Genomic DNA, 72089 nt, shown 5'->3' with positions numbered 1-72089 from the left:
CCAAAGGGAGGGAGACAGGCAAATGAAGAGAGAAAAGGTGGGTGACTTCTGTCATACCATGCCATGTGTGAAAATAGAACTAGGTAAATTGAGGGAATAGGTGGTGTTGGGAGAAATAAGGGAGAATGATGACAGTAGGGACATTGATCGAAATACATTGCACTCACAAACTGACATGTTGAATCAAAATCCCTTTGCACAACTACTTTTTTAAAAGATTCAATGATGCAACAATAAAAGAAGAAAAATCATACTCAACCATCTTGACTTATGCAATAACTTCCTAAGGCAAGAAAACATGTATACGTATATGTATATGTATATGTATTTATATATAAAGGATTGGCCAAAGTTGATATATATAAGTATCAAACCAACTGAGGCCTAGCTTTGGTATATGTGGGTGGGAACTATATCAAAATTAAAAAGAAGAGAAGTTCCAGGAAAAAAAATGGAGGATGGAGAATTTATTGTTTACCATATTGTTTCCTTCTGAAACTGACAGTAAAATTATTTCAGAAATGGAAGAGAAACATAATATCAAGAGAACCATGATAGAGGGAATGAGGATAACAGGATTTTTTTCCCCAAAGAAAACCAAAGAAGCAGGAAAACAATTAGTAACTGGAACAACAGAAACTCCAGGCTATTTTAAGAAAAGCCTCAAAGTGAGACAAATCCCAACTGAATCCTGGAGCATCTTGAAACATACTATTCGCAATTACCTAGCCAAAAGTGTAGAAATATTAGCTAAAGCTCTCTGTTCAAGAGTCAAATAGAAACCTCCCCATTAGATACTCAGAAATCGCTCCTTCCTTACTTTTGACAGAAGACTATTATTTTCTAGGGACACTGGATTACAAAAGTATGGAATTAAAGTAAAGTAGGCCTAGATGAGGGTGATGATTCATTTCTTAAAACTGAGACAGTTAAGTGAAACCCTTTGTTATGAATATTACCTCAATCACCTTGCTTGACAAATTTCTAGAAAGAATATTTCTCCGATTTATACCTACCAAGAGCAGAAGACTGGAGAATTACTCTGGAAGGAAAACTACAAATTCTGCCATTTAAGACAGAAATCCCAATGAAGATTTTGAAACCAATAAATCTACTGGGAAGCCTAGCATTGAGCAGTCTCCATCCAAGAATGCAGAACTTTGTCAACTTCTTAGTAGCTCCTAAATAAATGTATGCAGTAAGACAACTATTCAAAGATATTTGATGAAAGGTATAAATAAAAATCAATCCACAGAAAAGAAAATTTTGGAAGACATGAAAGCAAGTAAGAGGAAATATAGACTCTAAAATCTATCATCCATATATCTATAAGAAAATCTTTGCATTAATACAATACGAATATGTTTTGAAACAAGAACAAAAAAGTTGTCTAAAAAGAGGCTACAATAAATAAAAATTCCGTGTAAGTGTTGAAGTTAGAAAAATTTGAAAGAGAAGAAAGAAGAGCAGGAGGAGGAGAGGTGGGAGAGATGGGAGAGAAAGAGAAGGTTAGCAGGAGATGGAGATGAATAGGTATAAGATAATAAAACTAAATTGGAAGGGGATACCAAAATCGAGAGACACAGGGTAAAAAAAGACAAACAACTACAAAAGCAATACTTGCAAAACTGTTTGGTGTAAATGAACTGAACATCTCATGGGAGGAGAGGGAAAGGGGGAAGGGGGAGGGGGGAATGAGAGACAAGGTAACAAACAGTACAAGAAATGTATCCAATGCCTGATGTATGAAACTGTAACCTCTCTGTAATTCAGTTTGATAATAAAAAATATATAATAAAACTAGGGGATGAAAGAGATCCAATACTAAAATAATAGGAATTCTTGAAGGAATTCTTGAGAAAGATAGAGAAAAGTTACAAGAAATTGTTTGAGTAGCTTTTTTTTAGAACTAGAGGACATGAGTTTTGAGACTGAAACATCTCATCAATGGCCCAACACAAGTAGTGAAATAAAAACCATTATCAAAGCAAATTCTTGTGAAACATGGAATCACCAGAGACAAAGAAAAAATCCTAAACTGTTCCATATTTGATTCTCAAAAACATTTAATTTTAAGCAACAAAACATATTATAAATGGAGGGAAAAGAGTCAGTAAATATAGTGGCATGAGCCACTGTAGCATTTGACAATAAAATGCCTTCAAAACTCCAGATGAAAATTATTTTCAACCTAGATTTCAAAGTTCAGCAATTATCAAAAAACGTGGGAGTATAATAAAAGTATTTCAATGCAAGCAATGTCTCAAAAAAAAAGTAACTACAATACTAGAAAATGAGCCTAGAAAACAATTTTAACTACTATCCTCTGGAACAGGTCTCTCCCCATATCTGACAGAAGACCACTCACTGTGACTTATTAAGTGACTTGACAAAAGAACATAATGAATACACAATAAAATTAGGATTAAGCCTAGATCCCTCTAAACCAATGTTTCCTAGACTGATCACATTGAGACCAATATTTACTACGTATATAAAATGGAAATGATAACATGTCTAACTCCCCATGATGGTTGGAAAGAGAACATGAAAATGCACATAAATTTGTTTTGTAACCTTAAAAAAAAAACGAGTTGCATAATGTTACTAGCTAAAATAACTTTCCCTTAAGCCTGCTGTCTCCAAACTCTTTTCCCCTTCACCGCTGCTCACTTAGGGCTCTTATACTAAAACTTGACAAATATTTGACTTTCACACAAGCTATAATTCCCTGAAATTGTAACATGTGTGATGTAATCCTGTCTTTCTGGAAAATATCTTATTTGTTCCAACCCTGAATTAAGGCCCTTTCCCAGTCTCTCTGCATTACTGGACAATATGAAAGCACACCCTTCTATCCTACCAATAGGAAATACTGAAACACAGAGATAGGACTGATTTCTTTGCATTAGTTGTGTGTACTTGCAGGCTGAGTTAATAATACTCAAATGCACAAAATCAGTAAGAAACAAAAACACAGAGGTCTTTTATCTTTTATATGCTCACAATTCCTTTGAGGTTTTCTTTTTTAATTTCTGTTTCAGTGTGACACACATTGTCTTAGGCCAAGAGAAGGAGGAGTTTTGCTGGCAGTTCCATTATCTATGCCTCATTGTTAGCCTGGAGGGGGGGAGATATCATTTTCTCTGGCACCTTTTGTGCCTCTTGGAGAATCAGATAACCTACTTAGACTTTCTAACGAGTTGAGCAATCTGGACCATCCAAAGATGCTGTAACTCCTTGGCACTCATGTGAAACTGTTCAGTTTTTGAAACTGTATCCTAACTACTTCACAAAAAGTGTGGCAGCAACAGCCTAGTATAATAAGTCTTGCTATTATGTACAGGGTTGCTGTGTTGGTGTTTCTAGGACTTTGTCAATCAGGCTATATTTACGATCCTCGTCTTCATATTTCTACAAGACGGTAGTAGGTTTTTGTTCCAGTAAATGTCTGCAGAGGAAGGGGAGCAGAGAGGTACCCCCAAAACCCAAGGAGTTTCCAGCCAGCCTGATATCACCTGACTACCCAAACCTTCTGCTATAACCGGATTCCTGGGGAATCACTTGTATTGCTGGTGCGAATCCCAGTTTAGAGACATCCCAGGAAACCAAAACTGAGTGTGCTTCTTACATAATTGGAAAAGCAAGGAGTAAAGAGAGAAATTTCGGAAAGTGGAAAAAAGAATCACAGCCTTCTGAGACACATTCTTAGGGAGATAAATGAAAAGCCACACGGTGCTCGCACCTCTGCTGGGAACAGTCAAAACCAAGGACACACCAACAAGATGAGCAGTCAGGTTATTACAAATAAAATTGCATGGTTCACTGGTTTTAATTGCATCCTAACTACATTGTTATGCCTAATTATTCATTACTATTTTCTCCATTTCTTTCTGTTATTGATGATGTTGCCTCCCTCCCCCCAACCTTGTATTAAAGCCACTTCCTTTAATCAGTCACTGTTTATGTTCTGTACTTTGGTCTCCACGTAGCAAAGGACATAATTGTGTTTCATTTTCTATGGGTAGCAAGGATGAAGAGAGACAGGAGGTGCTGGAAAAGGAGGCTCTTTTTCTCCCCGCCCCTTGGTGCCTGGCACCTGGTACATGAGGAAGTTCCTCAAATAGGAATTATATTTTTATCTGACTTTCTCAGCACATTTAAGGTGTGGCGTGGCTTTGAGCGAGGAGAAGTGTAACCTGCAGTAAGAATTAAACCTGACTGGACCATAAAGTGGTTCCAAGTCTTTAAAGTGTACATGCCCTGTAGCAAGCTATAAAACCTCTAAGATGAAGTTATATATGTATTATTTCCCTGGAAATATTTCTTTCCCCTCTTTTCCTATTTAAAAAAAAAAAGGTTGAGTAAGGGAACAACTTCATTTGCTTTGCTTCTTCTTGGAGTTAAGAAAGTACCATAAAGTACCTATGAAATATATATTGAAAAATATGAAAACTAGAAGGAACAATGGTTCAAAGCACAAATCTGAAGGTCAATGTATTGAGGCTTGGATAGGTCCATTGACATACTTAGGATCACAGAGGATGTGAAGGACAGACCCAGAAAAAGAGTCCAAGGCTGCCAATAGCAACCAGATTTTCTCTCCTCTAACCCAGTCTCCCTCAATGTCATTTTCTCTGGTAACAATGGAAAAATAAGTTGGAAAATGACTGGCGAACTATCAATCAAGCCTGTTCTTGTCAATGACAAGAAAATGTTTTACTTGAATTGGCATGTCTCCAAAAACAAATCTGATCTCCAAAGAGAATTTATACATATTAGAAGCTTTATTGTTATAATTTACTATCAATAAATTGCCTTAATCCTCAACACTAACTAGTAAATCACAAGTCTGTGTCATTCTGACTCACTTTGTATCATTCATTGAAAGATAACTATGTGTGAAGTATTGTGTCAGATTTCCTTGGGCCCAAAAAAGCATTCCCTTAGATCTCCTAAGCAGGAAAACTGGTCTTCATCTCCTCCAGTCACTTCTGCAAAGCATGTAGTCAACCCACTGGCTGCTCAAGAAACTTCCATCCTGTACATTGGAGGAATCCAAACCATTTCCAAGTTCCTTTCATCCTAGTCTCAGTCCACCATTCCAGCTGAAATTCCATCCTGGGACCAGAAGCATGATAAAGGGTGGAATCTGAGTCAAGGTAACAACAGCTCCAGGGTCTGTTATGTGGATCCATTGAGCTGTACTTGCAGGAATGTGTGGAGAAGTGAGCCGGCTTGTTTGTTATTCATCTGGTGCTGTATAAAAGGCATCTCTGGAAGATAAACATGGGGAAGGCAGGATGAACAGTAAACCTGACATGGAAGATAAGGACCCTTCTCTTCAATCATCAAAGAACTGCGATCCTCTATTATGGCATTAGTAGAGTAGGTAAAATTAGTAGTTTCAATTTTTCACCCTTCTACCACAAAAAGAGGTAAACACTTACCTGCCCTTTGACTTTCATCTCCTGGATGTGTCATGGTTTGGCCTTTAGGGTCTGGATAACAGCAACACTGAGTCAGTTTCAAGCTTTAGTCATAAACTATCTCATGTGTTTTTCCCAGCTGCCTTGCCCTGATGCTATGGCCAGGAAGAAATATTTCTCAGAGAAACTACCACTTATGCAGCCTAGACACCTGAATTTTATAAGCCTGGGCCCAATCCAGGGCTCACACAAAACAAGGAACCACCAAGCTACATCCAGAGCTAAACAAACAAACAACAACCCACCACTCTCAGCAGAGCTCAGCCACTCTACCGGCACAAGTACAAGAAAAAAATAGATGGTGCAGTTGTAAGCCAGTGGGATTTGATGACCATTAATGCACCAATAGCTAAATGATAAAGAGGTTGTATTTTGTTCATGGTAGTGATGGTTGTTCATGGAGTAGACCAAATCAAGGACAGAAATCCTTTATGCCTGAATGGCTGTTTTCTAAATGTCATAGAAGATACCAAATACCCATTCCAATGACACTCTTATATGCTCAGAAGTGCCATTGGTATTCAGTTAAGGAAAAGGAGGGTGCTGGAGACTCATATTTATGATTATCTTTCTTTTAAAAAAAATCAATGAAAAGAATATTCCTCTTTGGAGGCTAGCATGCCTAAAAGGAGAAACTTCAGTAGGAACATGATTTTTCTAAGGGTTCAAGTGAGCCTGCTTTCTGTGAAGTTACATTATGCATTTCTTCCAAAGAATACACCACAAAGACACATAATAAAAGACTAGAACAAGAGAGAAGAAGGAGATGCACTGAATGGACATTTTTACCTTATATCGCCAAAAGGATGGGAAAGACAATATTGGAAATATTAAAGTACAAAATAAGATTTACAACTGAACACCTGGGGGGGGAGGGAAAGGGGGGAGGGAGGGGGGCATGAGGGACAAGGTAACAAACAGTACAAGAAATATATCCAATGCCTAACGCATGAAACTGTAACCTCTCTGTACATCAGTTTGATAATAAAAATTTGAGAAAAAAAAAAGATTTACTTGTGTAGGAGTAGCCTATTAACAAATTAATAGTAAAGGAGGAGCTATCAAGAGAATCCTGGCGAAAGAGGTAGCATGAAAACACAAGTATTACAGAAGACAAAAGAAAAGAATATTTTAAGAAGAGGGACACATCAGTGTCCAGTGTTGGTCAGAAGCAGGAAGACAAAAGACAGTGAAAAATATATTCTGAGTGTGTAGACATAAAAAAATGTGCATAAGGAAATAAATGATTCCTCCAATTACTCAGTCTTTAAGAAGAAGACAAGTAAAGGAGACACACACACACACACACACACACACACACACACACAATAAAAAGGCAAAGGAACAGGACGGCTCTGTGGGAGAGTAGATATTGATTAATTTCATAAAAGTTAGCAATGCATTGGGATAAGTTCTCTAGTTTATGGTTCTTAGTAGCAATAGGAGAAAATGAGAATAAAGAAACTCAGTAGAGAACAATTTAAGTGTCTGAGACTGTGTTATTCAATTCTATTTTGTGCTGGGGCATAAGGAGAAGCAATATTTGAACTGGATAGAAAGACATAACTGGAGAGTCCATGCAGAGAGGACCTTGCTTTGTCAGTGCTTAAGGAACTATTTTCTAGATACTTTCATTTGCCTGGTATTTTCTTACACTTGTCTTTTATTTAACACAAAATTAAAGGTAATCCAAATTTCATGAATAACTTTTATACATTAGTAATATTATTTCCTTATAAAACGAGAACAATGAGAGTTCAGAAGGGTTAAACAACTTGTTGGAGTCACAAACTAATAAACAGCACCACTAGGATTCAAATCCCTGAGCTCAAAGTCCATGTTGTTTTTCACTGTATCATGTTGTTTGATTTATATGAGGAAGAGAAGCCAAACAGCACAAGGAAATAAAATCAGAGATAACTGTCAAAATGTTAAAATTGAATTAATGAACCAACTACAGGGCTACAGCCATGCTCATCAAATGACTGGCAAATAATCTTGTAATATTGACTAAGAGAGATCAGGGTCTGCTGAAGTCAATATTGCGAGCAAAGTGAGAAATACTGGGCCCCTCTAGCTGAGACCCTGAGTGGGGAACATCTTCCTCTTTGAACATGCATACGTGGTGGGCACTGTTGAAATCACTGGTAACACCAGGGCATTCTTCATTTACTCATCTCTTTTTCTAAGTGTTTTGGAATACAGCTGCTTTACTTCCACCTTCAGAAATACATGATGAATATGAGCTTTTGGCACAAGGAAGACCAATCATACACAACTCTTACCAGTTAATAATTAAAACACTTAAGTGTGTTTTTCTATTCTGAATCCAAACCATTACAGGGAGTATCACAGCAATGCATGGTGAGGATTCATTAAATCGATGTTTATATTCATCCTTTGTAGACCATAAAGGATGGAGAAATAACATCATTTTTCCTGAACACGCCATTCCACAAGACTGTTCCCACCTTCTTCCCAGTTTTCTCCATCCCACATCTGGTTCTTACAGTTCCCAGAATGAACAGACTGTTGATTGCTAAAGACTAAATGGCAGTCTTACATGTTGCATTTCTAACATCTTTGAGACTCTGAATGCATCTTGTAAAACAATGTGTTAAGAAACCATAATTTCCTACAGCTCAGGTGCAGTTCATCACCTGCTTTTGTAGTCTCTGGCCTAAAATTTCTTCTATCATAGTAACAGGCATTGTATCAGAGAGTCAATTGACCTTGAGGCCTAAAATATCTACCCATTTATAGAAAAAGTTTGTTGATTCTCATTATACTTTGGTTGAGACATTTTTCCTCTTTCTTAATTGCTCTCTGAAAAATAAGATAATAATACATAAGTATAGACAGCATTCCAGTAAGTATAGTATGTGTTACATTTATATATTATTGGAAGGAATTCTCTTATATGTAATTATGGAAGCTGAGAAATCTCACCATTGGCCATCTATATGCTGGAGAGCCAGGAAGAACAATAGGCCAAAGGTTCCTGAGCCCAGAGAGCATATAATGTATATCTCAATCTGAGGACAAGAGACCATTGTCCCAACAGGCACAGTGAATCCAGTCTTCCTCTATCTCTTTGTTCAATTCAGCCCCTCAACAGGCTGGAAGATGCCTGCCCATGTGAGGTTGGGCAATGTGCTTTTACTGAATTTATCAGTTTAAATCAAATGCTAAACTCATGCAAAAGTATACTCCTAAACACACTCATAAATAAGAGAATTTAGCTTGATATTTTGGTACCCTGTGAGCTAGTCAAGTTGATGCAAAAAAGGAACCAATGCCCTCTCACATTTAATGAAATTTTATAGATTTTTGGGACTAGTAACTTTGGCATACAGTTAACTTTAATTCTGCTGGGACATAGAATTAGATAGTTTTCTCATATGATGAAAAAAATTGACCTGATTGAATTCAATCATTATTTCTTTATCTCAAGTCAGTATAGTAATAATACTATAAATTCCAACTTTTGAAGCCTTATTACAGTATCATAGATATTTTCATTTGTTTTGATTCTGTGTGTTCCTTATTCAAATGTATACGTGTGTATGGATATATATATAGTTCCACATGGTAGAATGGAATAATTGAACTAGGTAATAAGCTAAATTGCTATCCAGTTATGTAAGTTTCCTGAGCCTCTCATTTCATTCTTTTATGACTATTTCAGGAAGGTCTATTGGATAGCATGTAGGAAATTAGATAGCATAGAATTTTCTTCACACTTGGGTTTTAATTCACACTTGCTCTCTATTCACCTTGATTCCCACCCCCAAAAAAACATCATTTTGGAACCACTTCAATGTATTCCTAATGTATCATTCAACAAATAAATGACAACTAATTAGAACTTTCTATTATCAAAACATTTGTTAGCAAATACAAGCAGTTAAATATTAATATATAGTATATCGATAATCACCACAGAATACCTTTGTGCCATTGACAAGGTTTGTAGACAGACTGGACGCTAGACTTACAGCAATCGAAATTAGCCACAGTCACTTGACTTCACTGATAGATCACTGAAATGAGTCCTTTATGTGCATGGTTAGAGAAAAGCCATTAGAAACTCCTAGGGGGAAAAAAGTTTGAAATCAGCAATTGAGAATCAACATTTATAGGCAACTCTGTCAATTTTTCTAGTGCATAAGCAATGATAGGGAGACTTTGCAGGGAGAAATAGTGTTTTCCATGGGGAAAAAATTCTGGCTTAAGAAATTTACTTCTGTAACAGGCTCTGCAGTTTGAAGAAAAGTAAAAATTGTAAGTTTAATATGCCAACTTACTTAGTGTTAACCCAGACAAATTGGTCCCTGTATATAAAAAGGTTACACACATACATTTTTTTTTTAATCTCACCAAACAGGATTCAAGCCAATAAAGGCATCAAGCCACCTTACTATTGGCTGTGGCTCACCGAGTATGGTAGCAAGATAGGAAGTATCTGTCTATGCTGACTGGTAAGACCAGAGAGCAGGCATCTCCTCATGATGGCGTCCTCTAAGGTTGGACAGGACTTCTGTGGGGTTGGCTGTCTATGTGTGCTTGCATTTCCTCAACCTTCCTTCCTCAGTGGCTGCTTGGTTGCTGGATCCTTCTCCCTTCTGACCAAGACAGTACAAGCATCAGATTAGCTGCTCGAGGTCACATGCTCACTTTCTGGAGAAACCTAAAGTTGAAGTTCTGTGACTCTGAAGAGGTCACACACTGACTCTAAAGCCAGGAGTGATTGATAATCAGGCAGAGTGGGGGGTGAAATTGCAATCTAGACCTCATGATTAAGCAAAATAGAGAGTTCCGCAGGTACAGGTTGCAGGTCCCCAAAAGGGATTCTTGAGTCAACCAGACTCCTCAGTTCCTGTGCTGTACTAAGGCTGATGTGAAGGAAGGGCAATGTACTCTTCATAATAACAGGATATTTACAGAATTCATGATGGTAGGAAAGGATTTCAGAGGTGATGGCATAGTACAAAGGGCAGGTGTACTATACAATCATTAAAAACAGGTTCTTTCAATACATGCATTTCTTAAGATATCTTGACAAATCACACTCAGCCAATTTAAGCAGAAAAAAATAATGTATCAAGATTCATATTGCTCATAATTCAAATTCTCTGAGATTTACCATTTATGAAGGTGAATAGTCTATAAATTCCATTTACACGAACTAATGACCGTGTGCCCTGTTTTAGATAAAGAGCAGATCACATTAATGAACAGCAACAACAAAACCCCCAAATGAAAATGTTTTAGGAACATGCAGAGGAGGTTCTCCATTTGGATGGAGAGGAGTTGCTTTTCAACATATCAGGCACAGCTTAAATGTGTCTCTGTAGAGTTTGTGCTCTTGGCCAAGGAGAAATTCATCCCTGTATTCTCCTCCTCCCTCAGCTATTAACTCAAACAAGGAAGTTGTACCAGTGCCTGGACATTTTAAACAAGACTCATTTCTTAGCTGCTCAGAGGCAACTTTTTTTCTATTCTCATTTTCTTTGGGAGCTCTTTCATTTCTTCTTAACATATTTCCCTCTAATCCTTTTTTATTTTTAGTTTCAATGCCTTAATTTTTCCTACTTAGTGATTAACTCCTACTAATCCTTAGTTTTATCTGTTTTTACATTTAAACTTTTTATCTTAGGCTTAAGTATTTTATCTGATTCTTTAATCATCTATAGTTTTACAATTTTAATGATCCATACTTTTATCTTTTATTTTAAAAATCATAAGCTTAATCATATTTCCATGATTTATGCTACTGGAATATTAATTATCTTATATCCAGTTTTATTTTATTCTTTTTCTTTTATTGCTCAGTTTTATTTATTTTTTTATTTTTTCCCTAAATCTCTACTGCTTTGATTTTCTCATTCTTCTTCTTAAAAATACATTTTTATAATGGTTGGCAACCTGACCAACAAAGTTGTAACAGTGATAATAATGATCAGGAAACTGGCAATACAGATTGAGTATTCCAGCCAAAATGCTTTCAAATTTTGGTTTTTTATTTTAAAGTATAATAATATAATGGAAATTAAACCTAAATTTTAAAAATGAAATTCATTTAGGTCCCTTTCCCTCATACATATACAATAAAAGAAACAATTTACTGCATTTCAAACACCTATGTTTCGGCCATGAGCAATCACATGCCATCAGATATGAAATTTTCCACTTATGGCACCACGCTGGCACCAAAAAAAATGTTTCAGGTTTTGATACATTTCCAGATTGTAGAATTTTGGACTAGAGAGGCTCACCCTGTAATAATAATGGCAGAAGCAAAAGTTTGAAGCCTCTCTCTACCTAATTCTTTGTACTTTAATCTTTCCCCCACAAAGAATTCCTAAATCATTTTAAAGGTTAGCTTTCTTATTCTTCTTCTTCCATCCCTCCCCTAGAATCTTCACTTTGGGATATTTTGGTAACTCCTTAATCAGTATTGCCAAGATGACTAATTCCCCCATACAAAGAACGATTCATTTATTGAGATATTTTTACTTCCTGAGAACTGACACCATGTTGGCCTGGGTAGTTGGTTGGCATCCACAGACAGGAGGCAAGAGAACTTTCATGAAAGGTTTCCACTAGACAATAATCTGACTAACCAACAGTTGGCCAGAGCTAAACCCTCCTGTCACTACACATAGAAAGGCACAGAGTAGAAAATCACAGCTGGGTTTCTGCCTTTGCTTGAACACTAGAGTTCCTCGGAAAGAGTGGTGCCTAACTCCGTAAAGTTGTCTACCTTAGCAAAGTTGATGTTTGTAAAGACCTTTAAAACTCAGCCTGGCAAATAGTTCATTAACTTTAAAACGTGTGCATGTCTACATCAACCCCTTATGTTTACTGTTGTCCTAGTCGTATTCTCTCGTGTTTCAGTAAACCCAACTCCTAGTCTTCTCTCACGGTAAGGACCAAGGCAAATCTAATTGAGGGAAGAATATTCAACAAAGATTTATTGTTGTTATTAATTTTGGATTTTTATTAGCCTTAACAAATTTTCTAGAGAACTTTCATAGCTGCAGAGAACTCATACCATTCAAACATATATGTACTTGTGCACAGGTCAGTAACAAGATTGGTTTCCGTATGAATTTTTCTCAGCTCCTTCAGGGACAGGTTATTAGGGGGGGGGAAAACCTGAGTAAATCGGGCTGGGAATATGGCCTAGTGGCAAGAGTGCTTGCCTCATATACATGAAGCCCTGGGTTCGATTCCCCAGCACCACATATATAGAAAATGGCCAGAAGTGGCCCTGTGGCTCAAGTAGCAGAGTGATAGCCTTGAGCAAAAAGAAGCCAGGGACAGTGCTCAGGCCCTCAGTCCAAGGCCCAGAACTGGCAAAAAAAAAAAAAAAAGCAAAAACTGAGTAAATCTGAAGAATTGGTGAGTGTGTGTCTGTTTCAGAGAAAAGGTAACTTGTACACATGAGTTGAATGCGCTTCATCAAGTTCCATCCTAGGCATATTTTTGGTGCCTCGCCCAGACGAATTTCCTCTGTATAAGTCCATTGCCACATTCTTCAACTTTTACATGAAAGACTCTGCAGGGTTCCTCGACCATTTTCCAGCATTCAGGATGCAATCTCTCTTAGCTAATTCAATATATCCCACCACAGCACCCGGGGCATGATCTTACAATGTGTGGAGGCTTCATTTATAAAAAGTTCCTGTCATATGTGTGTGTCTGTGTGTGTACACATATACATATATATACATATATGTGTATGAATATATATAGATAGATAGATGGTCAGATCAAGATTAACTTTCTCCAATTAAGGCAGTCGTTTTAACTGGTGATCACTGTCATAGGTCTCAAGATTGATTAACCTGAACATCTTTTTTCTCAACAGCAGTATTGTTTGTTCAACTACTCTTCATAAAAAAAAAAATCAGAGGATTTTGTGTTCATCCAAAGAGGTGTTGAAAGAGAAAGCTAGAAAAATAAGTGGGAGAAATGGAGCTTGTCACAGAACAAGCAAGCAAGAAAACTCTGAGGGAAACCTACTGACTTGATTCAAATGCCTGCTGTAAATAAATCCCCATAAAGACAGTAATCTTTGACAGTTTTGCTCACTTTGAACTGTGAAGATTGTGAGTTTAAGGACAGTCTGAGGTAGATAATAAGAGTCTTCCTCAAAACACCAAAATTAAATAAGAAGGAAAGAAGAAAGGGAGGAAAGGAGGAAGGAAGGAACGAATGAAGGAAGGAAGGAACGAACGAAGGAAGGAACAAAGGAAGGAACGAAGGAAGGAAGGAACAAAGGAAGGAAGGAACGAAGGAAGGGAAGAGGAGGGGAAGGGAGGGAAAAGCAAAGTAAAGAGGATGAATACACAGGAAGGGACAAGGGAAGGGAAGAGAAAGGCAGGAAGAAAAGAAGAAAATGAATGAGTAAGTAGAAATTTTTAGTGTTTCTTTTGAAATAGCTTGTTGGAACATAAGTTCCTCCTGATCAAAAATATAAGCATAGGCTGGGAATGTGGCTTAGTGGTAGAGTGCTTGCCTCACATACATGAAGCCCTGGGTTCAATTCCTCAGCACCACATAAACAGAAAAAGCCAGAAGTAGCATGGTGGCTCAAGTGGTTGAGTGCTAGTCTTGAGCAAAACGAAGCCAGGGACAGTGTTCAGGCCCTGAGTTCAAGCCCCAGGACTGGCAAAAAAAAAATAAAAACATGGTTAAATTTACTATGTACACACACACACACACACACACACACACACACACACACACGCCTGTACAAACATGCAAGAGGCTGATGGCTGAGGCAGGTGTACAACTTGTGAGGGAAGTAGAAGTACCACCTCACATAAAGTTGTGGCTCTGCATTCTGCTCATCTGTGTTGATGATGTCTCTCAGACACTTTAGCAACACTCTGTGTCTGCTACTCTGTTTGTCCATGAACTGCTGTCCAAGAACTATTGCAACACGCCTGTGTACCTACAAATTCTACCCAGACCATAGATCATGCCCCATTTGTGCCACCAATTCACCCATGACCTCCAGTCTTTCTACCAAGAATAAAGCCTTACTCTGCTGTTACTACCCAAAGCCCTACTTCCTTTATTTCATTGTCTCTGATGTGGAGCTCTGTGAAGTTTGCCCTTTAGAAGAGGGAGCAAGACTGAAGATTCCATTGGTCACTGGGGACACTGTTCAGATTGGACACTCAGCAGTCTAGCTTCAAGTCCAGTTTTACAAAGCTTTAATGTTTTCTATAGCCCTTTCTTTTCCAGGGCACAAAAGATTTCTTCCAAAGGCACATGGACAAGGTAAACTGTGTATTTTCCTTGATACACATCTATCTGTAATAAGAGTATTGGCCAGACACTCTTCACGTACCACACAAACATACTTCACTCCAAGATCCAGCGTATTTTATATCCTATTCTCTTTGTTGAGTTTCTCCCCAACTCGTTTACATACCAGTTATTTTATCTAGCCATCGTGAATATATATTAAAGCATTCTCTAGTTGTGCCTAAAAAAAATTAGATGGGGTAAAATTAAACAAATAAAAATGGACATGCATGTGCTGCTACCACATGAAGCCAGAAAGTTCTGTGAATCACCAGGGGATTTCAGAGTATTGTCTTTGCTCCAACTATATCCCAGATTCGTCATATGGATTTCACTAAGTTGGTTCCTGAACCTCTGTTTTCATTTACTTTGGCATAAAGGGGTATCGTAGCCATTAACCTATCTCTGGGGTGTGTTCAGGTGTAATGAGTGAACGTGTATAATGCCTTCAGAGTGTCTCATATGAGATGCCCTGTTACTGCACATTATTAGTGCTCTTATTACAGTACCGCCTTGGGATCCTAGAGATAGGAAGTCTCAGAAATAATAAGAACTCTTCTCCCAGTGTGCTTTTCTTCTCTAAGCCTCGGAGACCTCAAAGAGATTAACTTATTCATGTAAAGCTCAGCCAGAGATGAATGGGAAGGACCACTAAGTATTTCCTGTTTCCAGGAGGGAAACATTTACACACAGATCATTGATCATGTGAACACCCACCCACTGTATGGCTCATGTAAGTGAGACACAAACTGTTTCATTATTGCTTCTGCAGAGATAGATCTTGGCTTTCTGCTGCTGGGCAAAGTGGGTTCCAATTTGTTATTACTTGAAAATCAGACCACATTATTATATAAAGAAGCCTAGTGGTAGTTGCATATTTTTATTTAGCCATAAATTGTCTGTAGAAATTAGGTAAAGAAAACATCTCACTTTAAAAAATCTGGGTTTTTTTCTTTTTGGAGGAGTGGTGAGGTAGTTTGTTTTTTTATTGTTGTTTTTGTTTGTCCTCATGATCTCAACTGATTGCATGGGACACCTATATTTGTAATTTTCTGGGTGGTTGATTCAGTTTCAAATGATGTGCTTAATTCATCCATTCACTGGTGCCATTTCATCATGAAACCATTTCAAAGTATGAGTCTGTCAATAGCTTTTCTAAAAATCATTGTTTGAGAAATGCAGTGTATTTGCAATAGACTCATCATTTGAAGGATGACAAAGACCTTCATTAAAGCAATTCTAGAGAATCCGCCTAACTAAATGTAACTCAACTCTACTTCTCAATCTATTCTGTAAGGCAAGACAGTCATTCTCTAAACAATTAGTGTGTATTCAAAAGCAATCATTGAAAGTCAGCAATCCTTGGAATGATGTAGCCCTTGATACCTAGGATGATGCACCAGTTCCAACTCACAGGTAATAATGCTCTTTCAGTTCTTCCATAATAAAGTCTCTTTGAATTGAGCTCCAAATTGGTTATACTGAAGGCTTCAAAAAAGTCATTCCCATTACCCAAGTTGCTAGCAAAGTTGAACCTTTTTCAACCTTAAATTTCCTCCAACATTTTTACAAGTGATTTTTAAAGTAAACTTCATAATTCCACAGGAAAGAAAAAACCTGGCATCTCATATTGAGATGGGGATTTTACTGAGTGGTATGCTCACACAAATATGTATTCGAAATAGAATGAGCCCCTGGGCTCTCTGTCACTTGATTAAACGTTGGGCGTTTAACTGACATCACTTTTTGGCATCTGAATTTCTTCTCTCACTCTTTAACCAATGGGTAATGGAAATACAGCTGTCAGCTTCAAATGATCCAAATGTAAGTAATCCAAATCCTTATAACCCTCCCTTCCCCATTCAAGCCCAATCCAGCCCTACATATAGCCCCAATGCCTCTTTTTTAAGCTAATGGGAAAGAAGCCCAGACAATCTTCATGTCAGCCATTTAGCTCAGTCTTAGGCCATTTGCAGTGACCAATGTCTCATGCTTCACATGAAGGCAGAAAGAGATGGTAATTTGCCTGAGCTGCTTTGCAATGATGTATGTAATGGAAACATTCCTTCTGGACACCTGCAACGACTAGCTCAGGCTCTGAAGCATGAGATTGTGGGTTCTCCAGCTTAGCATGCAGTCTTAAAAATATTATTATTGATCATAAAATTATCCCATCTTTTAAAACACAGTTATGCTATTTGATTAAATGGCTTCCTATTTGACATAAATTTCAGATTGATTACCCTTTGATGCAGAATTTTTTTTCCACTTGCTTTCCCCCTCCAAACGTCTGCCATGAACTGCCTTGAACAAATCTCTAGTCCTGTGCCAGGGCATAGTTTGAGAAAGAATTGCCAGGTTCATTTTATTCTGAGATGAGAAGGACTCTACACTGTTATCTCCAGGAAAATACTGAGTCCACCTTTCACCAGGGTCAGGAACCCTGGATTCAGTCAAGGGAGTGGGGAGGGGGTGGGTGTAGTGATATAAATTGGTTTCATCTCTCATTCCGGTGATGACCTCATTCAGATCTTTCTGGGTCCCTCCCTTGTGCTATTCTCATCTCCCAAGTCAAAGGATCAATTCACCCAATTACCTACATAGAGCAGCAGGGAGCCACCATGGCTTGCTGGGAGCCAATGGGAGCATTTGTATTAAACATCAGTTCAAGCCGTGACTCAAAGCTTTCTTTCAGCCCAAAGAAAATGATTGAGCAATGGACCTCGAATTTTCCCAGCCTCCATTTAATGGCATCCGAAGCAAAGCCCTCAGACTCCTTTTAAAAATAGTTCTCTCATTGGAACACTTAGAATAATTTCCCTAGTCATTTAATTCCAAAGATAGGATATTCCTGAGAATATTTTGAAAGTTAGTTCTTAGCATAAATTATTTGGGTAAATTATCAGGCTTTTCCCTCCTTTCCTATTTTTGGATCTAGCCTAAAGAAATCCTTTGGAAACTGACCCTCAAAAAATAATTCCTAGAGGCCAGCCATCAATCATAATTTCAGTGTGTTTGATTGTCAAGTAGACCAGGAGAGAATAACTTACCATCACTCTTCGTGTTAGCATGTGTCAACGCTGGCAGTGTTTGCTACCTATGCTATCGGTAGTTGAAAAGATAGATCTGGTAACAATATTTTTCCCCATGTTTGAAGCACTGAAAAATGGTTTTTCATGTGCGGCTATAGATCTTAGTTGATGGCCCTTGTATGGCTTTCCATGAAAAAAAAAGGGTAGTTAGTAATAATCAATGCGGTTTTCAACCCCAGTGTTTTTATTTATCCAAGAGATCAATATTCCTATGGAAGCCGCCTCTTCCATCAAAGACACTAGAAAGAACGTGCTGTCCATCATCTTAACTATATCCATTTCTCGCCACCAAATGATTAAATAACTTCAGTATGTGTGAATTTGTTTGGGGCGTCCTTAAAGTAGGCTAATTCCGTTCCAGTTGAATGTCTTTGATTATACGGTACTCAGACAAAAGTAGATTACAAAACACTAGAAACTATTCAAATGTCTTTGTGTTAATTAAATTGCCAGAAATTTTATCATGAGACTGTAATGATTCCAAGGCCCGGGCAGAACATGGTTCCCTTAAAAGGAATAGCAAGGATGGAATGCATTCCTTCTGCTGACTTAGCAGAACTGCAATCAGCCTGGGTGCTCAGGCCCCTGGGATCTGGGTGAAGCAACCTTTGGGTACTAAATGGATGGACAGCTTTCAGGAAAGATTTAAAACATGTGGGCTGTTACTTCAGTCCTTTGTCTCTGCTCATATCAGGACAAATTTTTCTACTCTTTGGAAATTTCAAAGCCCAACCCTCCTGGTAGAACTTAGGAATGCCACTTTTTTTCTTCACTTGCATCACGGTTGAAGACCTGTTTCACAAACATTTCACAAAATATTTTCATGAATATATTTTAAGGACTTTTCTCTTGGTTCTTACCCCTAGATTTTCTTCTCCAGTTGTTTGGAACTTCATAGAAAATGTACAGTGCATTCTTTTCTCTCATGTGAATTTGGGGGTGATGGGGTGGGGGGGGGAACCTTCTGGGACAATTTCCCCCCCTAGCTTGGCTTTGAATACAGGAACCTCACCATACAATGTGAGAGTGAACAATGTGAAACTTGATGTAGTGATAGCGTCCAGGTCCTTTGAAAACCCCTGAAAGCTATGAAAGAGGCTGGATGGGCTGCTATGAAATGTGTCTCTCTGGAGGTTTGTATTTTCAGTCAATTGTCTCTTCCAATAAGTTATCCAAAGTTAAGAACTGGATTTCTCTCCACATTGCAAGAAACTTTCTTGCTTAGACTGAAAGAAACTTTTTACACTTGAAATTTGAAGCCAGGTACAACTTTCACATTTCTCTTGAAATCTGACACTACCCACTTTAACTCAGAGATTTGACAACCCTCCTTATGAACCTTGGGAAATTTCACGCTAGGGCTGAACCGGAAATGAGGTACATTTTGCTAAAGTATCAAATTTCCTTCTGTGCAGCTTGCCAGGCTCTCTCCTTAGGTTGTAATAATTACTTCCTGTCTCAAGATGAGGGAGAAGCTTAGCTGGACTCATGTGCTACCAAATAAAATGTTTCCAAGGAATAAGGACTCCACCAAACACACGTGGAAGAGGCCAGGCCTCAGCACAGGTCATCATGTCTTTTGTATCGAGACTTATGATTTAAACAATGGCTTTGTTTTGGTATAGATGATGCTCTATGAGAAGCAAAAGCACAAGGTGGGCATGGTGGCACACGCTTATAATCCCAGCACCTGGGTAGCTGAAACCAGCAGGATGTGAAAGTGAGGCCATCTTGGGTCATGTAGCAAGATTAAAACCAGCTCTGTCTGCATAGGAAGAGTTTATCTCAAGAAAGGCCAAACAAGAAAGGAAAGAGAGAGGAAGGGAGAGAAAGTGAGAGAACAGAAGGACAAGGAAGTAAAAAGTAAAATTATCACCATCTATAATGATCATAACAACAAGACTTACGAAGATGACCTTCGAGGAAAGAAACAAAGAACTTCCCAAGCTGCTCTTGGACTCCTACATTTCTTGGTGTGTTCACTGGCTCATTGGGCAGAAGAGGAAAGTCAAAGACATGAGAAGCTTGAGACACTGTACAAACTCAGTACATCGAAGCAAGTGATTTTGTATCACTCACTCTCCTCTTTTTTGTCCCAAATGAACAATGTGCTTTAAAAAAAAATGAGACTTCTTACATAAATGTGTGCAAAAACCAGACCTCCTTCACCTTGGTACTACTGACATTTTGAGTTGTATGATTCTTTGTTCCTGGGCTCTGTCCTGAGCATGAAAGGATTTTTCAGCAGTGCCCTTGTCCTCTGTCTGTGAGATAGCATTCATGCAGGTTTTGACAATCAAAACACATTGCCAAGTCTCTCTCATGAAGCAAAATAGCTCTCAACTGAGAAATGTTTGTTTAAATCTCTCATCTTATATATCCAAAACACCTCCAAATTTTGCAAATTCTGCAATTTACATATCAAGAATATTGGTGGGGGCGAGTGTCTACAATTGCCAAATGACTACAAGGAGCAGAAACATCTAGAAATAATTACAGAACCTATGAATTAAAAAAAATCTTAGGGAGGAGAAAGGGTTATAAAATTCTAAACAGCAGTTACACCAAAATTTATTCCAATGTACAAACCTACCAATGATAATTTTAAAAATGTGTTCTAAAAATAAAAATATCAATTTCTTTTGTAATTCTTAAAGAACAAGCATGGGAAAATGGTTGTTAGTTTCTTCAAGAAAAAAATTACTAAAGTTGCACTGACCCACAGAATAGGTACTAGAGAGCTATATTAAGTTTAAATTTGAAGGAAGTGAAATTAAATAGAATATGAAACTGATTTCATTGATTCACTAGTGCTCAAAGCCATATGTAACCAGAGGTTACTATGTTGGGCCCTGCAGATAGAGGATATTTTTATCATAGAAAAACAATCTTGACTGTCCAGTGCTATTTGGAGCACAGAGCAATACTACAAATTGCAGAGAGATAAGTTTCAATTTAATGTAAAAAAAACAACATTAAAAATAGAACTTTGCAACAGTTATCTTCTCCAAAGTTCAGGCAGATAGATGCCAAGAAGGAATTCATGCTGGAGAGGCTGCTGGACTGAACAAACTGAAGTCTCTAACCTAGACTCAGAAGAGTCTATACATGAGTTTTTAAATGGATGTTTATTCAGTACATTTTTTATAATTTTTTAAGCACAAACCCATGAAATTAAAAGAAGAAGTTCATACTTTAAAACTGGGACGTTCAGAATATTGCATAACTTCTAGATCAAAACAAGATTTATAAAAATGAGGGCTGTTTATTTAAAATTTTCCTCTGTAGCAAGATCTGTCCGTGCCTTATATGCCTTGAAGAAAAAGAAGTTTATATTATTATGTTGATATTCTACAATGAATTCTAGATGCTTGTAAGAGAATTCTTGATCAGATGCCATTTTAGTGCATACAATATCCAAAGTCAAGTCTTAGTCCTAGGCTGTGCATAGTGAGTCAAACTTATAACCTCAGCCTTCAGCAGGCATAATCAGGAGGGTTATGAGTTAGAAGCCAGCCTGAGAAACATTTTTGTTTTGTTTTGTTTAAAAAAAAAAAGGAAGAAAGGTACAGTTCCTAGGATGGTTGCATGATAGTTACTGGAGTGGCTTAATGACTAGTGAGAAGGTCACTATCAGAATTGAGCATGCCTGTAAGTGGTGGCGGTTGTTAGTGGACGCTGAGGAAGAATAGGCTGGAGAGCCGTAGTCGTGAAGAGCATTGAATACTGGTGTTCATTTGTCAGAACTTGACATCTCTACTAGGAAAGCTCATATATGATTCTCCACAAAAGGAGGATAGCAGGCTGCTTCTTCCTCACAGAATTGTTTAACGCTGTGGGGCTCTGATCCCCCAGAAAGAGAGTCACAGAGAAGGAGGCTATGTTTATTTGTTTGTTTGTTTGTTTGTTTTATCTTTGTGCCACAATTCTTTGCTGAGCTACTGGAGTACTAGAGCAAATCATACACTTCTCTGTGTTTTGGTTTTAGGATCTATAAAATATAAATTGATTTATTACCCATCACAAAGCAATGCTGTGAAATAAATATTGGACCCTAGGAAAAAGTGGGAGAACAAACAAACAATCAAAAAGATAGACTTCTGATAAATAAGAGAAAGAGACCACCTAAAATTAGATAGAGACTTTTACCATTGAGAGCTATATATTTCCCTCCCTGCAGGTACCCAGACCCTGTCCTGGACAAATTTATTCACATATAAATTCTTTAGAGAATACAGTATTAAATTCTAAAATCCTCCTGAAGTTCTAAAATTGTGGTGAGTTATAACAATGAATTCTTAAAATAACTTAGCCAAGGCTAGGGATATGGCCTAGTGGCAAGAGTGCTTGCCTCGTATACATGAAGCCCTGGGTTCGATTCCCCAGCACCACATATATAGAAAATGGCCGGAAGTGGCGCTGTGGCTCAAGTGGCAGAGTGCTAGCCTTGAGCAAAAGGAAACCAGGGACAGTGCTCAGGCCCTGAGTCCAAGGCCCCGGACTGACCAATAATAATAATAATAATAATAATAATAATAACTTAGCCAAGTTAAGTGTTTTTTGTGTGCATTTAGTACTCCAGAAAGGAATATGTGAAGGGATGGCTAAGACACACCCACTGGGTACTTATTAGTAATGATTGGTCATCCACTGACTGTGGTAGAATTCCACTGATTGTGTTCATCTACTCCTAAATCTATATTATAATGACTATGATATCTTGTCAAATAGGTCTTGTGTCATCTCACATCACTAGAATAAGAGTGATAACAGTATAAAGTATTTTGAGAGAGAAAGAAAAACAAACCCACAGAATTTGTATTACAGTAAATGGTTACCATCATTCTGTTTTATCACTGGTTATTGTTCATCCCTTATTGGGCTAGACTTGTAAAGTTTATCATAGGTAGATACAAGAACATGGCATGTATAGCATTGGATGCTGCCAGGGTTCCAGTCAGCCACTGGGAGTCTTAGAAAACATTCCTTGAAAACAATCAAGGACTATTGCACTTCTGTAGCCACCAACCTCTTCCAGTTTTACTTATCTACTTAGACAAAATAAAGACAAAACAGACAGACACTGAGACAGATCAGAATCTGCTAACTTTAATTCCATGGGGATAAGAATTAAGAATCTGGTAGCGCATGTACTATTTGAAATTTTTCTTCCAATTTATTCTTGTGACTTAGCATAAAATGATGCTTAGATGATATTGAACAATTACCTCTTTTTTCTCCAAAAGGATATTATCCAGTAATTTTTTTAAAAAAAGAACGTGTGGGTTTTATTGATATAATTATTTACAGGCTTGATGATCTGATAAAAGTGTGGTAATCTGAAATTTGAAAAAGGTAATTACACAGATAAATTAATAGAACTGGGAATAATCAAAAGGAGCAGATATTATGCATGGAAAGCATTAGCATTAAGTCAAGAGGAAAGTAATAGGGATTAGCACCAAGCAGGATTAATATTCTCTGATTATTTTGTCCTAACATACAGAGAATGAATTAATACAGAAAGCTTATTTTTTTAGCTGAGGAGAGTATCTAAATTTTGTGTAGGAATGAGTTGTTAACTATAACAATAATGACTCCATTTACAAAAAACAGATCTCTCAGAAACAGTACAAGAGATCAAGATTTGTTCAACTGCACAAAATTCCATCCGCTGCTACATAAATGGCAACAGAGGTGAAAATATGAACAAAAAAAAATAGAGAACTAATATGGGAAAATGGGGGTGGCACTTTTTTGATGTGAGATGTCTGTCTTAATTATTTCATTTTCTATCATTTCCATTTGTAAATGCTAATACCATATCTTTCACTTCAAGTTTGAATATAAAGTATTTAATGTTCCTAATTGATGACAAATATATTTACCTGAAAATTTAAATTATATTTATAAATACATATTAATCTGATTTTTAAAGTAATATAGAAACTTCTCAAAAGAAGAAGTTCAAATGGCCAAAAAAATATATGAAATGGATGCTCAACATATTTAACCATCAGAGTAAAGCAACTCAAAACAATACTGAAAGTCCATCTACTATTGTGAAAATGGGTATGGTAAAAAATAAAAATAAAAATAGATTAAAAGAAACCCTTATATACCTTTGGTAGGAAAATAAATGAGAATAGCCATTAAAAAGAAAACAGTATAAAGGTTCCTCTAGAAGTGAAAAATAAAACTATGACCCAGCTATATCATTCCTGGGTATTTATCCAAAAGAAATGAACTCAATATACCAAAAAAAAAGATATCTCACATATAAATTTTATGATACTCTGTGCAAAAACCAAGATATGAAATCAACCTAAAGTCCAGCCAAATTAGAGTGAATAAAGAAAATATGTTTATGCACACAATGAAGTATTTAGTCTTAAAATATGAAATTATGCTATTGCAGGAAAATAGCTGAAACTGGAGATCATCATGTTAAGCAAACTGAGTCAGACACAGAAAAACAAATGCCATGTGTTACTTTCATATGACAAACCTACAAATAAAGTTATATAGAAGAAGGACTATTAGGAAAGAGGAAATGCAAAGGGATTAAGGACAGGAGAAAGAGGAGAGGGTTGATCAGAATAAAAGAGAGGGTAGACATGATCAAATCATAGTATTTACACTTATAGAAATATCACAGTGAAGCCCATTAATTTGTACAATTAACATATATTAATAATTATAATTTAAACATACTACATTCAAATTTTGTTTCTATACCATTATATAAAAAAGACAAACTCCCTAGAATAATCCATGCTAGTAAAATATATCATAAAAGAATGAATTTAAGAAGTAAAACCAGAAGAGACTTAAGTCTGGCATAATATTGTCTTTATTTTTCTAATGTGTTTCTAAGGTGTTTCATGAAATAATAATGACTTGGCTTCAACTTCACATTGTAGTAAGAAGATCTATGATTAATGGGTGGAATTTATGGAAAAGGAGGCTTCACTGCTTGTAAGCAAGCTCTTGGTAATAGCTAGAGTTGTTGTTAAAGGGATAAACTACTTTGACAGCTTATAAGCATCGTGCCCCTTGTTGAGTCCTCTTAGAGGCTGGATTTCTGCCAGTTTAAGAAGATAAAGAAGGGAATCTAGGAGTACTGAAATTGGGAATCGTTCCCTGGGAAACTCGATGTTAGTACTCTCAACTTTATGTGTTCATGCCTAGATCTTTCGCAATGAATAGTCAGGCTGTTCTTTGAGCTCTGCCTCCCAGTAAAGGCATTTGGCCAATATCCAATTAGAAATATATATTCATTAACAAATTGTATTTATTGTTCATAAACTTGTAACCAATAGTATTTATTCAGTACGCACTTTATAGGAGACCTGTTCACATAGACTAGTAGGTTTAATCTTCATAGCAGCCCCACTGGAAAGTGACAGCTAAGCCTTCCTCACAGTGCAGAATGATAAGGCTTTTGATGTGTCTAGAGCTGCGGCCTCAAAAACTGGGAGAAATGGGATTCTGATAAATCACCTTCGATGAACCCAGTCTATTCAAACTGATTTTTATTTTGCATTAATACCTCAGTATGGGTCCTGGGAGGACAACTGAAGTGCTGTGTTGTCCCAGCTCTTTCTCTACAATCAATACAACATAGCTCTTGGCTGCAGAAAATTAAACCACCAGATGACACGAAAGGAATGTGCTCTCCAGAGTCTTTCTCTCTCCCCTTCTGGATGTGTGACCTCTTATGTGATGTGCCTCCCTTCTGGTTCTTACAGCTAAAATTAAACCAGTGGAAAATGTTTCTCTCAAAGTACGTGTTCTCTTCATCAAACACAACTGGGCTTAAAGGTCAATAGATAAACAAGGGAACAGAGATAGCATTCCTTATCAGTAAGCAGAGAGATGGTGCTGCATTGGCATTTGGGCCATAAGAGAAAGCAGGGTTTGGGGGGTAATACGGTCAGGAAATAGGTACGTCAGAGGAGATGAGGGGAAAGTGAGGGGTAGATAGATGAAGCAAGGGAAATATTGAATTCAGGGAAATAGACAGCCAGGAAACCAGCAATGATATGGTTGTCCTACAATCACTGCAGAATCATAAATCATATCAAATTTTCTGCATAAGGAGCATGTATGTTTCCTTGCATTATCTCATACAGTTGCCATGACTTTTGTGGAAAATGGGCAAAATGATTCTCTGTAACCAGGGCTCTGAAGACAGGAGTGACTCACCAACACCCATACCTCAGGAGCAGTCCAGTGATACAGTTTCTCTACTGTATTTCTTTCATTCCAACAATACCATATCCATTTCTTTGAAGAAAAAAATTTTGCCTGATCTAAAAAAGATATTTTTGATTCTATACAAAAGTTCTAAACCCGAAAACATGTATTAAACAACTAGCTAGCTGCCAGCTCTATTTTCATAGCATACAGGGATTTTTTTCATTGATTTTTTTTCCTTTTTCCTATGTCTGATTATTCTGAATAAATAATTCCATATGGTGACTCCAGATTAAAATATTAATGAATCTACAATAAAAAATAGTTTGAAAGGAGATGGAGAACTATTTTCTAGTCAATGACCCCCTCATTCCAAGGTGATCTATCTCTGGGCTGCCAAACTGATCTTTACTGGTTTTGATTTATGTTATTGAACCAAATCATCTGAACTATTCCATACCAGAGATCAATGGAAGCCACACTTTTCTTGTCAAAATGGACTTTACAAAGTAAAAAGACAGCCTGTTTTTACCACCAAGAAGCAATTTGTCTGCCAGTCAGGGTGATCTACTGAATTGATTTCCATATGATTTCCAAAAACTACGTTTAAGATTTTCTTTTATCTCTCAAGCATCAACATAAATGGCAATATGCAAAGGGTAAAGTTGATAGTAATTTCCACCTGCTCCTTTGCAAAGGGAAAAGAAAATGGAGACACTAACATACCCATTGACTAGTCAACCTGCCTAAAGAACTTTGAAGAGTTAAATTTGTTTTTTTGTTTGTTTGAAATGAGATCTATGGAATCAAATTAGAAAGGCTTTCTATATTTTGATTTTTCTGAGTTTATATAGTCATGAGTAATACTGCCTTGTGTTCTTCATATGAAATCACTTGAGAATCAGCAATGTTTACCAAGGCAGTTAATATTTTACCACTGTAGCGCTGAAAGTATTAGTTTGCTTTACTGCAGTTTCCAGGGGCCACTGGGAATAAGGGTGAGAGATGTAGCTTTATCTTGGCATAATCCTATAATGGCCTTTTCACGTGCATGAATGCATTGCAAACAAATACAAAAACGCTGCTTCTTGTATTGTATTGATTGAGAAATTATGGAGGAAAATTTAAATTGTCCACTGAAATATGCCCCTCTCCCCTTTTCCCATAAAATCAGCCCAGGGCTGTATTGCTGCACTGTCTCTCAAACTCCCATGCAGTGAGATAAGACTATAAGACATATTTCTTATCAAGGGACTATTTGGGGAAAGAAACATTTACTTTGTCCAGATATAAAGTATTTTAATACTGATGTTGCTTCTCTACTCTCTCTTTTCCTACTTGCTGGATGGAAATTGAGAAGTGATAGAGCTTGGATTTGGCCATGCAGATACAGATAATGCCCAAGTCATAGCATATCTTTCCATGCTTCCTAAAGTAAAATGGCTCCTATATTCTTTAGACCATTGGATTTAAAGTCGTTCTGTTAGAGCAACATGACTTCACCTTAGTTAAAAGACAAGCTGACTTCAACTTCAATGTATTTCTTTTAGAATCTCCATAAGTTTATTCAAAGGCAAAGTTTCAGAGTAGCAATAGTATCTCCAGAATTCAAAAAGAACTCAATTTTCCAAGTTAATATGGGCTGCATGTCTTTGTCTGAAGTGCTTATTACCATAAGTCTTTTGGATTTTGGTTTCTTTTTCTTTTCTTTTTTGACAATTTGGGAATATCTAGTGTAAATACATAGATAGCTCGGGGATGATACCATATTTAAGTCAAAATTCATTTGTTTCATACCTACTTTATACACATAGTCTGAAGGGAAATTATATATGGTATTTTAATGCCTATGTGTTAACTGTGACCCATTTCATGAGGTCACCTGTGAAATTTTCTACTTTTTACCCAATGTGTATAATTACAAAGTTTGAGATATTTGGAGCATTCTAGATTTTTTTCAATCACTAAATAGTTGTACAGACAAGTTGTCATTCAACAAAGTAGTATATAAATGCAATATATCTAGATTTTGAATTTTTGGACTAAGAATACTCAACTGAAACTTCTCTCTGATATATATATATATATATATATATATATATATCACATCGATTCTCTGCAGATTTATTTGTTTTGCTTTGTGTCTACTAGAACTGTTTCTACTTTGAAACGCAGACTGTTTGTCCAGACCCTTCGTGCCTGGGTGTGGAGCAGTCATCAGTTCTTACTCTGTCGGGTGCACTTTGTTAGATGCTAGAAACAGTACTATGACCCAGTCTTCAATGGAGACATTAACTAAATTGAAAGTGATGGCATAGAACATTATTCTATAATGAGGTTTTGTGAAATGAGTACGTGCCAGGTAATTTTTTTCTTTAGCAGAATCAGAGGATGGCTTAGAGTTAGAAAAGTGCTGAGATTTGGTTACTTATGTGAAAAGACTGACAAATCATTTCTTGTGGCTGAAATTGCATTAGACAAGTTAATTCAAGTTTTCAGTCACCTTCTGAGTGCTAGGCACTATGCTAGTAGCAATGCCTCAATGAATGAATCATAGATTCTCTCTTATCAAAAAACATACATTACAACTTAACCATAGCAGTCACAGTTTCCCAACTCCAACATCAAAATCTGATCCACATTGTCCTACTCCCTTTTGTTCTTCATAGCATGTATAAAACCTCTTAATGCATTATATAATTTATACTATTCATATATAATTATTTATGTAAATTACCCTTCCATTTCCTCCACTCAGCTGACACAGGAATTTACCTTCCAGGAAGGACATATTTTGCTGTTTCTTACTGAGTGATCTCAAGGAACAGAAACAATACCTGGCACACAATAGTTGCTCAAAAAGTACTTGTGAAATATATTAGTCAGGGATTCTCCAGAGAAACAGAACCAATGCAATATCTAAATTATGTAACAGGAGATTTATTAGCTTGGCTAACCCAGTTAGAAACTGATAAATCCCATATGAGTTATCTACTGATTGGAGAGTTGGGGAAAACAGAAGGCACCCAGTCCAAGAAGCAGGAAGCCTCAGAACAAGAATGATCAGTGAATTCAGCCCTAACTTAAGGGGAACACCTAAATCTTAACCCCTGAGCAGTTGCTGGTATAAGTCCACTCTGTGTGTGTGTGTGTGTGTGTGTGTGTGTCTGTCTGTCTGTCTGTCTGTCTGTCTGTCTCTGTGTCTCTGTGTCCAGAACCTCAATCTCAAGGCCTGGGCACTGTCCCTGAGCTTCATTGCTCAAATCTAGCCCTCGGCTACTTGAGCCACAGCTCCACTGCTGATATTTTTGGTGCTTACTTGGAGTTAAGTCTCCAGGATTGTCCTGCTAGAGCTCTATTTTACCCATGATCCTCAGATCTCAGCTTTCTGGGTAGCTAGGATCGTAAGCATAGGCCACTGGCACTCAGCTTATAAATCCATATTAAAAGGATGAAGAATCTGGGTGTCCATTGCACAACGGCAGCAGTAAAGCATAAAGTGTGTCTTAGAGAATGAGCTAAGTGTGGATGCTGATTCTTTGGTTTCATTCTAGAGACTTCAGTGACGTGCCAGTATAACCATAAAGGTAGCAGGGACTTTATTTGAAGATGTTACAATATCAGATCAAAGAAGAAAGGTGATCTATGTAAGAATAAGATCAAAAGAAATGAATTTCATTTTGATTTTTAAAAACCAAGGAATAAGATATACACTAAAGTTCATTAATGATTTTCAGTGATCTTAAAACCAACATCAGGAACATCGTCAAAAAAATTTCCATTCTTTTTATTCATACCAAATCTTCACTTTACCTTTTTCTCCTTTCTATGGATTTCCCATTTAAATCTTTTTTTTTGTTTTATTTTTTTATTTTTTTTCAAATTTTTATTATCAAACTGATGTACAGAGAGGTTACAGTTTCATACGTTAGGCATTGGATACATTTCTGTACTGTTTGTTACCTTGTCCCTCATGCCCCCCTCCCTCCCCCCTTTCCCTTCCCCCCCCCCAGGTGTTCAGTTCACTTACACCAAACAGTTTTGCAAGTATTGCTTTTGTAGTTATTTCTCCTTTTTTTACCCTGTGTCTCTCAAATTTGGTATTCCCTTTGAATTTCCTACTTCCAATACCAGTAAACACGGTTTCCAATATACTCAGATAAGATTACAGAGATAGTGCAGGTACAACCATAGGAAGGTGATACAAGAACATCCTCAATAATAGAAACTACACATACACATAGGACGTTGAAAGTAGTTACAACTGTGATATAACAATTGTTTCCATAACATGGAGTTCATTTCACTTAGCATCATCTTATGTGTTCATAAGGGTATAGCGATTGGGCCTTGTGATGCTCTGCTATGGCTTGCCTAAACCTGTACTAATTATTCCCAATAAGGGAGCCCATTTAAATCTTTACCTTTATAACTTCCACTGCAATTTTACCAGGCAGAGAAAATTGGTCATATTGTCAGCAAAATTCTGAAAGAATTTTTACTTCAAGGGAAAGGGGATATAATTTGTATGAGGAAGGAAGTTGTTTTTTTTTTAAATATTCATTTTTTTCTAAAAGTAATTTAGTAAATTTCCTCAAGTTATAATTAAAACCATACTACAATGCAGTAAAGCAAACTGAGGTAGATATTAAGGTCCTGCTGGCATCAGAAGTGAGAAGATATAGAGTACATGAAGGATAGAAAACTTTGAAAAGTATCTCTGGGAAGAAGAGATGAGGACCAGCCAAATAATGAAAGGCACAGCCACTGAAGAGATATGGACAGTGAGAAAGGTCCTATAACAGGAGATGCTCAGTAAATTCCACGTGAATATCTACCAGCCAATTTGAAATTAACCTCTGCTTTGTTGTTAAATAGCCTCACAAACCACAAACCTTTAGTAGCAAATATTCTGTAGACCAAAAGGTTTTGTGATCCTGTCTGGTAAAATGATCTCCTACTCTATTTCATAATAGCGATCTAGTATCTCCAAACCTTAAAGAAAAAGAAAATTTCCTAGGCTAGGAGTATATACGACTAGTGAGAAAAGAAGTTTAAGGGGAAAGAGTGCAGTTTGAGTGAAACAAACTACTGAATGATCTGAAAAGAAGAAGAGAAAAAATTAGTGGAATTGCCTACAGAAATATGATCCATCTTGATGAATATGAAAATTAGGGGGAAGTCCCTGAGGTCAGAGGACATATCTGACCAAGGTATCTGATTTTTCCCTATACATCTGATTTACTCCCTTGGTGTCTCCTCTGGAATTGACATGGAGGTTGGTGCATGCTTACCAATGTCCTGAAACCAACCAATACCAAAGAGTTGAGCCTGCAGGGGATCTTCACTTGTTTAGGAACAGCAGCTCATGGGTCACACAGAAATCTTTGCACATGGCAGCAACTGCTCTACCAGACAGTTTGGTATTTCATTTTAAAATTGTTCCTGTGCGACAAAGCGTGAACCAATTTAGCAGCAAAACTCACTAGACGGTGTTGGAAAAGAACTTGGGAGGAGAGAAGTCCCAAGGAGTAAAACAGGAAGAGAATGAGGAAGGGGTGACACTGTAACCCCTCTGTACACCACCTTTACAATAAAATTTTAAAGAAAAGAATTGTTTCTGAAAGTATAGCTTCTATTTTGAGACCCTGTATTTGCCAATTATCCTATGTACAATAATTCTTGTATAAGTAGGGACAGAGGATTCTATTATTTTTTTCCAGAAGAGAATCTTAACAAATGTGACATTCCATCCCTGGACTTTTTGCAAGAGATAAAACTCTATTTGGTTCCAGCTTTGCAATTAGAACTTTTTTTAATTTTTATTTTGATTTTTATTGTCAAGGTGTTGTACAGAGGGGGTTACAGTTACATACACAAGGTAGTGAGTACATTTCTTATCAAACTTGTTACCTCTTCCCTCATTTTTCTCCCACCTTTCCTCCTCCCCAATCCCCCCTCCCCCGAGTAGTACAGTTAGTTTATAACATATTGTCTTATATGTATTGCTGTTGCGTTGGTTTACCTTTTACACTTTGTCTCACCATTTTGATGTTCCCCTTCCCTTCCTTAATTCAGACAAATATATATACCATACCCTGGGTACCGAAATCCAATACAGTGACAACAGGGAATAAACCATAGGAAAGAAAAATGAAAGAAAAAAGAAATAATTTCACATCATACATTAAAAATAACAAAAACAATGATAAACCACTTGTTTTCATGACTTGGAGTTCATTTATCTTAGCATCATCTTATGTGATCATATGTACATACTTAAATGAGCTATTGTGATCCTCTGTTAGGACTATCCTAGGCATATACTAAATATTACCAATGATGCAAAACATAGAGTCTATGTTTCTTTGGGTCTGGCTCACTTCATTTAGTATGGTTTTTTCCAAGTCTTTCCATTTCCTTACAAATGGGACAATGTAATTCTTTCTGATAGAATTCCATTGTGAAGGGCATCTGGGTTGCTTCCATATTTTAGCTATGGATAGCTTGGAAGATAAAAAGAAAGCCCATCGATTGGGAGAACTTCATTGGCCATCCAACAGACAAGGGCCTCATAATATAAAATATAATTAGAACTCAAAAAATTAAATTCCCCAAAAACAAATCCCGAAAGAAACAACAGCCCCATTAACAAATACACTAAAGAGACTTCACCATCAGTGTAATAGCATTCCCTTTTGGCCACATCCCACTAGCATCTGTTCTTATTAGTTTTCTTGGTAATGGCCAATCTTATTTGGGTGAGGTGGAATCTCAATGTTGTTTTGAATTGCACTGCTTTTAAGGCCAGTGATATTGAACACTTCTTCACGTGCCTGTTGGCCATTCTCATTTCCTCTTCAAAGAAGTCTCTCTTTAAGTCTTTAGCCCATTTGTTAAGGGGGAAGTTGTTTCTTTGAGGATTTATTTTGGAGGAACTTAACTTTTTGAGTTCTATGTATATTTTAGGTATGAGGCCCTTATCTGTAGTATGGCAAGTGAAGATCTTCTCCAAATCTGAAGTTTTTCTGTTTATCTTGCGAGCTATGTCCTTTGCCGTGCAGAAGCTCTGCAGTTTGATGCAGTCCCATTTGTCCAACCTTTCTTTGATTTGTGGTGTTTCTGGGTCTTTATAAAGAAAGTTCCAACATGTGCCAAGGAGCCCAAGTGTTTCCCCTATTCCTTCCTGTAATGTTTTCAGGGTATCTGATTTTACCTCGAGGTCTTCAACCCATTTGGAATTGATTCTGATGCAGGACAATATATAAAGACCTAGCTTTCACTTTTCACAAGTGTTTTACCAATTTTGCCAGCACCATTTGTTGAAGAGGAAGTCTTTCTTTCATCCTATGTTTTGACTCCCTTATCAAAGATTATGTGGCCATAGATCTGCAAGTTCATTTCTGGGTCTTCAGTTCTATTCCATTGATCCTCAGGCCTGTTCTTGTGCCAGTACAAAGCTGTTTTTATTACTATAGCTTTGTAATAGAGTTTGAAGTTTGGTATTGATATTCTTCCAGCACTGTTTGTTCTGCTACAGATTGTTTTTGCTATTCAGGGCCTTTTATTATTCCAAATGAATTTTTGGATGCTTCCTCTATATCATTAATGAATAGTGTTGGGATATGGATGGGTATTACACTGAATTTGTAGATCACCTTTGGTAGTATTGCCATTTTCACAAGGTTAATCCTCCCAATCCAGGAGCATCAGAGCTTTGTTGACTTCCTTAGTTCTGCTTTAATTTCCTTTTGCAGGTTTTTAACGTTTTCATCATAGAGTTCTTTCACTTCTTTGATTAAGGTTATTCCTAGGTATTCTAAATTTTTTGAGGCTATTGCAAAAGGAATTGCTTTCCTGATTTCAGCTTTGCTCTTCACATTGTTGACATACAGAAAAGCCCATGAATTTTGAGGATTAATTTTATACACTACTACTTTGCCAAAATTTTGGATCAACTCAAGTAACTTGGGAGTAGAGTCTACGGGGTTCTTTAAACACAGGATCATGTCATCTGCAAAGAGAGAGCTTTACTTCATCTTTCCCTATTTGGATTTCCTTTATATTTGCATCTTGCCTTATTGCCGTGGCTAGGAATTCTAGTACTATGTTAAAGAGAAGTGGAGAGAGTGGACATTCTTGTCTTGTTCTTGATTATTTTTCCTTATTTTCAAAGTGAAGTACAGAGGGGTTACAGTTTCATATGTAGGGCAATGAGTACATTTCTTATCCAACTTGTTACCTCCTCCCTCATTTTTCCCCACCTTCCCCGTCCCTTTTTCCCCTCTCCCCCATGAGTTGTACAGTTGTTTACACCAAATGGTCTTGTAAGTATTGCTTTTGGAATGGTTTATCTTTTTATCCTTTGTCTCTCGATTTTGGTATTCCCTTTCCCTCCCTGGTTCTAATACACATAGATACAGTGTCCAGGGTAGTAAGATCAGATACAGTGATACCAGGGGGTAAAAATATGGGAAGGGAATATGAGCGAAAAAAAAAGAAAATGTAGGAAGGGTACTGTTTCACATGGCATGTTGAAAATAATTACAACAATGATATATCACTTGTTTCCATAACGTAGAGTTCATTTCACTTAGCATCACCTAATGTGTTCATACCAGTATAGCTATTGGGCTATTATGATCTTCTGCTATGAAGTCTTCCACAGCAAGGAAAAACTGAAGCAATATATCTTCACCAAACCATTACCGAAAATCCTCAAGGATGTCCTACACATTGAAAATCATCAAGATCACAATACAGAGAAATGAACCCTAAATAGAAACCCAAGTTGTTAGAGCAAGAATTGGAAAGACATAGCCCTTTAAAAGATAGACATAATGAAAGTAACAAACAATCATCAATCTCTCATTCCTAACTCTTGCTCCTGATCTCAAAGGAAATGATTTTAACTTTTCACCATTAAGTATAAAGCTAGCCTTTATTATATTCAGGAACGTTCCATGGATTCCTAGTTTCACCAGAGCTTTCATCATAAATGGGTGTTCGGTATTGTCAAATGCTTTTTCTGTGTCTATGGAAATAATCACGTGGTTCTTGACAATTGAACCTTTGATACAGGCATAATTCTGATCATTAAATTTCTACTACAAGCAAATACTATAAAAATAGATTCACATATATTTTTTTTGATTACCTCTACACCACAGAGAGACAGAAGAGGCTTACCCAGTGTACTAATATTATAGCAAGCTCTTTCCCAGGCTTTTTTTTCTTCCACTAATTTTCTGTGTTTATATAGTCCAATTTTTAAAATACATAAAGAAATATGACCTCTTCTAAGCCATTTTAGCTCCATATGTTACTTCCTACATTTTCTCACTCTTCTGCTCTTATTAGTTATAACATATATACAATTTCACAGCATAATATTTCCACCTTCGATTCCATAATCGTAATTCCCACAATTGTCCATTAATTTAACATTTGAAGGGATTTTCTCCTCACCACAGCTCTATTTGTCTTGACTTCTAAGTTCCTATTTTGGTTGGCTGAGGCTTACCCTCCAGTTGTTTTTAGAAGACTGTTTATGGATACAATATTTCTTGATTATTTTTATGTTTGAAAATATTTTTCCTGGCTTTTTTTATTATTGCACAGTGGTATAGCTGGACATAAAATAAGATGATGACCCTTTCTTCTAAACTTTATAGACATTGTTCTGAAAATGTTAGCATTCAATATGGTTCTAGGGAATTCTCAACACAAATTTACATTCCCGTTCTTGAACACCAGATTCTGATTTGTTTTGTTTTCCTGAAAACTTACAGAGGTATTGTGATACAGTTATATCCATTAACTTTTCTCAGGTTAGCGTTGGTGGTATAGTGGTGAGCATAGCTGCCTTCCATTAACTTTTCTCATGAAAGTCTCGGGGTTGATCAGTCAGCACCAGCTTTCCTAGAATTCATTCCACTGTCAATCATTAGGCTGTCTTCCCTTATTACAGAAAGGTTTTCTATAATGTCTTGTTTTTTACATTAGTCATACCTGTTGGTGATTTATAGTTTTTCACATTCCCCTACTATTCTTTGAGGCTATTACATAACTTTGTTCATTTTTACCAAATGTCTATTTCTCTTCTTTTAGCTTCTTGCAAAATGTGCTTTGTTGCAACAGTGATTTCATTTTTCTCTTTCATTTTTTATTTTAGTGGTGGTTGTAATTGGTTATGATATTTATATTTGCTTTTAGAATGTACAACATAAGAACAATCTTCAAATTTATCCTGAGCCTCAAATTTACTACTTTCCCAATAAACAGTGAATTATCTTTCCAAACCTACAAGCAATAAAAAATTCATTACTTTTGCTTTTGATACAAATAGTAACATATCTTATATACATTATTCTGGGTTTTTGTATTATACTTTAAATGTGTCTTGGAAATCTTCCCAGCCTTCACATATTAATACATAAATAGCTTCTCTCTCTCTTATTCTTTCCCTCCCTCCCCACTACTCCCCTGCTTTTGCTCTTACTTTCCATACACAACTGTGTGTAATACTTTTCAGTCGCCTATAAGGTAACATTAAAGTTGTTCTTTCTTTTCTTATATTACTCATTCTTGTGAATGTGCAAATATATTTCATTGAATACATTATTAAAGGTGTAATGTTTGAATTAAAAGGTATATGCATTGGTATTTTGCACAAATATTGCTAAATTGTGATCAACGGGAGCTATCCTAATTTATAGTCCCATCAATAACATACTGATTCTTTCACCCTAAGCTAACACTGTGGTTTATGAAATATTTACTTAAAACTCTTTTGATAAATGAAATATGTAAGTATAAAAGAACCATACACTATGACCAAGGGAAATTTATCTCATGAATACAAAATACTTCAACATAGAAAATCAATGCAATATGATAAATTAGTTAAAAAAAAAAAGAACAAAATCCTATGAGTAACAGAAGTAGCAATAGCACCTAATAAGAGATTCAGTAACACCTAATAGAAACTATTGAAATTTCAGCCATCATTTTGTAGAAAGGGATAAGCAGACCTTAAATTTTATATTACACATGGGTTAGGAATGTGGCTTAGTGGTATAGTGTCTGCCTAGTATGCATGAAGCCCTGGGTTCAATTCCTCAGCACCACATAAACAAAAAAAGCTGGAAGTAGCACTAAGGTTCAAGAGATAAAGTGCTAGCCTTGAGCAAAAAGAAACCAGGGACAGTGCTCAGGCCCTGAGTCCAAGCCCCAAGACTGGCAAAAAAAAAAAAATTATATGCACACACACACATACACACACACACACACACACACACACACACACACACACACACCAGAATAGCTAAAACAATCTTGAAAAGTTCAATTTCATGACTTGTGACAAGACAACATTAATCAAACCACATGGAACTAAAATGTGGAATAGAACTAAGAATCCATACATGAAAACCATTAAGTTGAAAATCAATTGAGAGAGAGTGTGTGTGTGTGTGTGTGTGTGTGTGTGTGTGTGTGTGTGTGTGTGTGCATGTATGCATGTGTCATTCCTAGGGCTTAAACTCAAGGTCTGGGTGCTATCCTTGAACTTCTTTTGATCAAGGCTAGCACTCTACCACTTGAGCCACAACTCTACTTCTGACTTTTTGGTGGTTAATTGGAGAGAGGAGGCTCTGGGACTTTCTTGTCTTGATCTGATCCTCAGGTCTCAGCTTCCTGAGTAGTTAGGGTTGTAGGCCTGAGCCACTGAAGTCCGCTTTACCATATTTTAAAAATAGAGCTGTGGCATAGACTACAACCTGGATGAACTCTGGAATCACTCTGGAATCATACAGACCCAAAAGGTCACACACAATATGTGATTATGCTTACACAAACATCAAGAATAGGCAGGTCCAAAGACATAAAAGTAAATTTGGTATTAGGGGCATGACTCAATTTGTAGGGTACCAGCCAATGAGCAGTCAAGAACAGATTTAGAGTCCCAGTCTTAGAACAAGAAAAAAGAAAATAACCAGCATTTGCCAGGCACCAGTAGCTCACACCTGTAATCCTAGCTACTCAAGAGGCTGAGATCTGAGCAAACAAGTTCAAACTGACCTGACAGGTAAGTCCATAAGACTATTACCTCTAATAAACCAGCAAAAAGTCAGAAGTAGAGCTGTGACTCAAATGGCAAAACAGTAGACTTGAACAAAAAAACCTCAAAAACAGAAAGCCTTGGCCCTGAGTTCAAGCCCCAGGACCAGCACAAAATAATAATAGTAACAATAATAATAATAATAATAATAATAATAATAAATGGAGTGATAGCCAAAGGGTGTAAGTGTCTCTTTATTGGTGACAAAAATATATTCTACAAAGATATAGCAGTTACGGTACTACAACTTTATGAACATACTGAAAACCACTGAGCAAATATATGCAGCCTATTAGAAGAATTGTATGTTCTGCTATTTTACCTTTAACAATAAGCAGTTGCTACCTTGTACTGGTACTATCTCTTCCCTTCACATCTCATTTACTTAGCCGCCTATTACACATTTTTGTTAGGTATCCCAGATATGCCGTAAGTTTCTTAAATACAGAAATCATTTTCTTCTTTGGGACTCATTATTTTCCAAGTCGATTTTGAAGGTAAAAAAAATTCTTCTCTCCATTTCTAACAAATACCTAGTTCATATTTCTAAACTAGAAGACTTCAAAGTTTTTAGTTTGGGAGTACTTCATATCAGAGACATGAGTTTTATCTTCTATCTATGTTTCAAGCTCTAAAACTTATTCAGTTTATTCAGTTAATTCTCAGACTTGCTTTTTAAAACAAAAAGAAAAACAATAGTATTTCTCAGTAGTTATAAGAGTTTTGAAGGACATGAAAACTGTGACTATGCTGTGTAAACTAATGAAGTTGTTCTTGTTATTCTCTACTCCCTACAGTAACTAATCATTGTTAACTTTACTTTTGGAATGAGGTACTATTTATATGTGCAATGGACTCTCCTTTTCAAGCTTTAGAATTAGGCAGAATTACATTCAAATGCTTGCCATTTTTAAAAAATTCTGTCAGGTTTTTTTCTATCTAGGATAAGGAAAATAGTAATAATAACTAATACAGAAGCTTGTATGATAAATATGTTAAATTATATTTGTAAAATGTAGTGATGAATTTGCAATAATAACCATAGCTGTTTGGTCCTTAGCTTAATTCCATGTACTCTGTTTATAACACCACTCACTTTTTCCTGTTTATAAAAATACACCAGAAAGGAGCTGAGAATGATATTTTGATATACAACTAAATCTATCTTTACTTATTCTTTAACTGAAACATATCCAATTAAACTCTACTGTTCAAAAATTACTATTTCAAATACATCTTATTTGGGACATATTTTCTCTATATATAGTACAGGATCCTTTCAAATGTGTGATATAGCCCAGGGTACCCTCAAACTTTAGATCCTCCTGACTCAACCTCCTAAATGTTGGAATTATAGTCATGAGTCACCACATCCAACATTTTTTATCAACTTTTATACGCTGGAGCATTTACTTTTAGGCATTCATTGATCTCTAAATTGTAGGCCACTGTCTGACAAGAAAGCTGTGACATTATTGAAATGCTTTATCTACAGATTAAATAAAATGAAAATATGATTAAATGGGGTCTTACTACATGTTTTAACATTTAATGTGGCTCAACATTAAAATATGAAATGGCTAGGAAGCAATATTCTCAGAAAAATTCCAAATGACTGCAACCATAACCAATTAATTTATGTCATCAAAACCCTAACACAGCTATTGTCAGGGGGAATAGTTAATCAGTATTTCCTGATGATGGTTTGGGTGAGGTGAGAACAAAAATAGGAACCTGAAAATTAGAGGTGATGAAATCTGACCTAGATGTCTTTTCTGGTAGGTATTATCCTTTCCTGAAATGTTGAAGTCTTGATTGAAACAGCCTCTACCTAAACTTCTCATACTTATAATAATGGATCAGTGGACACATGCTTAGGTTAATGCTAATTTTCATGGTAGGTGTTTATGATATACAAAAGATAGTATGCAAATACCATCATTCACTGTACACAACATTAGTACAGCCACATAAACATGCCTACTTGAAAACAGAAGGAGAAGGAGAAAATCAGAGTGATAGAGGTTTTCTCCATGTCCATGGCACAAATTTGACTAAGATTTTTATGTCTTAAAAAATGCAATTCCATAATTGTGTGAAATTCAGACTCTATTTACATTCTTGTACTCTCTCTCCCTCATTATACACATGTACTTCTGTACACACACACACACACACACACACACACACACACGTATATAAAAATTACATTGAGAGGAAATTTACTTGAGTTTGTTAAGAGTAGTCATGTCATAAGATCAGCAAAAGAGAAACTGGCAGATTGCAGGGAAAACTAAGTCGTAATTAGACCAAGCTATATGAACTAGCTCTTACAGCTGTTGTTTTCAAGAGGCAAAACTGTTGAATGATGGCCAGAATTTGGATCATATTCTGAATCAAAAGTTCTGAACTTTTTCCAACTCCATCAAAAAAATTTCATTTTGCCAAATAATAAGAGATTGAAAATGTCATTAAGACATGACTTTCTTTCTTCCATTGGCCGACTTGACACAGAGATTCTGATTTAAAGCTTACAACCATTTTGTTATGTAGGGATAAATACTGTCCACATCTAATGTATGAAGACGCCAAAGAACAAAATTCCTAAAGCATATATCTCATAGGATTCAGAGCTATTACTTGAACTTAGACAAGATTTTGAGAACATCTTTTCCTTTTAATCACTATATCTACCTATCTTTCAAGACAAAAAGGTATAGAACAGACTCTTTAGGAGTATGTATACACATTTGGGTCACTACCATAACAAAAAAGTTTGGAACCCTTTAAGAAAATGTGGTGTGTGTGTGTGTGTGTGTGTGTGTGTGTGTGTGTAGATGCACACACACATGCACAAGCATGCACATGCACTCACAAGTACTAGGGCTTGAATTCAAGAACTCTTGTTTTCATTCAGCTTTTTTGCTGCTGACAGGCACACTACCACTTAAGCCAGGACTCCAGTTCCCATTTTTGTTGGTTAACAGAAGACAAGAGTCTGACAAATTAGTGTACCTGGGATGGTTTCAAACTGTGATCCTCTGATCTCAGCCTCCTAAGTAGCTATATAGGCATGAAATGCCAGTGCCTGGTCTGTTTAGGGGTATTTTTACTTGCAGTAGTTTACTACTAGTGGTCAATGGATCAATGTGTCTGTGTCCTATCTATCTATCTATCTATCTATCTATCTATCTATCTATCTATCTATCTATCATCTATCTATCTCCTATGTATCTATCTATGTAACTATCATGTATCTACTTGTACCACATTATTTTCTTCTTAAAGGGAAGTGAAATTTTCATTTTTTTCTTTTTTTCTTCTCATCAGTTTGATACACTTATATCCATATTAAGTAGTCTAATGAAAGGGTAAGAAGAATAAGCAATACAAGATAAGGGAAGAAGTGAAATTAATTCATGGCTAGAAGCTGATGGTCATGGATTTGCCTCCTCTCAGCTGTACTTGATGTCAGGTAGCAAAATTCTATGATGGTTGTGGCATAATGACAGAATATCTAGACTATAATAACAATAACTCTACAGAATCATGTGATTAGATGTTGATTTGAGTAGTAAAGAAAAATTCAACACTGGCCTTAGAGAAAGACAAACATTTAGAATATTTTGTAGTAAGTGGGAAGTAAACCGAAACGTTTAATAGTGAGGAATACTATGAAAGGAAAATAAATAATAGAAATAAGAATTCAAAATATAAAGGATTCCGTGAAGAAAGGTGTAGAGTCTTAAATTAGCCTGATATGTTTGCAAGTCCCTGAGGAGAAACCATATGCACGACTAATATACTAGAGTTCTCTAGAGATGGTGCTGAGTACATTTGAAAGAAAAAGTACAAGCAGTTGGTTAGACTTGGATTATGGTTAAATATTCTGCTGTACATATTTTTTTACTTTTCAAACATTTGTAGGCAAAGAATAAGATTTGATCCAAGTTCTACTGGGGGTGAAGAGAAGCTAGAATAGAGACCTTGTGGCAAAATATTTGCAGAGTAAAACAAATGAGATAAGATAAATTTCAAATATAGCAGTGGAAATGCATGTTTAAGAAAAATTGAAGGCTCTCATAGCAGATTAAACATGGACAGTGGAGCAATGTGAGAATTTTTAAAAATTCATAGCTAAGAGCCTGACTATCTAGTAAACATAATAGTGACTTTGGTAGACCACAGGAAGAAGAAAGAGAATGATATACCAATGATTATAAATGTGAACTTTGACAAGAAAGCAAAAAATTCATGTGCAATTGAAAAATCATAGAGTTGGAAATCTGGCAATATGTTTGAGAGATAGGTTACACATTGAAGGTCATATTTGAAAGGTGGTCCTCATAAACGTATTATATTTGTGAATTGACAAGTCCTTCCAAGACAGTCAAGAATTCTGTTTCTGACCATTATGGATTAACAGGGTCCAGATTTGCCCTTCAATTTAAACAACTAAAGAGAAAAAGAAAAAGAAACTGAGCCTTGAACATATTCACCCACATACATTTCAAAGTCAAGATCACTATGATCCCTGAGAGAAAGGAAACACATGACGTAAGCTCTGCAATTGCTTCCACATTACTACTCCTATTTCACGTTGTTCTAATAGACCAAAGAGGTTGGAATTCATGGACAAACTGAGAGAAGAGACACAGAAAATATTTCAGAAAACTGCAGAAGGATCTATATGAGGACAGATTTGCATACCCCTTGTACATCACTTTGACAATTACTTACTTAATTAATTTTTAAAAATTGGAAGTAATACTGTGGCTCAAGTAATAAGAGAGCTACCCTGAAGCTGAAGAGCTCAAGGACAGTGCCCAGGCCCAGAGTTCAAGCCCTATGACTGACAAAAAAAAAAAAAGTGAAAACAGTAAAGCCCAAATTTCCATAGGTTAAGGAAGTCAGAAATTAGAAATAAAATAAGATTAACTATAAATTAAACATTGTAGAGGAAATGTAGTAAATTTAAAATGTAGCAATAGAAAATATCTAAAATAAACTTAAAAAGGAAAAAATCCATAATAAAGCCAGACATGTTGGGATTGCTTGTAATCCCAGCTAACAGGAAGTAGTGATGGGAGGATTACAGGTAGAAGCCAGCCTGAACAAAATTCTCAGTGTAACCTCATTTCAAAAATAAAAACAAGTTGGGAGTAGTGACATATGCCTGTAACTCCAATTATGCAGGAGGCAGAAATTGGACCATGGTCGAAGGCCAGCCACAGATAAAGCAATATACAGTCTGGGTTGGGTACATGACTCAAGTGGTAAAGTATTTGCTTAGTGAAGGTAAGGCCCTTTTAAGAACAGCTGAGTACCAGTGGAACACCCCTTTAATTCTAGTTTCTCAGGAAGACGACATGATGAGGGCTGAAGTTCTGGGTCTGCCCAGGAAAAAAGTCTGTGAGACCACATCTCCAAAATAACCAGCAAAACCTGGACTGGCGGTATGGTTCAAGTGGCAGAGTGCCAGCTGATGAGGCAAGCCAGACTATTAAGTGTAAGGGCCTAGGTTCAAATCTTGGTGTTGGCGAGAGAGAGAGAGAGAGAGAGAGAGAGAGAGAGAGAGAGAGAGAGAAGAGTTTTGCAACTTCCAGGAACAATACCAAGAACATGAACATACCTACTGTAGTTTACCAGAAACAAAGGACAAAGTCATTGAAAAATATTTCAGTGGCCAAATTTTTTCAAATTCAATGAAAATGATAACCTATATAAACCCACAAGTCCAAAAAAGATTAATGAACAAGAAGAAACAAAAAGATAACTACATGGAGAAGGTTTATTAACACATTTCCAAACAAGGAAAGAGGGAAACATCAGAAAAAGTGAGCAATTGTAAAGGTAAATAAAACCAAATACAATAAATCAATAATTTATGTACTTGAGAATATATATATACTAATGAATAATCTTAGGCTAGGTATATAGCTAATTTGTTGAGTACATGCTTATCATATCAAGTCTCTGGTCTCAGCCCCCAGGACCACAAAAATTGTTAAAAATGGGGAAATTGTAATACCAGAATATTATGAACTATTTAAAACCAATAGATGAAAAAGAGAAAATTCTTAAAAGACACAAACTGCCAAGACTCATTTGAGAAGAAAAAAAGGAAACCAGTCATGTGCATAGCAATGTCTTTTAAAGAAATTAAATTCCTAGTTTATAGCCTTCAAAAAAAATGAAACACTGGGCCTACATTTTTTGGTTGTTGAATTGGGCCAAACATTTAGGGAAAAATTTGTGTCAATTTTATATAAACCCTTTCAGAAAACAGAACAGGAAACAGTTTTATTTTGTGAGGATTCTTTATATGGTTTCAGCATATTATACTTTGCTGAAACCATTATCATAATAAGATATTAGGAAAAAGAAAACTTGAAACCAATTTTCCTAAAGAATGTATATGAAAAAGTCTTTAAGAAAGTTTCAACAATTTAAGCCCAAAAGTACATAAAAAAATAATAAAACCATAGAATCATCTCAATACAGAAAAAGTAGTTGATGAAACTCAAAATCCTTTCATGATTTAAAAGCCATCTGTTAAGCTATTACTCAACTTAACTAGTGACCTCTTTGGAAAACCTGTGGGTAAATTACAGTAAATAGCAAAAATAGGGATATTTTCCTCCCATTGCCAGAAACAAAAAAAAAGTTTGCTATCAAATTATCTCCTAAACTTTCAGAATTAGAGATCTTAGCCAATGCAACCAAGTAAGAAAATTAAATTAAATGCCTAAATATTGACAATAAGGCTGCTTTGATCCACAAATAGCATAGTTTGCCTAAGAAATTCTAAAGATTCTGTTTTTGAAAAGGTTTCTGCAACAAATAAATACAACATCCAGGCACTCACACCTGTAATCCTAGCTACTCAGGAGGCTGAGATCTGAGGATGGAGATTAGATGCCACCCCAGGCAGGAAAGTCTGTGAGACTCTTATCTCCAACCAGAAAACCAGAAATGGTGCAGTGGCTCAAAGTAGTAGAGCACTAGCCTTGAGCAAAAAAGCTCAGGAACAGCCATTGCCCTGAGTTCAAGCCCCATAACAACAAAACAAAACAAGACTAATTATATTTCTATATACTGACAAACAGCAACTAGAAATTGAAGTTTTGAAAAGAAAACTACTTACAGTAGCATCCCACACCATGAATATTTAAGAGTAAATTTGCCCAAATATATGAATAATCTGCATACTGAACTTTACTCAGAGAAAAAATTTAAAGACATAAATAAATGGAAAGGTATAATATGCTCATGTTATACTTATCATATATTAGGATTCCTCAAATAGTGCTATACAATCGATATAGTCTGTATGGCAGGGATTAGCAAATCAGTTCTAAAATTCAAATGCAAGAATAAAATGGGAGATTTATAGATAAGAGAAACTGGACAATATAAAAATAGATGCAGTTATGTGGTCCGTTGATTATTTATGAGCATGCCAAGATAAGTCAATGTGGTAAAGAAGAATCTCTGTGACAGATGATGCTATAATAGTTAGCTATGTGTACATACACACACACAGACACACAAACACACACACCTCAATCCTTAACTACATCATACACACACAAAAAAACTCAAAACAAGTAACAATTGGGCACTGATAGCTCACACTACTCAGGAGGCAGAAATCTGAGGACCACAGTTCATAGACAGCTCAGAGTGAGTTTATTTCCAATTAACCAGCAAAAAAAAAAAATTGATTAGAAGTGTGACACATGTGGTAGAGCACAGCCATACAAGAGTATAAGGCCCTGACGTCAACCCCTAGCATGTACCAATGCAAAAAGAAAAGAGGGGGGAGGAGATAACAAGCCTGTGAGAACCCGAAACTACAGAATTCCGAGCAACAAACTACAGAAGAAAAATTTTATAATCTTGAGTAGGTAAATGACATGTGAGATAGTAAAGCATAAAGCATTAAAAAAGGAAAACAAATTAAAAATAGCAATCACAGTATAAATAAAATAAGCTCCTTCAAAGACACTGTTATAAAGAAAAGACAAGGCATGTTACAGGTTTGGTCAAAGATTTTCAAAAATAAGTGATTTATAAAGTAAAGTATATATAAGTATCTGTGAAGTATAAATGAATAACACACAGCTTAGTAATAAGATAAATATAGGAATGTAACATGTTAAGGTTCCCTGAATAATTCTATACAATCAATACAGTCCATTTTGCCGATATTGACCACACCTCTAGTCTTTTTTCTTGGTTAATTGAAAATAGAATCTCATGAACTTTACAACCTCAGCTAGCTTTGAACTGTGAACCTCAGATCACAAAAGTGTGAATAACACTTCTCAAAAACTGTACAAATTGATGCCAGGTGCTGGTGACCTGTACTTGTCATCCCAACTACTCAGGAGGTGAGGATCACAGTTCAAAGCCAGCCCAAGCACGAAAGTCAGTGAGACTCTTAGCTCTAATTAACCACCAAAAAAGGCAGAAGCAGTTGTGGCTCAAGTAGTGGAGCACTAGTCTTGAGTACAAAACATCAGCATGATTGCAAATATCGATATATATTATTTTATTATAAATGATTTTAATTCTCATTTATTTACAGCTAAGGCAATATGTGGAGTTATTAAAAGCTGTCAGGAGAAAACATTTATATTAGTTCACTTCAGCACGTTAAGGCAATAAGACAATTACTTTTTTTTTTTAATCTTGAGAATCTGATAGAAGTGAGAATAATTATTCTAGAGGAAAAGGTTGCTAGAAATTAGTTGTATAAGATATTGCAGAAGGGCCAGGCACTGGTGGCTCATGCCTGTAATCCTAGCTACTCAGGAGGCTGTGATCTGAGGATCGCAGTTCAAAGCCAGCCTGGGCAGGAAAGTCTGTAAGACCCTTATCTTCAATTAACCACCAGAAAACCGGAAGTGGCACTGTGGGTCAAGTGATAGAGCACTAGGCTTGAGCTGAAGAGCTCAGGGACAGCACACAGGCCCAGAATTCAAGCCCCAGATATTGCAGAAGGGCTGATAGTGTCGCTCAATTGGTAGAGCACCAGGCTAGTAAGTACAAGGTCAAATCCTAGCTTTGAAAAAAAAATAAGAAGAAAAAGACCTAGTTGATCATTTCATTTTGCCAGCTTGAAGTTAGTATGGGAGCCTGGCACTGAGGCTGAAATTCAGGGACTGGGTACTGTCATTTGGCTTTTCCACTCAAGTAGTACTCTACCCCTTGAACCACAGATCCACTTTGGCTTTTGGGTGGTGGCTAATTAGAGATAAGAGTTGCACAGACTGCCCCATTCAAGACTGGTTTCAAACCTCAATCCTCAGCTCTCAGTCTCCTCAGTAGCAAGGATTATAGGTGTTGAGTCACTGGAATGGAGAGTGTGCACAAGAGTAAAATGAGGATTAGCAACTTGATTGAACTTGACTATTCTCCAGAAAAGACAAAGGGAAGATATTCATGCGGAGCAAAGAACTAGAGATGGGGGAAAAAATGAAGTATGTGCAGGAGAGAAAGAGACAGATTTGTCCTAACCTGAGCCCTGGGGCAGAGGGAGTACCTTCGACAAGAACATGGGAGTTTGAGGTAGTCATTAGAGCAAGGCTGTCTATGCATAGATGGACCTGGAGGCCAATTACCTTAGGAATGTGATTTCAAGACCCATGCTCCCCCAAATACATTCATCTTTTCCAGCAGTGCCTGGTCTCCCACAATTATGAGTGTATTCTTCTGGCATCTGGATTCTTTCTGCTATTAAAAAACATAAATAGGGGCTGGGAATATGGCCTAGTGACAAGAGTGCTTGCCTCCTACACATGAAGCTCTCGGTTCGATTCCCCAGCACCACATATATGGAAAACGGCCAGAAGGGCGCTGTGGCTCAGATGGCAGAGTGCTAGCCTTGAGCGGGAAGAAGCCAGGGATGGTGCTCAGGCCCTGCCTGAGCCCAAGGCTCAGGACTGGCCAAAAAAAAAAAACAACATAAATAAATGAAGCTCTTGTGCTGAGAAAATAACATATTGAGCCTTTTAAACATTTTTAAAGAGTGTTTTACAGTTCCCCCATTCATTAGGTTCTTCTGGGTTCAGATCTGGACTGAAGAACATGATGGTGAAATACGGACTCTTGAGATTTCTGAGATGGGATGGAGAGGATGTCTTGGGAGCTCATAAGAACACAAACTCCAAAACAAACCCTTAGGTAAGCCTATCACTTCCTATTGGAAAGCCAGGAAGGAGCCATTTGTTTGGCAAAAGGGCAAGGAGCTCAGGAAGTCCAGAGAGGAGTCAGAAGTTATTAGTGAGGTGAAATGAGGTGTAGCATGTCAGATGATGTCAATGTTCACAGTAAGATATAGGGTGAGATCATTTACCAATTGCACGGAGGACTTGAAAAGAAAGACGGCCTGCATTGGTCCTGGGAGGCTCCAAAAGAGTTGATTAGCACAGTCAGCGAGCAGATGTGACTGCGCGCTGTAATTGGAGCCCCTGCCACTGCAGATGGCCAGGGCTAACATGGTCTTTCCTTTAAATTTCCTCTACGAAGTGAAAAACGAAACAGGTAGAAGAGTGTGAGAGGGGTGGAGAGGAGAACAGGAGCTCAGCAGGCCTCAAAAGTGTGGTAATGTTGTAGAACTGAGAAAAAAGCATTGGGAGTTTAAAAAAAAAAAAGAAGAAGGCTGGGCTGGGCCTCAGAAACAGAGCATTGTCTCTGGTCTATTTGACCTTATACAAGCTGTCAATATGATTTCTTCTGGAAATTAAGTTGTAGCACTGATTTGACCATAAAGTGATTTAAGTCATTGATTTGACTCAGAAAGTGACTGACAATTCACTTGAAACAACAGATACCAGCCTGGAAGTTTCAGTGAGCACGGCTGGAGAACTGTCAGCAAGAAGCCCAAGGGCACTGTGATGGCCCCTTCAAGAGTCCCCATTTCACCCCTTTGCCAGCAGACTGAAGATGTGGTTAAGAGTAGTAGCTCAGAAATTTAAATTCTTGGTTTGCCTCTTATTAAATGCCTGATTCTGGACAACTTGCTTCTCTATTTGTGTATCATTTCCCTTGCTTATACATTGGCGATGATAATCCAACTCAATAACTGGTCATATGACCTCATCCAGAAAAAAGATTCCTATAAATACTTAGTGCTCCAAACACTCCTTATTGTTTTCCAAAAAAAAATGGCTTTCCTTGATGGCTATAATACTTCTTATTTTGCTTCTATCTTTACATATATATATATACATATATATGTATTATATATGTATATAATATGCCATTTTTCCTCCCAAAAATGTGTGTGAGAGGATATGTCTACCTTATCTGTCTTTGTCTCTAATGAGACCACAAACTTTAGGAGAACAGGAAAATGTATGTTGGACTGCTTGTGTAATCCCTTTCAGTTTCTAGAATGTTCTTCCAATTGCACTCAGTAAATACTTGTTAACCAAATGAGATTGGAAGACCTTGCTGTGAAACTTCCCTATGCTCTGTATCAATTACACAGCTTAGGAAGAGGCAGGTGTTGGAATAATTTAGCCAGGGTTTGGGTGTTCCTGTTTGTTTCCCAGTTGGTCTGTGACTATACATAGATTCAATCATAATGAAGCTAACAAAGGAGAGATGACATTTTTTGGAAGGAGAAAAGGAATTTGGGATATTACATTCTCACATTTGTCACCTCCCTGGATGATAGCAGCACACGTTCCCTTTGGCTAAATTTGGATCAAATGCTGGCTGAATGCACTAAGCAAGCCAGAGCTGCCTTGTACCTCTATTTTGTGACATATGAGCTCTTTGCTTTAATCTCTCCTCTACTGTATAAAAGAGAATCTGAGGCTGTGAGACTTCAATCCAGTGATTCATGCAGCTGGCACACAATAGATTCCACCTCTCTCCTCTCAGCTGCACAATATCAGGCTAAACAAAATGTCTTAGAGAGCTTCGGCACATGTAGTTAGCCTGTCACCGAGCTCGCCCCAACCCCCACTCTCCCCCTCCCCCACCCCACCCCACACACTCCTTTTCTTCTTCTACTGAGCCAGAGTCTGAATGCCCAGCACCTGCCTTTTTACTGACATTTCCACAAAGGTAAAGGAATCAACCCTTTGTCAATTCCAACCAAACGATCTGTTTTGAAACAATGAGATGAAAAAGCCTGCCTCCCACCCCCCCCCCTCACTTCTCTTGCTCCTGGATTACAGTGCTAAGGATTAGAATAAAGGACTCTTGATTTCATTGTTGTAGTGAGGGATGGAGGTTTCTGCTGGAGCATCGCTCATGGCAGAGGAGCAGTCGTGTTGGCAGGTATCTCTGCCGAGGTACTTCTCTTCCAGGTGGGTTTGCACTGGAGCTTGTTGAGGAGTTTAGCTGTTAGGGTGACCCACGGTGTGCCTTCCTGTGTCACCTAAAGCAGTCAAATGCCTGCAGTGATGGAGGTGTGGGTCTCAGGACAGGGAGACTGCAGACAGCTAGGGAGAGGCAGGGGGGAGGTTGTGGCAGGACGCTGCGGGATGAAGAGCTCCAGGGAAGGTGACAGGGAAAGCACAGTTTGAATAAAGGAGGAGAATCAGAAAGAACAGCCAGGAAAAGAAAGAACACTTCTCCCTGCAAAAGCGACTGTCTGCAGAACCTATTATTCCTCAGCAGCCTCGATTTGGGCTAGCTTTCTAGTCCCTTTCTCCTCTCTTCCCTTCCTCGGCCCTTCCCCCTCCCTGTCCAATACCCAAGTTTGAACAGTGCAACGAGTAAGCAAAGGGGCGCCAGGCACCATGTTTGCCATGAACCCGCCTGGGCAAAGCTCAATAATCTTTTTTTTTTCTTTCTTTTTTACTTTTGTTCTCTTCTTCTTTGGGGGCTTCTCATAATATTATTATTAACATTTTCATATGCTAATGTTTGCATTATAGATGTCTTCTTTTATGGTTGCCCTCTTTTTGTTGTTGTTGTTTCATACAGTCTGACTTCATTGTCCACTGAGCCGTGCAAAAGGGACATGGCCAGTCACCTGCTGACCAAATTTAAGCAGTGATCTACTTTCCAGACTGAACAAAAAAAATGTGGACCGCATGTTTGTTAAGAGGCCTGTACGGGCCAGAGTTCTTGTTAATATGAGCATATGTCTCTATACACTGTATACATTTATTTAAATGTATTTATGCAGTCCACCCATAGATTAAACACCCCCCAATTCCCTCTGGTGTTACTGTCTTTCTGATTGCTAGCTTAAAGAGAAACAGTTCCTAAGAGCATATGGTTTCCAAAACACAGCCCCTCCCCCTCTCTTTTGGTTTACACAAAATGAGTGGCCGCCCCTCCCCCTACCACATAGCGCCTCTGCTCTTTCTTTCTTTCTTTGCTCTTTGAGTATGAAACCAGGGGGCGAAATCATTAGTTCCCAATTACCTTAAGCCATGCAAGATAACCTCTCTCAAGGGTTGTTGGTAAAATATGCACACAGTTCCAGTGTCTAGACAGTTATGAAATATGGGTGTAGGATTTGGCCACTGTAGAACACTGATGCATCTCAAATGAAGTGCTTTTATTAAAGAAGTATAATCACCAGGATAACTAATTATGTCAATACCACATAGTTAATTAAACCCATTATAGTTACTATTCCCATGGAGAAGAGGTCAAATAAAGCGACCGTCTTCTTAATGCTACCGTGCTAACAAAAGAAGGAGAAATTAAGTAAAACACCACACAGAACTCTACATCTTGAGCCTTTTTGGTTTTAAATGTTTAATAACTACAGAGTATGTTACCCAAATAAACAAAACAAAACATCAGAAAGGTCTTTCAGTATAATTCATACCCTAAAATTACTAGGCTGTTTAGAAGACCACCTTGGAATCTATCTGTACTTTAAGGAATTACCAATTGCTTGATTGGTACAAGAAGCAATAAAAGGAAATAGGAAGATGGAATCAATAGCCACTGAGTTTTTGTTTATCTTTCAAAGAAACAACCTAGAGGAAAGGACTTGGCTTTCAGGTCACTTTGGCTTTATGACAAATGGTAGGAAAGTGGCTCTGTGTGGCCCCATAGCCCCTCATGGGGGCCATAAGAGCAACCACTCAGGTTAGATGTTAACGTTCATTTACCATCTGAAGGCACCCAGATTACATAGCGTGCAACTTCACAGACAAATATAAAGGATGATTCAGACATGAATGTAGAAACTCTACAACAGTGACATTGTTTTGGACCAAAGACCCACATACCTAAAGGCCTGTGCATATTCACAGATGCATGCTATACACATCACAGAGAGAGACAGAGACAGAGAGAAATCTCTCAGAAACTAATGTCTGCAACAGTAAACCAAGATATTTTGATCTGCTTGTCTGAAAATTCACTATGTCATTATATCACTGTCATACCTTCTTCTCAAAGCAGTTCATTGTACATGGAGAGGATTTGCATTTACTCCTCCTGATTAACAAAGAAAACGTTGTATAAAAGGGCTAGGCACTGAGAAGTGCAAATGTGGCCAGTCTGACCCCCTGCAGGAGAAGGCAGACAAGCAGGAGGGTGAAGAGGTAGATGGGGAAAGAGAAAGAATGCTTTGATCCCCTGGCCGCACACACAATGTAGTGGCAGCACACTCCCAGTGAGCTCCGACCCTACAGGCTGAGGGCTGGCACGGAGTCAGAGAGTGGCAAGCAATATAATAAGCAGAGTTTCATGCAATGGTGAGCCCCAGAAAGTTGAGAAAGCCCAGTTCTTGCCAGAGTTTGTTGTTATGGCTGTCCTGACCATTGTGGATACTAGTGCAGTTGTTGTTATTTTTCTAACCCCCTAAATGAAAACGCTGTTTCCATGGCAAGGAAGGTCTAGTTATTTTAATAGACACAATAAGCAAAGTACACATAGAAAAAAAAGTCACATAGGAAAATGGTCAGGTGTGAAGGTCTTTATTTGTCTAGTTATTTAACCTGACATAGGAAGCATATAGTTTAGAGGTAAAGCAATAGTTTGTTTTTGTTTGTTTGTTTACATTTTCTTCTTTCTCTATTTTTCTGTTTCTTTTCTTTCCTTTTTAAAAAAAATATATTTTGTTATCATTAAAAAGTGGTACAAAGGGGTTACCACTCAACAAATCAGTTTCTAAGTATAATGCCTCTTGACCAATGTCATTCTCACGCATTCCTTTCAACCAACCCCTCCCTTCAAGTTTCCCAGTTTCATAGAATTTCCTTCCTTCCTTCCTTCCTTCCTTCCTTCCTTCCTTCCTTCCTTCCTTCCTTCCTTTCTTCCTTCCTTTCTTCTTTTCTGTCTATTTTTTTCTTTTCTATCTTTCATCAAAAAGTCAGATCCCTACCCCCAAATCTCTCCCTTGGACTTCTTTTCTCCTCATGGATCTTCAGTGCTATTGCTGTCTACCAGACAGAACACTTAGGAGAAAAGTAAAAAAAAAAAAAAAAAAAAAAAAAAAAAAAACTCCTTGGTCTCCCTTTAACCCATTATTCAGTCAATGACCACATTTTGGAAATCCTTGCATCAACTACTTTCCTCCTGATCCCCTTTCTAGTACTTTCTATGTCCTTTAGCCTGTCTCCTTTCTCTATCGCCTTAGTCCCAATCACCCTTGCCTTGAAATCCCTGTTACACAAGGCACTTCCAGTTTAATCTTTCTTAATGTTGCTCCTATTCAGTAACTCTTGGCCATGATGGATTCCAAGAATTGCCCTATAGAATTAGTTATAAACTCCTTACCTTGATAAGGAGTTGTTTCATCCAACTTGGGAGTGGGCAAAGCCAGTACTCAGATCTTGTTACTCCTTATGCACCCAGCTTTTTTTGGCTTTTCAGACCTTCATATCATTAGTATGCTATGTGTACAGGCCAAGTGCTGAGAAATTCCTTGTCTATTATTTACTGCCCCTAGGATCAAGTCTCGTACACAAGTAACTCCAGACCTTTACTTCCTAAATGTCTTTCACTTTCAATCTCTTTACCCCCTTCAGGTATCTTCCAAAACTCAATTATATGGATCCTTCAGTTCTTATTTTAATGCCTCTAACAAGGAAGTCCCTCTGAGGAGACTAAGCTACAGTTGTCCTTACTACTGTGAGCTCCAGAATGTATTTTTATACATCCATTGAATCAGTGTTAAACCCTGCCTATAATAATTATAAGTATTGATCATATCATTTTTTTTCTGATTAAACTCTGTAAAAACTCAAAGGCCAAATCTTACTAGTCTCTGTAAGAGCTCAGCAAATGCTTGCCATTGGAGTTAAAATATCATTTTACAAGATTCTGGTGTTTTCTCAAAGACAGAATAAATATACAACTACTTGAAAAAGTTCTGCATTATATCAACACAAGGAGAGAAATGAACACTGTGGCATTTCCATCTCCAACACTGTATGATCTAAAGACAATGATAGCTATAATTTGGACAGAGGTAGAATTCTCTAAGGCCCACGTGAGAAAGGCCCGTTCCCCAGGGTTGCATTCTTGGGAGGCAGTAGAATCCTGTAGAGATGGAGCTTAGAGAGAGGTTCTTAGGTCCTTGGGACATGCTTTCAAAGGAGACTGTAAGATTCCAGGCATGTAGTCCCTCATGTTATCAGGACTTTACCATGTGCTGCCTGAAATGGTATACCACACTCACCAGAGGCCTAAAACAAATAGAGCTGTCCAATCTTACACTAAAACCTCCAGAATAAATGAGCCAAAATAAGTATTTTTCTTTGTCAGTTCACTGTGTCCTATATTTTGCTATAGTAATTAAAAATGTATATAGCTATTACAGGTATTCCGTAAGAAAAGTGAAGTCTGCAAACCAACCCCATAAATTATCCAAAGAATACTTTGAATCAATAAAAATTTTCATATATTTGTTTACAATGTATGCTGAAAATGTCATGTTACTGTAAATTCCATGATTTATGCCTTGATATTCAAACAGCTACACATACTCCCCTTATAACTACAAACATCTTAATGTTATCTACTGTCTCTGATATGGGTATATTAGATGAGATGAAATATCGGTGAATGACAATTCCCAGTTTCAGTTCTGCTTACTCACAAGCTGAATGAATTGAAGAAGACCTGAGAGACCCCCTAACCCACATACTATTGGAATTTCTAACTTTTAGGAAAGAAAATAGAATAATAGTTTTAAAAGTATTAAAGAAAGCAAACTTGAAACAAATACCTTGATACACAATTTTTGGCTATATAAAATTTCCTATTATTTTGGTGGAAAACTTACTATCCATCTGACATCAAAATACAGTATGAGGGGCTGGAGATAGGGCCTAGTGGCAAAGAGTGCTTGCCTCATATACATGAAGCCCTTTCAATTCCCCAGCACCACATATACAGAAAATGGCCAGAAGTGGCGCTGTGGCTCAAGTGGCAGAGTGCTAGCCTTGAGCAAAAAGGAAGCCAGGGACAGTGCTCAGGCCCAAGCCCAAAGCCCCAGCACTGGCAAAAAAAAAAAAAAAAAATACAGTATGAAAAGAGACTAAAATTAGAAATAAAAACTATAATACAAAGTTGGAACAATACAAGATTAAAATGTAATATAAAATGTCATATAAACTTATAACAATAACCAAATCACCAATGCCACTTGAAAATAACTATAGAAGCACATAGAACTAATAACAAAGTAAACCAAGGACTATTATACTGGATGAATATAACATGACAGTAATACAAATGCAAGCAATTGGAAGTGCCATAAAGAATCATTGAATTTTCAAGATCTTAGAGCTTATGGAATATCTTTTGTTTAGTGCTTGAGAAAGGTAATTAAAATAATTTCATTGTTCAAAAATGTACTTTTCTTCCTATTGAATAAATTAGGTATACACTGCTGAAATACAATGAACTCTCAGTTAAGAAGTTTATGGCTTTGACCATCTCAGACTAGAATGAGCCTTTCATAACTCAGTATTTACCAGGTAAACTCTTAGTGATGGATACTGAATGCTGTAATGTCATCGAAAAACTATCAACCAAAAAGAAATTAAATTGTAGAATCATGCTGTTTATTGAAGGGAAAAAAAAAACAGGAAAAAGGAAGGGAAGGTAGAAAAGTGGGAGATATTAGAAACAATAGATAAAACCTCTGGACGAAAAATGAGAGCTTGATAGGCCTAGAAAATATCATTGACTCTTGTACTTTTTCCCAGATTCCCACACACTTCTTCACTTTTCTTCCTTACATGGGTTCTTGACATCACTTTAATCATAGCTTAAGCGGGAAAATAGGCATGCATGAATGAGGCTTGTACATGATTTGAAAGTAATCTAAAGAAAACTAAAGTTATTAATAATTAAAACTTTCCATGCACATGCCCAATCACAAACATACTAGCCTAGGCAAGAGTTAATCAATGATGTTCTGATCTACTTAAGACATCAATGGCACATACACATAAATATTTCCCTATTTTAAAGCAAACAGCTTCCCATTTTCTGCAAGATATATGATGGATAAAACTGAAAGTGCCAAGCACAAATTAATTCTACATCTTTTATAACACCTCCTCTGACACCATATTTTGCAGAACTGCACAAGGACTTGTAATTTCCTATGGCTGGTCATCAGAAAATAAGAAAGAGATGGCTTTTCCAAGCAGTACATTCACTATCACTGCAAAGGTGTCACAAAGTGTGTTCTCAAATACATGGCCTCTTCCACTTGATCTCATGCTACTGGATTTCAAAGTTATAAGTGGAAAGTCCTGAGAGAGCTAAGATGTTTATCTCTTCTCAAGTGAAAAAAAAATTCTAACCATGTGTCTGGCACTTCTTAGAACAATTATAGTTAATAGAAACATTCAGAAGAATCTCACTAGTGTGAAAATTGTACTAAACTGCAAGAATCCCTTACTGTCATTAAATATCTCATTGTTGAGCAGATATTTCCACAAATGTTACCATGGTTTATTATGAGAAGTGTGAAGACATTTTTATTCTTCACTTCAAATTGGGAGGAGTGCTCATAGACCCAATTGACTAATCAGATAAACTACATGAACTAGTAGTAGAATTTTAGAATAGTTAATTAATATCTCTAGGCCTCAGTTTTTTAAACTGGCAAAATAAAAATGTTCGACGTGGGTCCCTTTAATGCCCCTTTGACTCTCTAACAAGAAGCCAAATGGAAAAATATAAGCAACCAAAATTGCATTGTTGTATCCATAAAAAGAAAAAAAGCTCAAAGAAACTTTCAGAATGGACAACTGTCATCCTAGTTGGCTTTTTCTACAAACTCTACAGCAGCTTAAAAAAAAAAGAAATTTAGGCTTTTATATTTTTTGAAGATTTGAAGAACCAGGGAGAAAGAAAAAATGACTACAAAGAACATGAAGAACGTTTAAAAATTGAAGAATGAGGGGATCTGATGTACAACTATCTAGAAATATTTTTTACTCAGTAAATTCAGATGATCATTATTTTTATCATCCATGTAGTATCCAAAATAATCTGCTATGCAGTAGTCTTCAGCATAGCTTCAATAAATTCCAAAGGATCAATATCATATTTACTCTGACATAAACATGTTACAATAAAATCAGGAATAAGTAATAAGTAATATCTTATAAAACTCCATGTTCCACACTAGTGACAGCTATAAAACTCATTACTAAAACCAAGTTTTTATTGTTGTAAAAGAGAAAAGCCATCAGAAAAACTGCAAAACATTAACAATTAAGTAATAAAGAAAGCTTACAAAATAAATCTGAAAGTAAAGTAGTACTAAGGAGAAATTTTATAAATTGAATACATTTATCAGAAACCAAGAAAGAAGCTGAAAAATAGTGACCAAGTAACGAAAAAAAAATGAAAAAGAAATAATAAAATAGTATAGATTGATAGGTAGATAGATCAATAGATAGATATCAGCAGGTTTTTCCAGTAAAAAATAAAAAGACCACAATGGAATAAAATTAGAGCTCAACTCATTCAGCCACCACAGAAAATCCCACAATTCTTGGAGACTAAAGAACACACTGCTGAACCATCAGTGGATCATTGAAGAAATTAAAACGGAAATTCAAATGTTTATGGACTTCAACCAAGTTGAGGACACAAAGTACCAGCTCCTTTGGGACACAGCAAAGGCAGTACTCAGAGGAAAATTTATATCTCTGAGTACATACATCAACAAACTGGAGAAACAGCAACTCAGTAATTTAAGGAAGCACCTTAATTTTCTGGAGAGAGAACAGCAAGCCAAACCCCAAGTCAATAGACGGAAGCAAATAATTAAAATCAAATCAGAATTAAATCAATTAGAGACGAAGAAAACCATCGAAACAATCAACAAAACAAAGAGTTGGTTCTTTGAAAAAATCAACAAGATAGACAGACCCCTGGCAAACCTGACCAAAAAACGAAGGCAGCACACTCAAATAAACAAGATAAGAGATGAAACAGGTAGCATCACCACAGAAATAACTGAAATTCAGAAAATAATAAGGGACTATTTTGCAAACCTTTATGCCAACAAATTCGAGAACTTCGAAGAAATGGATGATTTCCTAGAAAAAATTGATACCCCCAAACTCAACCATGAAGACTTAAACCTTCTAAACAGACCCATATCCAGTATTGAAATAGAAACAGCAATAAATGATCTCCCATCCAAGAAAAGCCCAGGTCCAGACGGATTCACCGCAGAATTCTACAAGGCCTTCAAAACAGAACTCACACCAATATTTCTCAAACTCTTCAATGAAATTGAAAGAGAACGTTCACTACCAGACTCATTTTATGAAGCCAGTATAACCCTCATCCCAAAACCAGGCAGAGACTCATCACGGAAAGAGGACTACAGACCAATCTCCCTGATGAACATAGATGCAAAAATTCTCAACAAAATTCTGGCCAATCGACTTCAACAGGTCATCAAAAAAATCATACACCACGATCAAACTGGATTCATCCCAGGGATGCAAAGCTGGTTTAATATACGCAAGTCAATTAATGTAATCCACCACATCAACCGGAGCAAGATAAAGAACCACATGGTTTTATCACTGGATGCGGAAAAAGCATTCGATAAAATCCAGCACCCATTTATGCTAAAAGCCCTGGAAAAACTGGGATTCCAGGGAACATTCTTGAATATAATCAAGGCAGTTTATGACAAACCAACAGCAAGCATAACTCTAAATGGTGAAAAACTAAAGCCATTCCTTTTAAAATCAGGAACAAGGCAGGGATGTCCACTCTCTCCCCTGCTCTTCAACATAGTACTAGAATTCCTAGCCAGAGCAATTAGGCAAGAAGAGAATATAAAGGGGATCCAAATAGGAAAAGATGAAGTCAAACTTTCTCTTTTCGCAGATGACATGATCCTATACCTAAAGAATCCCATAGACTCTACCCCCAAGCTACTAGAGCTGATCCAAAACTTTGGCAAAGTTGCAGGATATAAAATAAACCTTCAAAAATCAATGGCCTTTCTCTATGCTAACAACCCGAAGACCGAGGCTGAAATCAGGAAAGCAACTCCTTTTGCAATAGCCCCCAAAAACATAAAATACCTAGGAATAACCTTAACCAAAGAAGTGAAACACCTCTTTGATGAGAACTTTAAAAGCTTGAAAAATGAAATTAAGTCAGAACTAAGAAAATGGAAAAACCTCCCATGCTCCTGGATTGGGAGGATTAATATAATCAAAATGGCAATATTGCCAAAGGCTATCTACAAATTCAATGCAATACCCATTAATATCCCAACACCATTCTTTAATGAAATAGAGGAAGCAATCCAGAAATTCATATGAAACAATAAAAGACCTAGAATAGCAAAAACACTCCTAAGCAGAAAGAACAGTGCTGGAGGAATTACAATACCCAACTTCAAGCTGTATTATAAAGCTATAGTAATAAAAACAGCTTGGTATTGGCACCGGAACAGGCCTGAAGACCAATGGAACAGAATGGAAGACCCAGAAATGAACCCACAGAACTACGCCTACTTAATCTTTGAAAAAGGAGCTAAAACAATAGTATGGAAGAAAGATAGCCTCTTTAACAAGTGGTGCTGGCAAAACTGGCTCAACACATGCAACAAACTAAAACTTATATATCACCCTGCACCAAAATCAATTCCAAATGGATTAAAGACCTTGAAATCAAAACAGGCACCCTGAGAACACTAAAGGAAGGAGTAGGAGAAACACTTGGGCTCCTTGGCACAGGACAGAACTTCCTTAACAAAGACCCTGAAAGGCTACAAATCAAAGAAAGGTTGGACAAATGGGACTGCATCAAACTGCAGAGCTTCTGCACGGCAAAGGACATAGCTCTCGAGATAAACAGAAAGCCCACAGACTGGGAGAAGATCTTTGCCGGACATTCAACAGACAAAGGCCTCATCTCTAAAATATATGCAGAACTAAAAAAATCACCTTCTTCCAAAACAAAACCGCAAAGAAGCAATAGCCCCTGTTAGGTTTTTAAAGTAGGTAGCCGGTAAAGGAGAACGCCACGCGGTATTCAGGCAGGAAAGAAAGTTTATTACCGAACTGCTGGCCTGTGGCCAAGATGATCCATGGCCGGAGAGAAGGAAGAGAGAGAGAGAGAGAGAGCAACCCCCACCCAGCCCTGCTTTATTTAGGGCAGGGGCAAGGGGTGTGGCCAGGTGGATTAGGAGGTGACCTCAGGGAAAGGGGAGGTAACTGCCTCCAGGTCTGCTGGTTACCCAGGTAACTGGGTGGAGACTTAATGAGGTGGGGGCATCTGCATGTAGCCCTCAGGGAGAGGACCTAACATTCCAGCCTTTTAATAGTTATGAAAAAGGACGAAGACTCTCTCTGGCTGCTTCCTGCTGACAAGGGGCGTCGGCATTAGGGGTAAAAGGCAGAAATGTGGCCTCTCCTGGAGAAGGCGAGCAGCAGGGTCCCTTGGTGGTAGATGCCAGTCCTTGAATGAAGCCTGGAAGAAGTCTCATGAGGCAGGGGCTGGGCAAAAAAAAATATTAAGGCAAAAGGAAGAGTTTAGGGCATAAAATTAAAAATTGGATTACTTGGACAGTTCTTATACTCAGGCATGGACATTAGATGGACAAGCTACTATCTCTTGATCCCCCGGCTCTGATTAATTTTGAAAGGGCGAGACAAAGTGACTCCATTTAGGATGTGACATAATTCTCCTCTTACTCCTCTCCCTGATCCTTGTTCCCAGAACTGGCTGAGTCCCAGGGGTCTAGGGCATGTTGCTGGGATGGCTTGCCCTCGTTGGCATTCACAGGATTTGAACTCAGGGCCTGGGCACTGTCCCTGAGCACTTCTGCTCGAGGCTAGTACTCTACCACTTGAGCTCCACTTCCAGCATTTGGCTGGTAAGAGATAAGTCTCTTCAGCCATGCTTCCAGCCTGGCTCTTCGCTGATTAATTGGGAGATGGAGTTTGAGAGAGATTTTCAGCCCGGGCTGGCTTCGAACTGCAATCCAAGGAGTCTTTGCCACAAAAGCCCTTTTGATTTCCAATTAAAACAACAAGGAGACCAAGGGGACTAGAGCTTACCTGTACCTTGTCAAGAACTGACCAAATACTTGCCAGAATTCTGCAATGACAAAACTCAGTAGATGTGATGAGTTTTAGCACAGATATATAGCTAGATGAACACATTAACAAATGACATTTACACAGACATACACACTGTGCACATAGGTTTTACAGCATGCAAAAATGAATTTCAGCAGTAGACTCTTGGAATTCCAATAGTAAATGACTTCTTTTTTTTTTTTTGCCCAATATTTTAAAACCACGTGATCGGTTAGAAAATCAATTTTGCTAGCAAACAACAATTTTCAGATTATCAAATGTTGAAATCATATTTTGATAAACTCCAGTGGGATACCATGTTGAGGGGGGTGGCAGGAGGACACAAACACACTAATAGAGAACACGTGGCATGGCATAATGGCGCCTGAGCTGATGCCTGTTAAACCCAATATCCACCACGTGGTCAATGCTGGAGAAAAGAACTTTTAGATATCTTTGCTGACAAAGCACATTGCTGGTCAAGCCTCAGTTTCAGAGGTCTGTGAAAAGAGGCAGCTTTGTGAGCAAGGCACACAACGATGGTACGACTTGGGAATTTTATAAAGTAAGCAAGTAAGCAGGAAGATGAGAGAGAGAGGGAGAAAAAGGAAGAGAAAGAGAGGAAAAGAGAAAGAGAGAGAGAGCCTGAATATAAGTGACTTCTAACCAATTACCATTGCAGTGGCAAAAACTGTATCTGAGCGAGTATTTCGAGCAGGCCTCATTGCACTGTCAAGAGGCGTGCTAGCAGAGTCTTCATTGCAGTGGCAAAAACTGTATCTGAGCGAGTATTTCGAGCAGGCCTCATTGTCAAGAGGCGTGCTAGCAGTGTCCCGGCTCGGGTGTGACTGTGATGCAAAACCCCAAAAGCACGGGAGGGAGGCGCCTGGTGAGTGGATGAGCTTACCCGGCAGAAGCGGCAGGCAGAAGCGGCGGACGGAGCGGCAGAGAACCCGAGCAGCAGCAGTTTCACTCACCAGGGTAGACAAGTGGTGTGGAGGTGGAGGTGGATGTGGAGGCCAGCAATGATATTAGTGAAAAGTGCCACGTGGCTACTCGCAGCAGTTCGGTTCGCGGAAAAAGGGTCAGGACTGGGGATACTCCCAGAAAAAGGAGAAAAATAGATGGGAATTCCGCCTGTCCTGACTCTTAAGCCCTTCCCGAGTTACGGCACCATATATGTTAGGTTTTTAAAGTAGGTAGCCGGTAAAGGAGAACGCCACGCGGTATTCAGGCAGGAAAGAAAGTTTATTACCGAACTGCTGGCCTGTGGCCAAGATGATCCATGGCCGGAGAGAAGGAAGAGAGAGAGAGAGAGAGAGAGAGAGCGACCCCCACCCAGCCCTGCTTTATTTAGGGCAGGGGCAAGGGGTGTGGCCAGGTGGATTAGGAGGTGACCTCAGGGAAAGGGGAGGTAACTGCCTCCAGGTCTGCTGGTTACCCAGGTAACTGGGTGGAGACTTAATGAGGTGGGGGCATCTGCATGTAGCCCTCAGGGAGAGGACCTAACAGCCCCCTCATCAAGTGGGCTAAAGACCTACAAAGAAACTTCTCTGATGAGGAAATGAGAATGGCCAAGAGACATATGAAAAAATGCTCTACATCACTGGCCATAAAGGAAATGCAAATCAAAACAACATTGAGATTCCATCTCACCCCAGCAAGAATGTCATATATCAAGAAAACTAATAATAACAATTGTTGGAGGGGATGTGGCCAAAAGGGAACCCTACTTCATTGTTGGTGGGAATGTAAACTGGTTCAGCCACTCTGGCAAGCAGTATGGAGATTCCTCAGAAGGCTCAATATAGAACTCCCCTATGACCCAGCAGCCCCACTTTTGGGTATCTATCCAAAAGCCCACAAACAAAATCACAGTAATGCCACCAGAACAACAATGTTCATCGCAGCACAATTTGTCATAGCGAGAATCTGGAACCAACCCAGATGCCCCTCAGTAGACGAATGGATCAGGAAAATGTGGTACATATACACAATGGAATTTTATGCCTCTATCAGAAAGAATGACATTGTTCCATTTGTAAGGAAATGGAAGGACTTGGAAAAAGTTATACTAAGTGAAGTGAGCCAGACCCAAAGAAACATGGACTCTATGGCCTCTCTTATTGGGAATAATTAGTACAGGTTTAGGCAAGCCATAGCAGAGCATCACAAGGCCCAATAGCTATACCCTTAGGAACACATAAGATGATGCTAAGTGAAATGAACTCCATGTTATGGAAACAAGTGATATATCACAGTTGTAACTACTTTCAACATCCTATGTGTATGTGTAGTTTCTATTATTGATGATGTTCTTGTATCACCTTCCTATGGTTGTACCTACACTATCTCTGTAATCTTATCTGAGTATATTGGAAACCGTGTTTACTGGTATTGGAAGTAGGAAATTGAAAGGGAATACCAAATTTGAGAGACACAGGGTAAAAAAAAAAAAAGAGAAATAACTACAAAAGCAATACTTGCAAAACTGTTTGGTGTAAGTGAACTGAACACCTGGGGGGGGGCGGGGAGGGCAAGGGGGGGAGGGAGAGGGGCATGAGGGACAAGGTAACAAACGGTACAAGAAATGTATCCAATGCCTAATGTATGAAACTGTAACCTCTCTGTACATCAGTTTGATAATAAAAATTTGAAAAAAATAATTTACTTTATCACTCTTTCCAGAAAACAATGTCGAATTTTTTTTTTGAGGATCATAGTTACATTTTGGATTTATTTATATATATATATTATTATCAAACTGAATTACAGAGAGGTTACAGTTTCATACCTTAGGCATTGGATACATTTCTTGTACTGTTTGTAAAGTGCATGCCTGTAAGGACAAAGAGAAGAAGGGAGGTTGGATAGGATGCAAGTCAGACAATGAGTATTCAATGGCTTTGCAAACTAAGAGAGACACTGAGGCTGGCCCTGCAAAAATTGAGAAATTCTTATTTGCTTGGGAAAAAAAATTTTGTTAAACTATCAACACTAAGTACCTCTCCTAGTGGAAGTAAAGTGAAGCTGAACAAAAACAAGAGTGGTCTGATCTGGTTAGAGTTCTGTTTGTGAAACACATCTCCAGGCCTCCACCTCTCTTTCCTGTCGGTCCCTTTACTCCAGCAAGCAAAAGTACTGGAAACTTTTTCCCAAGGAAAGCGGTGACTCTCTGAGTTAGGAAACACTGAACCTTACTAGAAAAAAACAATAACATCCTGGTGGAGACTGGATTGCAAGATCCTCATTCCTTTTTTCCACTCAGTTACCAAGGGGCTAATAACCAACCTTCTGATATCAGACTGGAGATTAGAAGATTATTCATTGAAACACTGACTACCCACCAGGAGAAGCCTAAACACAATGGCACAACATGTTCCTGGTAGCCTAGCCAGCTCAGGCTACAGGAACTCCACAACTGACAAGTTCTGAACATGAGCACAGAGCTGTCAATCAGCTCTTCAGACTTCCTCTACTAAATATGATCACACATTGGGGATAGGACGGAGAAGAGGAGCCAGCTGCAGGAGAAAGAGACCTTGCAAGAAGAAAATTCGAAAGAGAAGAGATGGTGTGTCACCCTTGAATCAAGAACAATAAGCTGTTCCCAAGAAATAATCAGGACACATGATTAAAAACATTGGATATTAAAATCATAGCCTTCAACATATAAGCCCAAGAGAAAATATGAAATACTCTATTGAGAAAATCTAAGGGACAATAGAACAAGTGGACTGAAGGATGGAGAGTAGAAATGAAAATCCCCAAAAACCATCTTGAGGGGAGAAGTAAATTCATTGACTCTCCAGACAGCTATGCAACAATACAAGCAATTGAAAGGAATATAGAGCTCAAGTATACTCTCCTGTTTGCTCAGACTTGGCATTTGATATAGGTGAGACCACTAATTTAGTCAAGAAGTGGTGCGTACATATTCATAAAACACTGCATATTTTAGTTATGTACATGTAATTAATAATAAATAAGGATTGGGAAGACATGTTCATTCAAATCACAAAAAATTGCTAGTGTTCAATTTTTATTTATTTTTACCTAAATCAACATGAGTTTCACAAAGTCCAACCTAATACACCAACTGGTTAATATCTACCTATGAAGGGATGAGGAGAGATGCAGGGACATAGGTGTAAAACTTAAATGATAATGTTAAAAAGGTCTTTTCTGGATCTACCATGAGCAGGACAGAAGTATAACTCTCTTCTATGTACCAATTGGTGATGCTAGTGGAAGGTTTTTCAGACAAGATTACAAAATCATAACAGATGGGAAATTACCACGATGGAGCCCAAAGTTGTTATGTTAAGAAAATTGGCAAAAAGTCCAAGAAGAAAAGAAGACAGATGAGATAAGAAATGGGCGAGCTTGTCTTAGAAGAGAAAAAAAATTTTTTTAACTACATAGATATCGCTAGGAGAAAAAGGTAAACGTAACTGAATATGGTTTCAGAGAACACAAAGAAACGGAAGTGAAGCATAAGACTTGAGGACAGAACAAAAATTAATAATACTTCAGAAATTATTTCCTAAACAGAAGAAAAAGACAGACTGCGTGGCTTTCCTCAATGGAAAAAGTGTTAACAGTGAAAGCAAGGCAGATGTCCAACACATTTTACACCTCCTACCACCACTGCCGTCATACTGATGAGTGTGTCAGACATGTACCAGGTTCACAAAATGCGCTCCGTGGAATCTAATAGGAAGGCATGATCTTAAGTAATTCCAAATTTCTTTGTGAGAGTTATTTTCCTTTCAGATTGGGCAATTCCTTAAACTCTGGATTTGGAAAAATGCCCAAGCTTCACATAATTTTCTTAACTCTCTTCTACAGATACTTATGACAGAATTAAGCCTATAAGTTATGTGTGTATGTATGTATGTGTGTGTATACACCCATATATATATGATTTGACCATGACATGATACATCTTCTTATTGCAATTTAGGTGATCTTATATAATGTGCTAGATAGTAATGTTATCATTATTTACAAAACCTCGGATGTGGCAGTAATCATCAGTCTCAATGACCATGCATTATTTTTTTAACACAGAAGCAGAGTGAACGCTTTCAGGTTAAAGCACGTTAAGTAGGATGAAAGGATTAAATCGGGAGACTGGAACAGATTTCTATGCTGCTACAATACTGATCATCAGGGACCACTCTTCCTCTATTTTGGTGATTTGCTGAGGTAACTTCCTCAAACATTAGTTGACAGTTGACACAAATGTCAAGTTTTGCGTATGCAGTTTTAAAAAAATGTAATGAATCACTGAGGATATGAATGGGAACATAAAATGTTTGCACATTACACTAAAAAGCTCTCAAATACCCAATAGTTGTGTCAGCACTTATGTGGACTGAAATTTAACTTTCTTTTTTCAATTTTAACAGGTTTTAGCATTTAATTTACTCCAATTTTTACTGTGTTGGTAGAAATAGGTTGTTTGTTTATAGCAAGCAAAAGTTATTGCTAGCCTAGAGATAACGGAAAGAAAGAAGCCAAAATACTCAACTACATTCTGTAACAGGAATCTATGAGTCATAATCTTGGAACTGCTGTCCATTTGCAACACGTAACCAAAATGAAGAAGCTAGATAACTGTCTTCTGGTCATTGCAGTGTATAAACTGGGATGTTTGGTTTAACTACCAGAGCATTTGACCTCCCAAAATATCAGCATCTATTCAAAACCATTCTCCAACCATGATGGAAAATATAGAGGCTTTATAACTTCTTATTCTATCAATCAAATTCTATCAATCAAAGAAGTCTACAAATTTAAGTTCTTAATAGCATTTTATTCTCCTTAACCATAAAGACATGCTCTTTTCAGTCTTGATGCTTGAAAGTAGTATTATGTATCATACAAATGAATTTGTGATTTTTTTATTATTTGGAAATTGTCCTGTGTAATTTCTCCTACATATGCAGAAAAGCTTTCCTATATAATACATATAAGTATAATATATAAATACAAGTATAATATATAAGCATACTATATACAAGTGTAATAATTAACCTATAGCTCTACATGTTTGTAAGTTAACAAAATGGTTTTCTAAGAAAACAAAAGGGTGGGGAGCAAGATTCTAGTAGCTAAAAAGAAATATATATATATATATGTTTTTCAATTAAGGACTAAAATATCTGTATATGTAAATAAATTAAGGCTCTGCTAATTTCTAGTTGCATGATCCTGACCCTTGGCAGTGTACTTAATCTCTCTGAGCTTTAGTTTCCTAGACTATAAAGATTAAAAACAACCATTTTATGGAGTTGCAGTGAGGTTAAAAGTAGTAATGGACATAAAAGTAATCTGTTCATTTCAGAGTCCTATGCAAATGAAATTAGCATTTGTGTGCACCAATTACTATGACCCTAATCTTTGAGTTTAGAGAGAATGTAGGAGGAATACAAGGTACATTTTCTTTTCACACGAATTTAATATCCATTGAGGAAACAGGAAATAATTAGAAAATGAGATGAGCCTTATAAAACTAAGGCACAGCCCAGGTTCTGTCTGCAGTAACAATTCCTAGGGAGAGTTGAAAATGAGCTGGAAATTATGACCATTTTCTTTCCAAAGTGAACAGACTAAGCTATGCCTGAACAAAGAAGCGAAGATATCTAACAGCTGCTTAGCACTTTCTGTTGCTTAAAATATCAGAGGAGTATGAGGTTTAGGCAGCTCTGAGTCATCTTCCTCTTAACTTGGTATTTATTTAGGACATAGCTCCAGCCCTGATGACAACAGCATTCCTGACCTCTGAGCTGCTCAAAATGCGAAGACAGGACTGAAGGTGAAATGGACACTCATCCAGATTCCTGTGCGGTCAGTAACTGTCCCCACTTAGCTCCTGCTGCCTGCTTCTTGTGTCACAGGGTCTGTTCTCAACAAGAGAGTCTGGACAGCTGAAGAAGTGGATCTGAAGAAAAGGGAAAAATACCTCAAATTTTCTTCTCCTGACAGTGCTCAAAACCCAGCTGAGGCAATGCTGGAAAGGGGTAGAGCTTGAGCTGGTGCCATGTGGCTTTGTAGCCTGAATACCATCAAATCCAATCAGTGCAACTCACTTCACGGAATTCCACACATACCGATTTTGACCAAAGCGCTCTACACATTGGCTATGCAAATTTTATGAAGGGAGGATAACAAAAGCTTTGTAATTGGACAGTCTCACACATTTTTTAATGTTCTCACCTAATCCAGATACAGTAATGACTGTGTTATCATCACATTTTGTGTTGTTTTTTTTTTAGACGAAGAGGATCGGGTCCAGCTCAATTTCCTAACTTACCCAAAGTCACACAGTTACAAGCTGTCAACAAAATTCAAACCCAGAAATTCCTGACCCAGGCCTGACAGGATTTGTTCCTCTTGACATTTAGGGACAAATAGGAGCATATACACAAATTTGAACATGCACAGAGATATGTATTTTTTAAGGGAAAGAGGGTCAGGGAATGGAATATTTTCGTTCTTCCAGGGTGCTTTTGCAATAGGTAAATTATAATAGAGTAGGCTAAAAGGAGGTAGAGGCTTGTCAGGAGACTCAGTTAAGGCTCATCACGTTACATTCAATCATAAAAACACTGGAGAATATCAGTGGCTGACGCACCATGGGAATGTTAGTAGCTTAGTTATGGGTAAAGTCAATAGGGGATTCTCTGTCTATAGAGTACTTAAGAGCTATACTAGAACCAAGTTGTAATAACAAATTCAGTGTATATCGTACAGAATGAAGGAAAGTGAGGGAAAAGGTCAGTTGAGATGCACTGGTGAGAATGATGAAAAGGGTAGCGTTGATCAAGATGTATTGTATTCATAAACTGCTTTGCTGAATGGCAACTTCTTTGTACAACTATTTAAATATAATAAAAAATAGTTTTAAAATAAATAAATACAACCAAGTTGGAAGAGATGACATTGATCAAGATTACATTAAATGCTAATATTGTTTTGTTGAAGTGAAATCCTTTAGAACAGTTCTTTAAAGACTTTTTAATTTTTAAATAAAACCATGTTATTCTGATCCTTCATCATTTCCTATCCATAATTCTGAATGATAAGGTGATAAAATATTCATCCTCAAATAAAGAAAATCTTTTGTAAGTCTTACTTTTAAACAATAGCTCTTATTAATGCTGAGTTTTAATAACACTCTATAAAGTTTTAATTAGCACCTGTTTATTATTTGTCCTTTGCTAAACTGAGTGTTCTACATTGAAATTAATTCAAGGAACTCCCAGTTTTAGAGTTATCCCCCACACACACCCACATTCAGCTGTATGCTTCCAAGAGTAAATTGGAAATTCTTTGTGCTTTACCTTAGGGAGACATTTCTGTGATTTAATTCTAAGAAACAGAATTTGAGTTACTACAGGGTAATATTTTTTTGCTTAAAATGCAAAATGAAAGTGTTAATTTTTTTAATTTAGTAAGTACAAATTTAGTTCATACACAGAAGAACCTATGCATGTGAGTTAGCACTAAAATCAAGAGCATCCCCCCCTTTTAAGATTTAAGATATGATTACCTAGTACTATAGGGAAGTAATTTCATCACATGGGGGATATGAGCATTATAAAAATGAATTAATCAAGGTATCAAAAATACTAGAAATGCCATTGGGACTCACTGAATGTTTTGAGTATGAGGAGTCACAGTGTGGTCAAGATGACTCATACAAGACATCATCACTACACTAGCATCTTGTTGTGTATATGCGTGGCTACCAGCATGTTCTAACACAAGAAGGGGGGAAAACATGGAGTAGGACTTGTCAAAAGCAATATAACTTGGAAGTTATAGGGAGTGCTCTCTCTTAGGGCTGGGATAAGTCCCTACAATTTTATAGAAGAATATCAATTCTATCCCCCGGTGCTATGTGTGCCCATGAAGAGACAGTTCTCACTTTTAATCACCAGCAGAGAACATTGCACTACTGGGGAGGATGTCAATAAGATATAATGTAGAGGCTTTTGTCACCCAGTGTCTTGGTCAACTGAGAAAAATAATTCTTTATGGCTTCTTGTTAAGGATACACAGCTGGCATAATCCATATTGTTGTTTACAGTACTTGGGGTGCTTGGCTGTGGGGAAGGCTGCACATCTCCTTTCCATAGGAGCCTGGCCTGGCCTGATGACAGACTCCAGCCAATGAAATGCCAGCAGACGGGATGAGCACTTAGGACAGAAGCCTTAAAGCTCCCTGGTGTTCACTGTGTTCTTCCTCCCCCATCTCTACCACCAGGATGGCATGAACCAACCTTCTGTTTACCGAGGTTCCTAAGGGACTGAAATAAGCAGATCTACTCTTCAATTTCTGATGCACATGTTGTGCTAACAAGAAATAAATACGATAGCTAAATACGATAAAATAAATACGATAGTCAAATAAATACGATAGTCAATTTCATTTTCTGGTGGTTTGTTATCACAGCATATACCGGTCAACTCAATCAAATTCAAATGTCCTTGTCCTTGGACAGATGGTTCTCAAATTTCTTCCCAAACTTAACAAGAGTGGGCAAAATTACAACCTGGAATTCATTGTATAAGTCAGTAGAATTGTTGACAAGAAGATTGTCCACACACTGGAGGGTAGTCCACAGGACTCAAGAAACGCATTGTGGTCCACACTTAATGATATGGTGGAGGATAGGGTTCATCATACAGCCAGAACTTGATGAGCATCCTCAAGGGGCCTCAGCCGGGACTTTGCACCAACAATTGTTAAGAGTTCTCCTGAGCAAAACAGTTTCTCTCTTATGAACACTGTTTCTTTTAAACACTCTGTGTCTTGCATAGCTGACCAAGAAAGCAATAGATCATTTTGGTTTCCAGAAAGCGTGAGACCCAAAGGTTTGGCATACCTTAAAGTCTTTGTGGGATCTATATTTTTATTTTATTTTAACTGTTTTATGAATCTACTACTGTGTCTTTTTCTTTTATCAATTTTGTTTTTTTTTTAGCAATATAGGAATTTGAAAGGTCTTAAGCCTGATGGCAAAGCATTCTACTGCTTGAGTCACACCTCCAGCCCTTTTGGCTTTATTATTTTTCGGATAGAATGTTGGCTTTTTCCCCAGGATGAGCCTTAGATTATAATCTCTCTCTCTATTTCTCTCTCTCTCTCTCTGTGTGTCTCTCTCTGATGTAACTGGGATTATACATGTATACCACCAGGTAGGGACTCACTAAGTTTTTGGCCCTAGATGGCCGTGAATCACAATCCACCCATCTCTCTTTCATGTACTATGTGTGACCATGTCAGATTTCTTTCTGTCACAGTTTTTATTCTGGTGTATTTGAT

General features: G+C 37.4%; 1 long non-coding RNA gene across 1 annotated transcript; it reads right to left on the bottom strand.

Annotated features, from left to right (window-relative positions):
- Window positions 1-31462: 31462 nt before the first annotated feature.
- On the bottom strand, window positions 31463-48758 carry LOC125357743. Its single transcript, XR_007212195.1, has 3 exons — window positions 48589-48758; window positions 47855-47966; window positions 31463-31549 (listed from the first exon to the last, which is right to left on the bottom strand). It is a non-coding gene; the product is annotated as an uncharacterized LOC125357743 (long non-coding RNA).
- Window positions 48759-72089: the final 23331 nt, after the last annotated feature.

This window comes from Perognathus longimembris, chromosome 9 (genome assembly GCF_023159225.1).
Source record: "Perognathus longimembris pacificus isolate PPM17 chromosome 9, ASM2315922v1, whole genome shotgun sequence".
NCBI lineage: Eukaryota > Metazoa > Chordata > Mammalia > Rodentia > Heteromyidae > Perognathus > Perognathus longimembris.
Note: the sequence above shows the minus strand (reverse complement) of the source record. Positions and strands in the feature narration are given on the sequence as shown.